The sequence below is a fragment of the Schistocerca nitens genome, chromosome 2 (assembly GCF_023898315.1).
Source record: "Schistocerca nitens isolate TAMUIC-IGC-003100 chromosome 2, iqSchNite1.1, whole genome shotgun sequence".
Lineage (NCBI taxonomy): Eukaryota > Metazoa > Arthropoda > Insecta > Orthoptera > Acrididae > Schistocerca > Schistocerca nitens.
In genome coordinates, this window is record NC_064615.1 from 1,193,967,099 (window position 1) to 1,194,039,187 (window position 72,089).

Below are 72,089 nucleotides of genomic sequence, written 5' to 3' on the forward strand. Positions count from 1 at the left end.
TTCCAACTGTCTATGTTTTGAGTGTTTCCCGTGTCACCAGTTTTACATTCCGATGCACCTCTGCAGGTTTACTGTATCCGTTGGACATTCACAGTGACGATGAATCACAGAAATTGCATCGGAATCAAATATAAGAGACACAGTGCCGACTTAGGTACAGGAAGACTGAGTCTTAGTACTGTCTATGTTTTGAGCGTTTCCTGTGTCACCAGTTTTACATTCCGATGCACCTCTGCAGGTTTATTGTATCCCTTGGACCTTCCCATTGAGGATGAATCACAGAAATTGCATTGGAATTAAATATAAGAGACACAATGCCGACTTAAGTACAGGAAAACTGAGTCTTCCTACTGTCAATGAATTGAGCGTTTGCTGTGTCATCAGTTTTACATTCCGATGCACCTCTGCACGTTTACTGTATCCCTTGGACCATCCCATTGTCGATGAAACACAGTAATCGCATCGGAATTAACTACAGGAGACACAATGCCGACTTAACTACAGGAAGACTGAGTCTTCCTACTGTCTATGTTTTGAGCGTTTCCTCTGTCATCAGTTTTACATTCCGATGCACCTCTGCAGGTTTACTGTATCCCTTGGACCTTCCTATTGACGATGAAAAACAGATATTGCATCGGAATTAAATATAAGAGACACAATGCCGACTTAAGTACTAGAAATCTGAGTCTTCCTACTGTCTATGATTTGAGCGTTTCCTGTGTCATCAGTTTTACATTCCGATGCACCTCTGCAGGTTTACTGTATACCTTGGACCTTCCCACTGACGATGAATCACAAAAATTGCATCGGAATTAAATGTAGGAGGCACAGTGCCGACATAAGTACAGGAAGACTGAGTCTTAGTACTGTCTATGTCTTGAGCGTTTCCTGTGTCACCAGTTTGACATTCCGATGCACCTTTGCAGGTTTATTGTATCCCTTAGACCTTCCCATTGACGATAAAACACAGAAATTGCATCGGAATTAAAAATAAGACACACAATGCTGACTTAAGTACAGGAAGACTAAGTCTACCTACTGTCTATGTTTTGAGCGTGTCCTGTGTCATCAGTTTTACATTCCGATGCACCTCTGCAGGTTTACTGTATCCCTTAGACCTTCCCATTGACGATGAAACACAGAAATTGCATCGGAATCAAATATAAGAGACACAATGCCGACTTAAGTACAGGAACACTGAGTCTTCCTACTGTCTATGTTTTGAGCGTTTCCTGTGTCACCAGTTTTACATTCTGATGCACCTCTGCAGGTTTACTGTATCCCTTGGACCTTCCCATTGACAATGAAACACAGAAATTGCATCGGAATTAAATATAAGAGACGCAATGCCGACTTAAGTACAGGAAGACTGAGTCTTCCTATTGTCTATGATTTGAGCGTTTAATGTGTCATCAGTTTTACATTCCGATGCACCTCTGCAGGTTTACTGTATCCCTTGGACCTTCCCATTGACGATGAAAATCAGAAATTGCATCGGAATTATATATAAGAGACACAATGCCGACTTAAGTACAGGAAGACTGAGTCTTCCTACTGTCTATAACTTGAGCGTTTCCTGTGTCACCAGTTTTACATTTCGATGCACCTCTACAGGTTTACTGTATCCCTTGGACCTTCACAGTGACGATGAAACACAGAAATTGCATCGGAATTAAATATAAGAGACACAATGCCGACTTAAGTACAGGAAGACTGAGTCTTCCTACTGTCTATGTTTTGAGCGTTTCCTGTGTCACCAGTTTTACATTCTGATGCACCTCTGCAGGTTTACTGTATCCCTTGGACCTTCCCATTGGCGATGAAACACACAAATTACATCGAAATTAAACATAAGAGACACAATGCCGACTTAAGTACAGGAAGACTAAGTCTTCCTACTGTCTATGTTTTGAGCGTTTCCTGTGTCATCAGTTTTACTTTCCGATGCACCTCTGCAGGTTTGCTATATCCCTTGGACCTTCCCATTCACGATGAAACACAGAAATTTCATCGGAAATAAATATGAGAGACACAATACCGACTAAAGTACACGAAGACTGAGTCTTCCTACTGTCTATGTTTTGAGCGTTTCCTGTGTCACCAGTTTTACATTCCGATGCACCTCTGCAGGTTTACTGTATCCCTTGGACCTTCCCATTGACGATGAAACACAGAATTTGCATCGGAAGTAAATATAAGAGACTCATTGCCGACATAAGTACAAGAAAACTGAGTCTTCTTACGGTCTATGTTTTGAGCGTTTCCTGTGTCATCAGTTTTACATTCCGATGCGTATCTGCGGGTTTACTGTATCCCTTGGACCTTCCCATTGACGATGAAACACAGAAATTGCATCGGAATTAAATATAAGAGACACAATGCCGACATAAGTACAGGAAGACTGAGTCTTCCTACTGTCAAGGTTTGGCCGTTTTCTGTGTCACCAGTTTTACATTCTGATGCACCTCTGCAGGTTTACTGTATCCCTTGGACCTTCCTATTGACGATGAAACACAGAAATTGCATCGGAATTAAATATAAGAGTCACAATGCCGACTTAAGTACAGGAAGACTGAGTCTTCCTGTTGTCTATGATTTGAGCGTTTCCTGTGTCACCAGTTTTACATTCCGATGCACCTCTGCAGGTTTACTGTATCCCTTGGACCTTCCCATTCACGATGAAAATCAGTAATTGCATCGAAATTATATATAAGAGACACAACGCCGGCTTAAGTACATGAAAACTGAGTCTTCTTACGGTCTACGTTTTGAGCGTTTCCTGTGTCACCAGGTTTAAATTCCGATGCACCTCTGTAGGTTTACTGTATCCCTTGGACCTTCCCATTGACGATGAAACACAGAAATTGCATAAGAATTAAATATTAGAGACACAGTGCCGTCTTAAGAACAGGATGACTGAGTCTTCCAACTGTCTATGTTTTGAGTGTTTCCCGTGTCACCAGTTTTACATTCCGATGCACCTCTGCAGGTTTACTGTATCCCTTGGACATTCACAGTGACGATGAATCACAGAAATTGCATCGGAATTAAATATAAGAGACACAATGCCGACTTAAGTACAGGAAAACTGAGTCTTCCTACTGTCTATGAATTGAGCGTTTGCTGTGTCATCAATTTTACATTCCGATGCACCTCTGCACGTTTACTGTATCCCTTCGACCTTCCCATTGACGATGAAACACAGAAATTCAATCGAAATTAAACATAAGAGACACAATGCCTACATAACTACAGGAAGACTGAGTCTTCCTACTGTCAATGTTATGAGCGTTTCATGTGTCATCAGTTTTACATTCCGATGCACCTCTGCAGGTTTACTGGGTCCCTTGGACCTTCCCATTGACGATGAAACACAGAAACAGCATCGGAATTAAATATTAGAGACACAATGCCAACTTAAGTACAGGAACACTGAGTCTTCCCACTGTCTATGTCTTGAGCGTTTCCTGTGTCACCAGTTTTACATTCTGATACACCTCTGCAGGTTTACTGTATCCCTTGGACCTTCCCATTGACGATGAAACCCAGAAATTGCTTCGGAATTAAATATAAGACACACAATGACGACTTAAGTACAGGAAGACTGGGTCTTCCTACTGGCTATGATTTGATAGTTTCCTGTGTCTTCAGTTTTACATTCCGATGCACATCTGCAGGTTTACTGTATCCCTTGGACCTTCCCATTGACGATGAAAATCAGAAATTGCATCGGAATTATATATAAGAGACACAACGCCGACTTAAGTAAATGAATTCTGAGTCTTCTTACGGTCTATGTTTTGAGCGTTTCCTGTGTCACCAGGTTTAAATTCCGATGCACCTCTGCAGGTTTACTGTATCCCTTGGAACTTCCTATTGACGATGAAACACAGAAATTGCATAGGAATTAAATATTAGAGACACAGTGCCGACTTAAGAACAGGATGACTGAGTCTTCCTACTGTCTATGTTTTGAGCGTTTCCCGTGTCACCAGTTTTACATTCCGATGCACCTCTGCAGGTTTACTGTATCCATTGGACCTTCACAGTGACGACGAAACATAGAAATTGCATCGGAATTAAATATAAGAGACACAATGCCAACTTAAGTACAGGAAGACTGTTTCTTCCCACTGTCTATGTTTTGAGCGATTCCTGTGTTACCAGTTTTACATTCCGATGCACCTCTGCAGGTTTACTGTATCCCTTGGACCTTCCTATTGACGATGAAACGCAGAAATTGCATCGGATTTAAATATAGGAGACACAATGCCGACTTAAGTACAGGAAGACTAAGTCTTCCTACTGTCTATGCTTTGAGCGTTTCCTGTGTCATCAGTTTTACATTCCGATGCACCTCTGCTGGTTTACTATATCCCTTGGACCTTTCAATTGACGATTAAAATCAGAAATTCCATCGGAATTATATATAAGAGACACATCGCCAACTTAAGTACAAGAAAACTGAGTCTTCTCACGGTCTATGTTTTGAACGTTTCCTGTGTCACCAGTTTTACATTCCGATGCACCTCTGCAGGTTTACTGTATCCCTTGGAACTTCCCATTTACGATGAAACAGAAATTGCATAGGAATTAAATATTAGAGACACAGTGCCGACTTAAGAGCAGGATGACTGAGTCTTCCTACTGTCTATGTTTTGAGCGCTTCCTGTGTCTTCAGTTTTATATTCCGATGCACCTCTGCAGGTTTACTGTATCCCTTGGACCTTCCCATTGACGATGAAACACAGAAATTGCATCGGAATTAAATATAAGAGACACAATGCCGACTTAAGTACAGGAAGACTGAGTCTTCCTACTGTCTATGATTTGAGCGTTTAATTTGTCATCAGTTTTACATTCCGATGCACCTCTGCAGGTTTACTGTATCCCTTGGACCTTCCCATTGATGATCAAATACAGAATTTGCATCGGAATTAAATATAAGAGACACAATGCCGACTAAAGTACAGGAAGACTGAGTCTGTACGTCCTCCAGCCGTCCTGTCTCCAAGGGTCTATTGTTGCTTCGGGCACCTTATGGTCGTTCTCCTGTGAGTCTAGTTTTCGGAATACGACGCAAAACTGACAGTTAATTGTAACGTTCAGAGCCTCTTAATGACGATGGAACACACAAATTGCGTCGCGATTCAATACATCGTCCTCAGCCGACTTGTCTCCAAGGGTCTATTGCTGCCTCGGGCACCTTATGGTCGTTCTCCTGTGTGTCTAGTTTTTCGAATCCGACGCAAAACTGACAATTAATGGTAACGTTCAGAGCCTCTTAATGACGATGGAACACATAAATTGCGTCGCGATTCAATACATCGTCCTCCAGCCGACTTGTCTCCAAGGGTCTATTGCTGCTTCGGGCACCTTATGGTCGTTCTCCTGAGAGTCTAGTTTTTCGAATCCGACGCAAAACTGACAGTTAATTGTAACGTTCAGAGTCTGTTAATGACGATCAAACACACAAATTGCGTCTCGATTCAATACATCGTCCTCCAGCCGACTTGTCTCCGAGGTACTATTGCTGCCCCGGGCACCTTTTGGTCGTAATCCTATGAGTCTAGGTTATCGAAATCGGCGCAAAACTGACAGTTAATTGTAACGTTCAGAGCCTCTTAATGACGATGGAACACACAAATTGCGTCGCGATTCAATACATCGTTCTCCAGCCGACTTGTCTCCAAGGGTCTTGTGCTGCTGTAATATCCCCACGGAAAATTACCCTCTACCACGCACTAATTAATAGTGATAAATCAAATCATCCACATTTATTTACGTTTGAAAAGTATCGGATTAGATTTTTCTAGTAAGAGATGCGCCGACAGCTCGTCGACGACAAGGTAATTTTCTAGTACGTTTATTCTTTGGAACAACAGAGGTACAGATATGTATGCTCCATGGTTAATATAGTAGAGAGAGAGAGAGAGAAGGGAACAGTTTCGGAAATATCGGTGGGAGGATTTTTGGATTCCTAAAGAAGTTTAGGTACTCTTCTTCGCACAAAAGCGAACAAGGGAAATTTGTGCCGATAGCGGGATAGATAAAGAAATGATAAACCTGTAAGAAAAGTAAATTTCCTGAGACTTAAAATACACGGAAACGGAACCTGTAATTAACATGGATTCAATATACATCTTTCAACAGAAATAAGGTTTGTGACCATTTTATTACAGAGTGAATGAAGAATGAGTTCTCTGTATGAATCATTGATGATTGTCTAGGCCTGTACTTAATTGGGAAGTTTCAGCTGTGACGAAGAGAACCTGCAATCTATGAGTTTTATAAATCGTCCAAAAAGGCTTCGTCCACATCTGAAATATTAGATCTGTCGTAAACTGAACGAATGGTTCAAACGATCGATTTTCCCAACGAATGCAGCGCTTAATAATAATAACAAATGTAAAGATTTTTTCTAGCAAGACCGCCGCTGAGTATTAAGACGAAGGGCTCTACCGGAGATTCGACCAGGCTGATCTCAAGTAATTTATATTGGCATTGCACACATATAAATTCGAGAGAGAGAGAGAGAGAGAATGTAATTCTAGAAATTACTTGGAATCCTCCAGTAGTATAATTGTTTGTCTGTCCTTTTACGGATCAGCCAATCATAATACACGAAGCCCTGACTTTACTGTACTGATTCAGGTGTGAGAGTGAAGGAACGATAAAGACGACAGATACACTTCTGTACAGACAAACATTACACCAAGTTAGCGGCAAGCTGCATTCACAACACACAAAGACTTTCATCAGAATCAAAACCACAAAACAAAGTAATAATCAGAGAATTCATTAGAATGGCCAATCCGTGACAGGACACGTTTTTGGACGTTGTTAAAATAATTTTGTTCTTTGTTTCATGTGAACGACGACGAGACAACCTAACTTGGAAAAAAGAGAAGAAATACTCGCAGTCGAATTACTTGGATCCACAGATAACTAGCACGCAGGGCGCAGACAAAAGGCGAGATCTATTATTTTTTAATTAAGGCTTGCTAGTATTCTGGAAGTAGACGTAGATTTGAACATTTACTAATTGTGTTCATACAAGACGTAGTTTGATTGAACTGCCCTAGTTGTATTTAGCCGTATAAGTACTATACGAAAGAATTCTTGTGTGAAGGGAGATATATATAAATCTTGACTGTAGAATGTTTATATGGTTTTAACTAGGGCAATGTTTAAGATGAGTCAAGCAGAGCAGAGCAACACGCAACAGCCTTCAGCTGTGAGCACCGATGATAATGAGGTAGTAAGAAGTGTTGTAGAACCGATAGCTACAGATAGCGCAATAGAACGCCCGGTAGACACGGCTGGAGATGTAACAGCAGCGATGCAACATGGATTAGATCCATTAGTAATTATAATGAGACAGATGCAAATGATAACCGAGAGTATGAATAATATGAAAAACGACATTAATGCGAAATTAGCCTCAGTTACTGAAGGGCAAAACCATTTGAATACAAAATTAGCTTCAGTTACTGAAGTGCAGGAAAATTTGAAAGCTGAGATTAAGCAGCAGTTACATGATAGTTTTTCCGAATTAGAGCAGCGGATAGAGGAAAAGACAAAGGAACTAAAAGATCAGGCCGAAGAGACGGAACGAAAATTAACTGCACAAATCGAATTGGTTAAAGCTCAATGTGAGGAATCTACTCAACGCGTTCGTGTAGAAATGAAGGAGTACGTGGCTATTAAGATAGATACCGTACGGGAACAGGTGGAAATGGTTCCGCAGTTAGTACAAAAGCAAGATGCCATGTCATGTGCAATTGCGCAACTCCCTGAATTGGCACGTACGCAGACGAACCTAAAGGAAAGTGTGGAACATCTGACAGAACGTCAAGACGTTATTGACCACCAGATTAATGTATTAACGGGTAAATTATCCGAAATCACATTAGAAAACAAAAGGCTAATGTGTGAAAACGTTGAGCAAAATGTTAAAGCAGCATTCCAGAGTCTATGCGGCAAACAGGAAGAGAATTTGTTTGCGAAAGGACTTGAGGAAGTGCGACAGCAGTTAGGTGCTGATATCGAGCATTGGAAACAAACGATCGAAGAGTCGATACGCGTTTCACAACAAGGCTCAGAACAAATGAATACAGGCCGACAGCAGAAGTTGTCAGCGACTATAGACCCCGTTACTGCACATTCGCACACAATACCGACATGTGTAAGTAACTCGAATATCAAATTGCCACGAGCTAGTTGTTCGCGTGACGTTTTAGCGGATGGAGATTATGAAAGCCTTTGTCATGCCGAAGAAAAAATGATAAAGCATCGGCAATTTCAGATTTTTAACACTGACAAAAGGGGGGTCCATCCGATTGTTTTTATTCGAAGTTTTAGAGGAGTGCTACCCAGAAATTGGTCGGAGTGGCAGAAGATCAGTTTCGTTACTGGGTATATACAAGGTTCGGGGGCGATCTGGGCCTCGGACATGACTTCTGTTTGCTCGACCTATGAAGATTTTGAAAAAGCGTTTTTAGCAAAATTCTGGTCAGAAGGGGTACAGGAACGCCTAAGGCAGGAGGTGCTCTACCCAGAGCCTTTCTCTTTTTCGAAAGGAAGCCTTAGGAAGTATTTTGAAAAATATATAAATAAAACAAGATATTGGGACAGACCTATGCCTTTGCCAGACATAATAAACATACTTAAGGCAAGACTACCAACTACCATCCGGAATCAATTAATTTACGGCAACGATAAAGACCTGGAGTCGTTCCTCACGACGTTAGATCATATAGACATTATAGAAGAGAACAGCCAGAAAGCACGTAATAACAGATTCCAGTATAGAGAGATAGAACTTCCGGCAAATGGTAGGCAAGGGAACGCACAGAGATCGATAAATAGTGGAGAAACCCCTCAAAATCTTAACAATAATACTGGCAATAGTCTTGCGAGGGGCTATCCAAGGAATAACAGGAATGGGAAGAGATACAATCCAGTATGGGGAAACGAAAGGAATTTCAGACCGCAAGCTTGGAATAATAACGGTAATAGAAAGTGGAATCAACCGGGGGGGAATAAACTCCAACAACCAACATCAGTGGGGACGGACATCTACGAATCAACCGGTAATTACCGAAGTAACGGACGATGTCAACCACCAGGCGAATCAAAATCCAACAAACTTGTAAGGACCCACTCGTGCCCCGGAGGAGCGGTCAACAATAGGTTGAGGGGCAACAGGATATGTGTACCAATGCTAACGTATAATGATGGACGATTACTGGCAGATGAATTGACCGAAGACTTAGAACCCCAAGATGAGGATAAGGAACAGGTGGCAGTAGCCGAAGTGCAAGTAATTTTGGAGACTGTACCTATAGTGGCGGTTTTAGACACAGCTGCAACCACAAATGTTATTTCGGAGGCTCTATTCAACAAGATCAGAAATATAAGACGAGTACCAATTTTTCCAGTTCAAAATTGTAGAATAATAGGCGCCGTTGGGGCTCGATCGGCGAATGTAAAAGTGCAGTCACTACTTAGTGTAGAAGTAGGAAATGTAGCAATATTAAGCACGTTCCTTGTTGTGAAAAATTTGGTGGTAGACTGCATTATCGGAGTCGACAGCCTACGTCAATACGGATGCAGAATAGATTTTAAAACAGGAAAAATTTGGTTAAATATAAATAAACAAGAAATTGAGTTGGACTTGTTGAAAAAAGAAAGCCTCACCAGAAAATATAATAGTGGGATCAGTGTGCAAGTAATCAGGACTGCACAGAATTCTAAACAGCACGCAAATAATGAGTTCCAAGTCAAAGGAGATTTCGGTCAATTAGTGTATGAGAAGTTAAATGAATCCGACTGCATCACTGAAGATCAGAAGAAGCAGCTCAAAGAATTATTATTAGTGTATGAAAACGTGTTTGATGAAAGGCCAGGAGTGATTAAAGGATACATATGCCATCTCTACGTTAAGCCGCACGAAACATATTGTCGAACTTTCTATCCTGTTCCCTGGAGGTTAAAGGCTCAAGTTCAAAAAGAAATAGATCGCATGTTGAAATGGGGTTTGATCGAACCCTCTACAAGTCCATACTGCTCCCCATTGTTGGTAGTGCCAAAAGCATACCCGGGATCGAACAAAATAAAAGGGTTATTTCCTCATAATGACTTAAAAAGATATAATGAAGAATAGGAGATAGGGAGGAATGGTGTTCCGAGTGACAGAGATGAACGCTCGTAAAAAAATATAACAATGAACTGTGTGTGTGTAGTGTTAAAAACCTTTAAAGTGAAATAGTTAATCAATGACATAGAATATAGAAATAGTGACTAATTATTACTATTGAGTGTTGTAAAAAGGATAGTGGAGATAGGCTTCACCTGTGGTTTGAGTGAACATAGAACTTTAGCTTTGCTAATGTGATCAAGATGTATAAAGTATCTGACTGACCTGCGAGAAGAATGAAATGTTTCCCGCAAATGACGCTGAATAATCAAAATAAGGTTTAAAGTGAATATTCATATATAATCTCATGTGAACGCTTAGATGGGTAAACGTGTGAAGGGATGTGTTGTGGTAGTGAATCGTGAGTGACGGTTAACGCCGCAAAAACAATTTCCCGCGCAAAACAGTTGACGTCGGCGCGAGAATTAAAATCGATAGAGACGACACAGATATGCTTTATAAGAGACTCGCACCAAACGCGAGGATAAACTGATTCATGTTGAACTTTAAAAGGAATAGGTGTTATAATTAGAAGTTAAGAGTTTTTAATTTATTAATGAATAATTAAAAAAAAAAGTAATATTCATAGAATTAATAGTTGTTTAATGGTTTGTGTTCGTTTGGGAATTCTGTTTGAAAAATCCATTTCCATAGATGAGCATGGATGAACGCAGTATGAATCAGAGAGTAAATGAAAGAAGCGAATCCGCATTCCTCAATGCTAATAATTTTTACATTTCAGCACTAAAGCGAAGAAATATATGTGTTTAGAATAAAAAGTTTTGAGGATAGCTAAATTATATGACTTATTAAGGGAATATGGATGATGTCTTGGGATAAAATGAACTACACTTTCCATTATTCGATGATTTGAATCCAAAATCTATAGTAAGTTACATGAATCCTTTAAATTACGAAGAACAAATCAGTCATAGAAAATTTGTTAAAGCGTTTGGACTTATAAGTACCAGTGGGGAGGCAAAGTAAAAAGGAGTATTCAAACGAGAGTAAATCGGATGATGCTTTTGGCAACATCATTAATTAAGAGTTGAATTCATTGAAATACGTCGTAACAAAAAGGATCCATGAAGCCATAAGGATTTTGCTTTCAAAAAGGAGAATCTTGGACGGTGAAACCTAATCAGTTCTCTTACAGGAAGAGTCTTCCTTTTGGTCACTGCTAATTCTTTTGGAATGAATGTTGCATGTGAATTCGAGTATCCCTGTTCCTTCTACTCTTCCCATTGTGGGCCGCGTAGAAGATCAACTACAAAGGGGGCCGCGTAGAAGACCGACTACAAATGTGGACGTCGGGGACATGCAAGACCTGGGGGAGTTTAGCACCGCAAGACATTGTACTAGGAGCAAGATTGTAAAACGCAAATTCACGTTATTTATTGTAAAAAGTTTTTTTTTGCTAGAGGCACAAACTACCCTTTTCCAAATCGTGATACAAATTGATCCCTATCTTTTCTTTAGAGATAAATTTCAAAATTATTTTTGTTCTTCTATAGGCTTTCCTATCTTCTATGTACCGTAGGCTGGGGGTCTAAGCTTAAGAGGTTTTCCAAGGTTTCCCTGCTTAAGAAAGTTCCCGAATGGGTAGACCCTGACAACAGTTCATGAAAGATCATCTTCCTTGGTTGTGCACAGCAAACATAACACCGAGATGCACGTAAAAGCAATACAGTCGCGGTACCTGTCTCTTCATTTCTTCTGTTTTCCACATTTCTTTTCTTCGTCTGTCTAAAACAGAATATCCTTTTTCAGTCGGAGGACTGACAATCATCACTTCCGGGTTATCCACGCTAATAGATAGCTCGCGAAGTGTGTTCGGTGAATCAAAATTGAGCTCACAAACTTCGCCGCTGCGAGGGGCATTGTAATATCCCCACGGAAAATTACCCTCTACCACGCACTAATTAATAGTGATAAATCAAATCATCCACATTTATTTACGTTTGAAAAGTATCGGATTAGATTTTTCTAGTAAGAGATGCGCCGACAGCTCGTCGACGACAAGGTAATTTTCTAGTACGTTTATTCTTTGGAACAACAGAGGTACAGATAAGTATGCTCCATGGTTAATATAGTAGAGAGAGAGAGAGAGAAGGGAACAGTTTCGGAAATATCGGTGGGAGGATTTTTGGATTCCTAAAGAAGTTTAGGTACTCTTCTTCGCACAAAAGCGAACAAGGGAAATTTGTGCCGATAGCGGGATAGATAAAGAAATGATAAACCTGTAAGAAAAGTAAATTTCCTGAGACTTAAAATACACGGAAACGGAACCTGTAATTAACATGGATTCAATATACATCTTTCAACAGAAATAAGGTTTGTGACCATTTTATTACAGAGTGAATGAAGAATGAGTTCTCTGTATGAATCATTGATGATTGTCTAGGCCTGTACTTAATTGGGAAGTTTCAGCTGTGACGAAGAGAACCTGCAATCTATGAGTTTTATAAATCGTCCAAAAAGGCTTCGTCCACATCTGAAATATTAGATCTGTCGTAAACTGAACGAATGGTTCAAACGATCGATTTTCCCAACGAATGCAGCGCTTAATAATAATAACAAATGTAAAGATTTTTTCTAGCAAGACCGCCGCTGAGTATTAAGACGAAGGGCTCTACCGGAGATTCGACCAGGCTGATCTCAAGTAATTTATATTGGCATTGCACACATATAAATTCGAGAGAGAGAGAGAGAGAGAGAATGTAATTCTAGAAATTACTTGGAATCCTCCAGTAGTATAATTGTTTGTCTGTCCTTTTACGGATCAGCCAATCATAATACACGAAGCCCTGACTTTACTGTACTGATTCAGGTGTGAGAGTGAAGGAACGATAAAGACGACAGATACACTTCTGTACAGACAAACATTACACCAAGTTAGCGGCAAGCTGCATTCACAACACACAAAGACTTTCATCAGAATCAAAACCACAAAACAAAGTAATAATCAGAGAATTCATTAGACTGCCTCGGGCACCTTATGGTCGTTCTTCTGTGAGTCTAGATTTTTGAATCCGACGCAAAACTGACAGTTAATTGTAACGTTCAGAGCCTCTTTATGACGATGGAACACACAAATTGCGTCGCGATTCAATACATCGTCATCCAGCCGACCTGTCTCCATGGGTCTATTGCTGCCTCGGGCACCTTATGGTCGTTCCCCTGTGAGTCTAGTTTTTCGAATCCGACGCAAAACTGACAGTTAATTGTAACGTTCAGAGCCTCTTAATGACTATGGAACACACAAATTGCGTCGAGATTCAATACATCGTCCTACAGCCGACCTGTCTCCAAGGGTCTAGTGCTGCCTCGGGCACCTTATGGTCGTTCTCCTGTGAGTCTAGTTTTCCGAATACGACGCAAAACTGACAGGTAATTGTAACGTCAGAGCCTATTAATGACGATGGAACACACAAATTGCGTCGCGATTCAATACATCGTCCTCCAGCCGACTTTTCTCTGGGATACTATTGCTGCCCCGGGCACCTTTTGGTGGTTCTCCTATGAGTCTAGTTTTTCGAATCCGGCGCAAAACTGACAGTTTATCATAACATTCAGAGCCTCTTAATGACTATGGAACACACAAATTGCGTCGAGATTCAATACATCGTCCTCCAGCCGACTTGTCTCTAAGGGTCTATTGGTACCTCGGTCACCCTATCGTCTTTCTCCTATGAGTCTAGTTTTTCGAATGCCACAAAAAACTGACAGTTAATTGTAACGTTCAGAGCCTGTTAATGACGATGGAACACACAAATTGCGTCGAGATTCAATACATCGTCCTCCAGCCACTTGTCTCCAAGGGCCTCTTGCGGCCTCGGGCACCTTATGGTCGTTCTCGTGTGAGTCTAGTATTTCGTATCCGACGCAAAACTGACAATTAATTGTAACGTTCAGAGCCTCTTAATGACGATGGAACACACAAATTGCGTCGAGACTCAATACATCGTCCTACAGCCGTCCTGTCTAAAGGGTCTATTGCTGCCTCGAGCACCTTATGGTCGTTCTCCTGTGAGTCTAGTTTCCGAATACGACGCAAAACTGACAGATAATTGTAACGTTCAGAGCCCCATAATGACGATGGAACACACAATTTGCGTCGCGATTCAATACATCGTAATCCAGCCGACTTTGTCTCCGAGGTACTATTGCTGCCCCTGGCACCTTTTGGTCGTTCTCCTATGAGTCTAGTTTTTCAAATCCGGAGCAAAACTGACAGTTAATTGTAACGTTCAGAGCCTCTTAATGACGATGGAACACACAAATTGCGTCGCGATTCAATACATCGTCCTCCAGCCGACTTGTCTCCAAGAGTCTATTGCTGCCTCGGGCACCTTATGGTCGTTCTCCTGTGAGTCTAGATTTTCGAATCCGATGCAAAACTGACAGTTAATTGTAACGTTCAGAGCCTCTTAATGACGATGGAACACACAAATTGCGTCGCGATTCAATACATCGTCCTCCAGCCGACTTGTCTCCAACGGTCTATTGCTGCTTCGGGTATCTTATGGTTATTCTCCTGCGAGACTAGTTTTTCGAATCCGACGCAAAACTGACAGTTAATTTTAACGTTCAGAGCCTCTTAATGACGATGGAACACACAAATTGCTTCACGATTCAATACATCGTCCTGTAGCCAACCTGTCTCCATGGGTCTATTGCTGCCTCGGGCACCTTATCTTCGTTCTCCTGTGAGTCTAAGTTTCGGAATCCGACGCCAAACTGACAGTTAATTGTAACGTTCAGAGCCTCTTAATGACGATGGAACACACAAATTGCGTCGCGATTCAATACATCGTCCTCCAGCCGACTTGTCTCCAAGGGTCTATTGCTGCTTCGGGTATCTTATGGTTATTCTCCTGCGAGACTAGTTTTTCGAATCCGACGCAAAACTGACAGTTAATTTTAACGTTCAGAGCCTCTTAATGACGATGGAACACACAAATTGCTTCACGATTCAATACATCGTCCTGTAGCCAACCTGTCTCCATGGGTCTATTGCTGCCTCGGGCACCTTATCTTCGTTCTCCTGTGAGTCTAGGTTTCGGAATCCGACGCCAAACTGACAGTTAATTGTAACGTTCAGAGCCTCTTAATGACGATGGAACACACAAATTGCGTCGCGATTCAATACATCGTGCTCCAGCCGACTTGTCTACGAGGTACTATTGCTGCCCCGGGCACCTTTTGGTCGTTCTCCTATGAGTCTAGTTTTTCAAATCCGGAGCAAAACTGACAGCTAATTGTAACGTTCAGAGCCTCTTAATGACGATGGAACACACAAATTGCGTCGCGATTCAATACATCGTCCTCCAGCCGACTTTTCTCTGGGATACTATTGCTGCCCCGGGCACCTTTTGGTGGTTCTCCTATGAGTCTAGTTTTTCGAATCCGGCGCAAAACTGACAGTTTATCGTAACATTCAGAGCCTCTTAATGACTATGGAACACACAAATTGCGTCGAGATTCAATACATCGTCCTCCAGCCGACTTGTCTCTAAGTGTCTATTGCTACCTCGGTCACCCTATCGTCTTTCTCCTATTAGTCTAGTTTTTCGAATGCCACAAAAAACTGACAGTTAATTGTAACGTTCAGAGCCTGTTAATGACGATGGAACACACAAATTGCGTCGCGATTCAATACATCGTCCTCCAGCCACTTGTCTCCAAGGGCCTCTTGCGGCCTCGGTCACCTTATGGTCGTTCTCGTGTGAGTCTAGTATTTCGTATCCGACGCAAAACTCACAATTAATTGTAACGTTCAGAGCCTCTTAATGACGATGGAACACACAAATTGCGTCTAGATTCAATACATCGTCCTACAGCCGTCCTGTCTAAAGGGTCTATTGCTGCCTCGAGCACCTTATGGTCGTTCTCCTGTGAGTCTAGTTTTCCGAATACGACGCAAAACTGACAGATAATTGTTACGTTCAGAGCCTCTTAATGACGATGGAACACACAATTTGCGTCGCGATTCAATACATCGTAATCCAGCCGACTTTGTCTCCGAGGTACTATTGCTGCCCCGGGCACCTTTTGGTCGTTCTCCTATGAGTCTCGTTTTTCAAATCCGGAGCAAAACTGACAGTTAATTGTAACGTTCAGAGCCTCTTAATGACGATGGAACACACAAATTGCGTCGGGATTCAATACTTCGTCCTCTAGCCAACCTGTCACCAAGGGTCTATTGCTGCCTCGGGCACCTTATGGTCGTTCTCCTGTGTGTCTAGTTTTTCGAATCCGACCCAAAACTGACAATTAATTGTAACGTTCAGAGCCTCTTAATGACGATGGAACACACAAATTGCGTCGCGATTCAATACATCGTCCTCCAGCCGACTTGTCTCCAAGGGTCTATTGCTGCTTCGGGTACCTTATGGTTATTCTCCTGTGAGACTAGTTTTTCGAATCCGACGCCAAACTGACAGTTAATTGTAACGTTCAGAGCCTCTTAATGACGATGGAACACACAAATTGCGTCGCGATTCAATACATCGTGCTCCAGCCGACTTGTCTACGAGGTACTATTGCTGCCCCGGGCACATATTGGTCGTTCTCCTGTGAGTCTAGTTTATCGAATCCGGCTCAAAACTGACAGTTAATTGTAACGTTCAGAGATTCTTAATGACGATGGAACACACAAATTGCGTCGAGATTCAATACATCGTCATCCAGCCTACATGTCTCCCAGGGTCTCTTGCGGCCTCGGGCACCTTATGGTCGTTCTCGTGTAAGTCTAGTATTTCGTATCCGACGCAAAACTGACAGTTAATTGTAACGTTCAGAGCCTCTTAATGACGATGGAACACACAAATTGCGTAGAGATTCAATACATTGTCCTACAGCCGTCCTGTCTCCAAGGGTCTATTGCTGCCTCGAGCACCTTATGGTCGTTTTCCTGTGAGTCTAGTTTTCCGGATACGACGCAAAACTGACAGTTAATTCAAACTTTCAGAGCCTCTTAATGACGATGGTACACACAAATTGCGTCGCGATTAAATACATCGTCCTCCAGCCGACTTGTCTCCGAGGTACTATTGCTGCCCCGGGCACCTTTTGGTCGTTCTCCTAAGAGTCTAGTTTTTCTGATCCGGAGCAAAACTGACAGTTAATTGTAACGTTCAGAGCCTCTTAATGACGATGGAACACACAAATTGCGTCGCGATTAAATACATCGTCCTCCAGCAGACTTGTCTCCGAGGTACTATTGCTGCCTCGGGCACCTTATGGTCGTTCTCCTGTGAGTCTAGATTTTCGAATCCGATGCAAAACAGACAGTGAATTGTAACGTTCAGAGCCTCTTAATGACGATGGAAAACACAAATTGCGTCAAGATTCAATACATCGTCCTCCATCCGACTTCTCTTGTGGGTCTATTGCCACCTCAGGCACCCTATGCTTGTTCTCCTGTGAGTCTACTTTTTCGTATCGGACGCAAAACTGAAGTTAATTGTAACGTTCGGAGCCTCTTAATGGCGATGGAACACACAAATTGCGTCGGGATTCAATACTTCGTCCTCTAGCCAACCTGTCTCCAAGGGTCTATTGCGGCCTCGGGCACCTTATGGTCGTTCTCGTGTGAGTCTAGTAGTTCGTATCCGACGCAAAACTGACAGTTAATTGTAACGTTCAGAGCCACTTAATGACGATAGAACACACAAATTTCGTCGCGATTCAATACATCATCCTCCAGCCTACCTGTCTCCAAGGGCCTATTGCTGCCTCGGGCACCTTATGGTCGTTCTCCTGTGAGTCTAGTTTTTCGAATCCGACGCAAAACTGACAGTTAATTGTATCGTTCAGAGCCTATTAATGACTATGGAACACCCAAATTGCGTAGAGATTCAATACATCGTCCTACAGCCGACCTGTCTCCAAGGGTCTATTGCTGCCTCGGGCACCTTATGGTCGTTCTCCTGTGAGTCAAGTTTTCCGAATACGACGCAAAACTGACAGTTAATTGTAACGGTCAGAGCCTGTTAATGACGATGAAACACACAAATTGCGTCGAGATTCAATACATCGTCCTCCAGCCACTTGTCTCGAAGGGCCTCTTGCGGCCTCGGGCACCTTATGGTCGTTCTCGTGTGAGTCTAGTATTTCGTATCCGACGCAAAACTGACAATTATTTGTAACGTTCAGAGCCTCTTAATGACGATGGAACACACAAATTGCGTCGAGTTTCAATACATCGTCCTACAGCCGTCCTGTCTAAAGGGTCTATTGCTGCCTCGAGCACCTTATGGTCGTTCTCCTGTGAGTCTAGTTTTCCGAATACGACGCAAAACTGACAGTTAATTGTAACGTTCAGAGCCTCTTAATGACGATGGAACACACAATTTGCGTCGCGATTCAATACATCGTCCTCCAGCCGACTTGTCTCCGAGGTACTATTGCTGCCCCGGGCACCTTTTAGTCGTTCTCCTATGAGTCTAGTTTTTCAAATCCGGAGCAAAACTGACAGTTAATTGTAACGTTCAGAGCCTCTTAATGACGATGGAACACACAAATTGCGTCGCGATTCAATACATCGTCCTCCAGCCGACTTGTCTCCAAGAGTCTATTGCTGCCTCGGGCACCTTATGGTCGTTCTCCTGTGAGTCTAGATTTTCGAATCCGATGCAAAACTGACAGTTAATTGTAACGTTCAGAGCCTCTTAATGACGATGGAAAACACAAATTGCGTCAAGATACAATACATCGTCCTCCAACCGACTTCTCTTGTGGGTCTATTGCCACCTCAGGCACCCTATGCTGGTTCTCCTGTGAGTCTACTTTTGCGTATCCGACGCAAAACTGATAGTTAATTGTAACGTTCAGAGCCTCTTAATGGCGATGGAACACACAAATTGCGTCGGGATTCAATACTTCGTCCTCTAGCCAACCTGTCTCCAAGAGTCTATTGCTGCCTCGGGCACCATATGGTCGTTCTCCTGTGAGTCTAGATTTTCGAATCCGATGCAAAACAGACAGTGAATTGTAACGTTCAGAGCCTCATAATGACGATGGAACATACAAATTGCGTCGCGATTCAATACATCGTTCTCCAGCCGACTTGTCTCCATGGGTCTATTGCTGCCTCGGGCACCTTATGGTCGTTCTCCTGTGAGTCTAGTTTTTCGAATCCGACGCAAAACTGACAGTTAATTGTAACGTTCAGAGCCTCTTAATGACTATGGAACACACAAATTGCGTCGAGATTCAATACATCGTCCTACGGCCGACCTGTCTCCAAGGGTCTATTGCTGCCTCGGGCACCTTATGGTCGTTCTCCTGCGAGTCTAGTTTTCCGATTACGACGCAAAACTGACAGTTAATTGTAACGTTCAGAGCCTCTTAATGACGATGGAACACACTAATTGCGTCGCGATTCAATACATCGTCCTCCGGCCGACTTTTCTCTGAGATACTATTGCTGCCCCGGGCACCTTTTGGTGGTTCTCCTATGAGTTTAGTTTTTCGAATCCGGCGCGAAACTGACAGTTAATTGTAACGTTCAGAGCCTCTTAATGACGATGGAACACACAAATTGCGTCGAGATTCAATACATCGTCCTCCAGCCGTCCTGTCTCCAAGGGTCCATTGCTGCCTCGGGCACCTTACGGCCGTTCTCCTGTGAGTCTAGTTTTCGGAATACGACGCAAAACTGACAGTTAATTGTAACGTTCAGAGCCTCTTAATGACGATGGAACACACAAATTGCGTCGCGATTCAATACATCGTCCTCCGGCCGACTTGTCTCAGAGGTACTATTGCTGCCCCGGGCACCTTTTGTTCCTTCTCCTATGAGTCTAGTTTATCGAATCCGGCGCAAAACTGTCAGTTATTTGTAACGTTCAGAGCCTCTTAATGACGATGACACACACAAATTGTGTCGCGATTCAATACATCGTCCTCCAGCCGACCTGTCTCCAAGGGTCTATTGCTGCCTCGGGCACCTTATGGTCGTTCACCTGTGAGTCTAGTTTTTCGAATCCAACGCAAAACTGACAGTTAATTGTAACGTTCAGAGCCTATTAATGACGATGGAACACACAAATTGCGTCGAGATTCAATACATCGTCCTCCAGCCGACTTGTCTCTAAGGGTCTATTGCTACCTCGGTCACCCTATCGTCTTTCTCCTGTGAGTCTAGTTTTTCGAATGCCACAAAAAACTGACAGTTAATTGTAACGTTCAGAGCCTCTTAATGACGATGGAACACACAAATTGCGTCGAGATTCAATACATCGTCCTACAGCCGTCCTGTCTCTAAGGGTCTATTGCTGCCTCGGGCACCTTATGGTCGTTCTCCTGTGAGTCTACTTTTTCGTATCCGACACAAAACTCATAGTTAATTGTAACGTTCAGAGCCTCTTAATGGCGATGGAACACAAAATTTGCGTCGCGATTCAATACATCGTCCTCCAGCCGACTTGTCTCCAAGGGTCTATTGCTGCCTCGGGTACCTTATAGTCATTCTCCTGTGAGTCTAGTTTTTCGAATCCGACGCAAAACTGACAGTTAATTGTAACGTTCAGAGCCTCTTAATGACGATGGAACACACATATTGCGTCGGGATCCAATACATCATCCTCTAGCCGACCTGTCTCCAAGGGTCTATTGCTGCCTCGGGCACCTTATCGTCGTACTCCTGTGAGTCTAGTTTTCCGAATCCGACGCCAAACTGACAGTTAATTGTAACGTTCAGTGCCTCTTAATGACGATGGATCACACAAATTGCGTCGCGATTCAATACATCGTCCTACAGCCGACTTGTCTCCAAGAGTCTATTGCTGCCTCGGGCACCTTATGGTCGTTCTCCTGTGAGTCTAGATTTTCGAATCCGACTCAAAACTGACAGTTAATTGTATCGTTCTGTGCCTCTTAATGACGATGGAACACACAAATTGCGTCGCGATTCAATACATCGTCCTCCAGCCGACTTGTCTCCAAGGGTCTATTGAGGCCTCGGGCACCTTATGGTCGTTCTCCTGTGAGTCTAGTTTTTCGAATCCGGCGCAAAACTGAAAGGTAATTGTAACGTTCAGAGCCTCTTAATGACGATGGAACACACAAATTGCGTCGCGATTCAATACATCGTCCTCCGGCCGACTTGTCTCCAAGAGTCTATTGCTGCTTCGGGCACCTTATGGTCGTTCTCCTGTGAGTCTAGATTTTCGAATCCGGCGCAAAACTGAAAGGTAATTGTAACGTTCAGAGCCTCTTAATGACGATGGAACACACAAATTGCGTCGCGATTTAATACATCGTCCTCCAGCCGAATTGTCTGCAGGGTCTAGTGCTGCCTCGGGCACCTTATGGTCGTTCTCCTGTGAGTCTAGTTTCTCGAATCCGACGCAAAACTGACAGTTAATTGTAACGTTCAGAGCCTTTTAATGACGATGGAACACACAAATTGCGTCGCGATTCAATACATCGTCCTCCAGCCGACTTGTCTCCAAGGGTCTATTGCTGCCTCGGGCACCTTATGGTCGTTCTCCTGCGAGTCTAGTTTTCCGATTACGACGCAAAACTGACAGTTAATTGTAACGTTCAGAGCCTCTTAATGACGATGGAACACACTAATTGCGTCGCGATTCAATACATCGTCCTCCGGCCGACTTTTCTCTGAGATACTATTGCTGCCCCGGGCACCTTTTGGTGGTTCTCCTATGAGTTTAGTTTTTCGAATCCGGCGCAAAACTGACAGTTAATTGTAACGTTCAGAGCCTCTTAATGACGATGGAACACACAAATTGCGTCGAGATTCAATACATCGTCCTCCAGCCGTCCTGTCTCCAAGGGTCCATTGCTGCCTCGGGCACCTTACGGCCGTTCTCCTTTGAGTCTAGTTTTCGGAATACGACGCAAAACTGACAGCTAATTGTAACGTTCAGAGCCTCTTAATGACGATGGAACACACAAATTGCGTCGCGATTCAATACATCGTCCTCCAGCCGACTTGTCTCAGAGGTACTATTGCTGCCCCGGGCACCTTTTGTTCCTTCTCCTATGAGTCTAGTTTATCGAATCCGGCGCAAAACTGTCAGTTATTTGTAACGTTCAGAGCCTCTTAATGACGATGACACACACAAATTGCGTCGCGATTCAATACATCGTCCTCCAGCCGACTTGTCCTTAAGGGTCTATTGCTACCTCGGTCACCCTATCGTCTTTCTCCTATGAGTCTAGTTTTTCGAATGCGACAAGAACTGACAGTTAATTGTAACGTTCAGAGCCTCCTAATGACGATGGAACACACAAATTGCGTCGCGATTCAATACATCGTCCTCCAGTGAACTTGTCTCCAAGGGTCTAATGCTGCCTCTTGCACCTTATGGTCGTTCTCCTGTGAGTCTAGGTTTTCGAATCCGACACAAAACTGATAGTTAATTGTAACGTTCAGAGCCTTTTAATGACGATGGAACACACTAATTGTGTCGCGATTCAATACATCGTCCTCCAGCTGACTTGTCTCCGAGGTACTATTGCTGCCCCGGGCACCTCTTGGTCGTTCTCCTATGAGTCTAGTTTATCGAATCCGGCGCAAAACTGACAGTTAATTGTAACGTCGAGAGCCTGTTAATGACGATGGAACACACAAATTGCGTCGCGATTCAATACATCGTCCTCTAGCCGACTTGTCTCCAAGTGTCTAGTGCTGCCTCGGGCACCTTATGGTCGTTCTTCTGTGAGTCTAGATTTTCGAATCCGACGCAAAACTGACAGTTAATTGTAACGTTCAGAGCCTCTTAATGACGATGGAACACACAAATTGCGTCGCCATTCAATACATCGTCCTCCAGCCGACCTGTCTCCAAGGGTTTCTTGCTGCCTCGGGCACATTATGGTCGCTCTCCTGTGAGTCTAGTTTTTCGAATCCGACGCAAAACTGACAATTGTAACGTTCAGAGCCTTTTAATGACGATGGAACACACAAATTGCGTCGAGATTCAATACATCGTCCTACAGCCGTCCTGTCTCCAAGGGTCTTTTGCTGTCTCGGGCACCTTATGGTCGTTCTCCTGTGAGTCTAGTTTTCCGATTACGACGCAAAACTGACGGTTAATTGTAACGTTCAGAGCCTCTTAATGACGATGGAACACACAAATTGCGTCGCGATTCAGTACATCGTCCTCCAGCCGACTTTTCACCGAGGTACTATTGCTGCCCCGGGCACCTTTTGGTGGTTCTCCTATGAGTCTAGTTTTTCGAATCCGGCGCAAAACTGACAGTTTATTGTAACGTTCAGAGCCTCTTAATGACGATGGAACACACAAATTGCGTCGCGATTCAGTACATCGTCCTCCAGCCGACTTGTCTCTAAGGGTCTATTGCTACCTCGGTCACCCTACCGTCTTTCTCCTATGAGTCTAGTTTTTCGAATGCGACAAAAAACTGACAGTTAATTGTTTCGTTCAGAGCCTGTTAATGACGATGGAACACACAAATTGCGTCGAGATTCAAAACATCGTCCTCCAGCCTACTTGTCTCCAAGGGTCTCTTGCGGCCTCGGGCACCTTATGGTCGTTCTCGTGTGAGTCTAGTATTTCGTATCCGACGCAAAACTGACAGTTAATTGTAACGTTCAGAGCCTCTTAATGACGAGGAACACACAAATTGCGTCGCGATTCAAAACATAGTCGTCCAGCCGACTTGTCTCCAAGGGTCTCTTGCTACCTCGGTCACCGTATTGTCGTTCTCCTATGAGTCTAGTTTTTCGAAAGCGAAGCAAAACTGACAGTTTATTGTAACATTCAGAGCCTCTTAATGACGATGGAACACACAAAATACTTCGCGATTCAATACATCGTCCTCGAGCCGACCTGTCTCGAAGGGTCTATTGCTGCCTCGGGCACCTTATGGTCGTTCTCGTGTGAGTCTAGTTTTTCGAATGCGACGCAAAACTGGCAGTTAATTGTAACGTTCAGAGCCTCTTAATGACGATGGAAAACACAAATTGCGTCGAGATTCAATTCATCGTCCTCCAGCCGACTTCTCTTGTGGGTCTATTGTCACCTGCCCGCATCTCGTGGTCGTGAGGTAGCGTTCTCGCTTCCCACGCTCGGGTTCCCGGGTTCGATTCCCGGCGGGGTCAGGGATTTTCTCTGCCTCGTGATGGCTGGGTGTTGTGTGCTGTCCTTAGGTTAGTTAGGTTTAAGTAGTTCTAAGTTCTAGGGGACTTATGACCACAGCAGTTGAGTCCCATAGTGCTCAGAGCCATTTGAACCATTCTATTGTCACCTCAGGCACCCTATGCTGGTTCTCCTGTGAGTCTACTTTTTCGTATCCGACGCAAAACTGATATTTAATTGTAACGTTCAGAGCCTCTTAATGGCGATGGAACACACAAATTGCGTCGGGATTCAATACATCGTCCTCCAGCCGACTTGTCTCCAAGGGTCTATTTCTGCCTCGGGTACCTTATGGTCATTCTCCTGTGAGTCTAGTTTTTCGAATCCGACGCAAAACTGACGGCTAATTGTAACGTTCAGCGCCTCTTAATGACGATGGAACACACAAATTGCGTCGGGATTCAATACATCGTCCTCCAGCCGACCTGCTCCAAGGGTCTATTGCTGCCTCGGGCACCTTAACGTCGTTCTCCTGTGATTCTAGTTTTCTGAATCCGACGCCAAACTGACAGTTAATTATAACGTTCAGAGCCTCTTAATGACGATGGAACACACAAATTGCGTCGCGATTCAATGCATCGTCCTCCAGCCCACTTGTCTCCGAGGTACTATTGCTGCCCCGGGCACCTTTTTGTCGTTCTCCTATGAGTCTAGTTTTTCGAATCCGGCGCAAAACTGACAGTTAATTGTAACGTTCAGAGCCTCTTAATGACGATGGAACACACAAATTGCGTCGCGATTCAATACATCGTCCTCCAGCCGACCTGTCTCCAAGGGTCTATTCTTGCCTCGGGCACCTTATGGTCGTTCTCCTGTCAGTCTAGTTTTTCGAATCCGACGCAAAACTGACAGTTAATTGTAACGTTCAGAGCCTCTTAATGACGATGGAACACACAAATTGCGTCGCGGTTCAATACATCGTCCTCCAGCCGACCTGTCTCCAAGGGTCTATTGCTGCCTCGGGCACCTTATGGTCGTTCTCCTGTGAGTCTAGTTTTCCGAATACGACGCAAAACTGACAGTTAATTGTAACGTTAAGAGTCTCTTAATGACGATGGAACACACAAATTGCGTCGCGATTCAATACATCATCCTCCAGCCGACTTTTCTCCGAGGTACTACTGCTACCTCGCACACCGTTTGGTGGTTCTCCTATGAGTCTAATTTTTTGAATCCGGCGCAAAACTGACAGTTAATTGTAACGTTCAGAGCCTCTTAATGTCGATGGAACACACAAATTGCGTCCCGATTCAATACATCGTCCTCCAGCCGACTTGTCTCCGGGGTACTATTGCCGCCCCGGGCACCTTTTGGTCGTTCTCCTATGAGTCTAGTTTTTCGAATCCGGCGCAAAACTGACAGTTAATTGTAACGTTCAGAGCCTCTTTATGACGATGGAACACACAAATTGCGTCGCGATTCAATACATCGTCCTCCAGCCGACTTGTCTGCAAGAGTCTATTGCTGCCTCGGGCACCTTATGGTCGTTCTGCTGTGAGTCTAGATTTTCGAATCCGACGGAAAACTGACAGTTAATTGTAACGTTCAGTGCCTCTTAATGACGATGGAACACACAAATTGCGTCGCGATTCAATACATCGTCCTCCAGCCGACTTGTCTCCAAGGGTCTATTGCTGCCTCGGGCACCTTATGGTCGTTCTCCTGTGAGTCTAGTTTTTCGAATCCGACGCAAAACTGAAAGGTAATTGTAACGTTCAGAGCGTCTTAATGACGATGGAACACACAAATTGCGTCGCGATTCAATACATCGTCCTCCGGCCGACTTGTCTCCAAGAGTCTATTGCTGCTCGGGCACCTTATGGTCGTTCTGCTGTGAGTCTAGTTTTCCGAATCCGACGCAAAACTGACAGTTAATTGTAACGTTGAGAGCCTCCTAATGACGATGGAACACACAAATTTCGTCGCGATTCAATACATCGTCCTCCAGCCGACTTGTCTCCAAGGGTCTAGTGCTGCCTCGGGCACCTTATGGTCGTTCTCCTGGGAGTCTAGTTTTTCGAATCCGAACCAAAACTCAAAGGTAATTGTAACGTTCAGAGCCTCTTAATGACGATGGAACACACAAATTGCGTCGCGATTCAATACATCGTCCTCCAGCCGAATTGTCTGCAAGGGTCTAGTGCTGCCTCGGGCACCTTATGGTCGTTCTCCTGTGAGTCTAGTTTCTCGAATCCGACGCAAAACTGACAGTTAATTGTAACGTTCAGAGCCTATTAATGACGATGGAACACACAAATTGCGTCGAGGTTCAATACATCGTCCTACAGCCGTCCTGTCTCCAAGGGTCTATTGCTGCCTCGGGCACCTTATGGTCGTTCTCCTGTGAGTCTAGTTTTCCGAATACGACGCAAAACTGACAGATAATTGTAACGTTCAGAGCCTCGTAATGACGATGGAACACACAAATTGCGTCGCGATTCAATACATCGTCCTGAAGCCGACATTTCTCCGAGGTACTATTGCTGCCCCGGGCACCTTTTGGTGGTTCTCCTATGAGTCTAGTTTTTCGAATCCGGCGCAAAACTGACAGTTTATTGTAACGTTCAGAGCCTCTTAATGACGATTGAACACACAAATTGCGTCGCGATTCAATACATCGTCCTCCAGCCGACTTGTCTCTAAAGGTCTATTGCAAACTCGGTCACCCTATCGTCTTTCTCCTATGAGTCTAGTTTTTCGAATGCGACAAAGAACTGACAGTTAATTGTAACGTTCAGAGGCTCTTAAAGACGATGGAACACACAAATTGCGTCGCGATTCAATACATCGTCCTCCAGCCGACTTGTCACCAAGGGTCTAGTGCTGCCCCGGGCACCTTTTTGTCGTTCTCCTATGAGTCTAGTTTTTCGAATCCGGCGCAAAACTGACAGTTAATTGTAACGTTCAGAGCCTCTTAATGACGATGGAACACACAAATTGCGTCGCGATTCAATACATCGTCCTCCAGCCGACCTGTCTCCAAGGGTCTATTGCTGCCTCGGGCACCTTATGGTCGTTCTCCTGTCAGTCTAGTTTTTCGAATGCGACGCAAAACTGACAGTTAATTGTAACGTTCAGAGCCTCTTAATGACGATGGAACAAACAAATTGCGTCGCGGTTCAATACATCGTCCTCCAGCCGACCTGTCTCCAAGGGTCTATTGCTGCCTCGGGCACCTTATGGTCGTTCTCCTCTGAGTCTAGTTTTTCGAATCCGACGCAAAACTGACAGTTAATTGTAACGTTCAGAGCCTCTTAATGACGATGGAACACACAAATTGCGTCGAGATTCAATACGTCGTCCTACAGCCGTCCTGTCTCCAAGGGTCTATTGCTGCCTCGGGCACCTTATGGTCGTTCTCATGTGAGTCTAGTTTTCCGAATACGACGCAAAACTGACAGTTAATTGTAACGTTCAGAGCCTCTTAATGACGATGGAACACACAAATTGCGTCGCGATTCAATACATCATCCTCCAGCCGACTTTTCTCCGAGGTACTACTGCTGCCTCGCACACCGTTTGGTGGTTCTCCTATGAGTCTAATTTTTTGAATCCGGCGCAAAACTGACAGTTATTTGTAACGTTCAGAGCCTCTTAATGACGATGGAACACACAAATTGCGTCCCGATTCAATACATCGTCCTCCAGCCGACTTGTCTCCGGGGTACTATTGCCGCCCCGGGCACCTTTTGGTCGTTCTCCTATGAGTCTAGTTTTTCGAATCCGGCGCAAAACTGACAGTTAATTGTAACGTTCAGAGCCTCTTAATGACGATGGAACACACAAATTGCGTCGCGATTCAATACATCGTCCTCCAGCCGACTTGTCTTCAAGAGTCTATTGCTGCCTCGGGCACCTTATGGTCGTTCTGCTGTGAGTCTAGATTTTCGAATCCGACGGAAAACTGACAGTTAATTGTAACGTTCAGTGCCTCTTAATGACGATGGAACACACAAATTGCGTCGCGATTCAATACATCGTCCTCCAGCCGACTTGTCTCCAAGGGTCTATTGCTGCCTCGGGCACCTTATGGTCGTTCTCCTGTGAGTCTAGTTTTTCGAATCCGACGCAAAACTGAAAGGTAATTGTAACGTTCAGAGCGTCTTAATGACGATGGAACACTCAAATTGCGTCGCGATTCAATACATCGTCCTCCGGCCGACTTGTCTCCAAGAGTCTATTGCTGCTCGGGCGCCTTATGGTCGTTCTGCTGTGAGTCTAGTTTTCCGAATCCGACGCAAAACTGACAGTTAATTGTAACGTTCAGAGCCTCTTAATGACGATGGAACACACAAATTGCGTCGCGATTTAATACATCGTCCTCCAGCCGAATTGTCTGCAGGGTCTAGTGCTGCCTCGGGCACCTTATGGTCGTTCTCCTGTGAGTCTAGTTTCTCGAATCCGACGCAAAACTGACAGTTAATTGTAACGTTCAGAGCCTATTAATGACGATGGAACACACAAATTGCGTCGAGGTTCAATACATCGTACTACAGCCATCCTGTCTCCAAGGGTCTATTGCTGCCTCGGGCACCTTATGGTCGTTCTCCTGTGAGTCTAGTTTTCCGAATACGACGCAAAACTGACAGATAATTGTAACGTTCAGAGCCTCGTAATGACGATGGAACACACAAATTGCGTCGCGATTCAATACATCGTCCTCAAGCCGACATTTCTCCGAGGTACTATTGCTGCCCCGGGCACCTTTTGGTGGTTCTCCTATTAGTCTAGTTTTTCGAATCCGGCGCAAAACTGACAGTTTATTGTAACGTTCAGAGCCTCTTAATAACGATGGAACACACAAATTGCGTCGCGATTCAATACATCTTCCTCCAGCCGACTTGTCTCTAAGGGTCTAATGCTACCTCGGTCACCCTATCGTCTTTCTCCTATGAGTGTAGTTTTTCGAATGCGACAAAGAACTGACAGTTAATTGTAACGTTCAGAGCCTCTTAAAGACGATGGAACACACAAATTGCGTCGCGATTCAATACATCGTCCTCCAGCCGACTTGTCTCCAAGGGTCTAGTGCTGCCTCGGGCACCTTATGGTCGTTCTCCTGTGAGTCTAGTTTTTCGAATCCGACGCAAAACTGACAGTTAATTGTAACGTTCAGAGCCTTTTAATGACGATGGAAAACACACATTGCGTCGCGATTCAATACATCGTCTTCCAGCCGACTTGTCTCCGAGGTACTATTGCTGCATCGGGCACCTTATGCTCGTTCTTCTGTGAGTCTAGATTTTCGAATACGACGCAAAACTAACAGTTAATTGTAACGTTCAGAGCCTCTTAATGACGATGGAACACACCAATTGCGTCGCGATTCAATACATCGTCCTCCAGCCGACCTGTCCCCAAAGGTCCATTGCTGTCTCGGGCTCCTTATGGTCGTTCTCCTGTGAGTCTAGTTTTTCGAATCCGACGCAAAACTGACAGTTAATTGTAACGTTCAGAGCCTTTTAATGACGATGGAACACACAAATTGCGTCGAGATTCAATACGTCGTCCTACAGCCGTTCTGTCTCCAAGGGTCTATTGCTGCCTCGGGCACCTTATGGTCGTTCTCCTGTGAGTCTAGTTTTCCGAATACGACGCAAAACTGACGGTTATTTGTAATGTTCAGAGCCTCTTAATGACGATGGAACACACAAATTGCGTCGCGATTCAATACATCGTCCTCCAGCCGACTTGTCTCTAAGGGTCTATTGCTACCTCGGTCACCCTATCGTCTTTCTCCTATGAGTCTAGTTTCTCGAATGCGACAAAGAACTGACAGTTAATTGTAACGTTCAGAGCCTCTTAAAGACGATGGAACACACAAATTGCGTCGCGATTCAATACATCGTCCTCCAGCCGACTTGTCTCCAAGGGTCTAGTGCTGCCTCGGGCACCTTATGGTCGTTCTGCTGTGAGTCTAGATTTTCGAATCCGACGGAAAACTGACAGTTAATTGTAACGTTCAGTGCCTCTTAATGACGATGGAACACACAAATTGCGTCGCGATTCAATACATCGTCCTCCAGCCGACTTGTCTCCAAGGGTCTATTGCTGCCTCGGGCACCTTATGGTCGTTCTCCTGTGAGTCTAGTTTTTCGAATCCGACGCAAAACTGAAAGGTAATTGTAACGTTCAGAGAGTCTTAATGACGATGGAACACACAAATTGCGTCGCGATTCAATACATCGTCCTCCGGCCGACTTGTCTCCAAGAGTCTATTGCTGCTCGGGCACCTTATGGTCGTTCTGCTGTGAGTCTAGTTTTCCGAATCCGACGCAAAACTGACAGTTAATTGTAACGTTGAGAGCCTCTTAATGACGATGGAACACACAAATTTCGTCGCGATTCAATACATCGTCCTCCAGCCGACTTGTCTCCAAGGGTCTAGTGCTGCCTCGGGCACCTTATGGACGTTCTCCTGGGAGTCTAGTTTTTCGAATCCGAACCAAAACTCAAAGGTAATTGTAACGTTCAGAGCCTCTTAATGACGATGGAACACACAAATTGCGTCGCGATTCAATACATCGTCCTCCAGCCGAATTGTCTGCAAGGGTCTAGTGCTGCCTCGGGCACCTTATGGTCGTTCTCCTGTGAGTCTAGTTTCTCGAATCCGACGCAAAACTGACAGTTAATTGTAACGTTCAGAGCCTATTAATGACGATGGAACACACAAATTGCGTCGAGGTTCAATACATCGTCCTACAGCCGTCCTGTCTCCAAGGGTCTATTGCTGCCTCGGGCACCTTATGGTCGTTCTCCTGTGAGTCTAGTTTTCCGAATACGACGCAAAACTGACAGATAATTGTAACGTTCAGAGCCTCGTAATGACGATGGAACACACAAATTGCGTCGCGATTCAATACATCGTCCTGAAGCCGACATTTCTCCGAGGTACTATTGCTGCCCCGGGCACCTTTTGGTGGTTCTCCTATGAGTCTAGTTTTTCGAATCCGGCGCAAAACTGACAGTTTATTGTAACGTTCAGAGCCTCTTAATGACGATGGAACACACAAATTGCGTCGCGATTCAATACATCGTCCTCCAGCCGACTTGTCTCTAAAGGTCTATTGCAAACTCGGTCACCCTATCGTCTTTCTCCTATGAGTCTAGTTTTTCGAATGCGACAAAGAACTGACAGTTAATTGTAACGTTCAGAGCCTCTTAAAGACGATGGAACACACAAATTGCGTCGCGATTCAATACATCGTCCTCCAGCCGACTTGTCACCAAGGGTCTAGTGCTGCCCCGGGCACCTTTTTGTCGTTCTCCTATGAGTCTAGTTTTTCGAATCCGGCGCAAAACTGACAGTTAATTGTAACGTTCAGAGCCTCTTAATGACGATGGAACACACAAATTGCGTCGCGATTCAATACATCGTCCTCCAGCCGACCTGTCTCCAAGGGTCTATTGCTGCCTCGGGCACCTTATGGTCGTTCTCCTGTCAGTCTAGTTTTTCGAATGCGACGCAAAACTGACAGTTAATTGTAACGTTCAGAGCCTCTTAATGACGATGGAACACACAAATTGCGTCGAGATTCAATACATCGTCCTACAGCCGTCCTGTCTCCAAGGGTCTATTGCTGCCTCGGGCACCTTATGGTCGTTCTCCTCTGAGTCTAGTTTTCCGAATACGACGCAAAACTGACAGTTAATTGTAACGTTCAGAGCCTCTTAATGACGATGGAACACACAAATTGCGTCGCGATTCAATACATCATCCTCCAGCCGACTTTTCTCCGAGGTACTACTGCTGCCTCGCACACCGTTTGGTGGTTCTCCTATGAGTCTAATTTTTTGAATCCGGCGCAAAACTGACAGTTAATTGTAACGTTCAGAGCCTCTTAATGACGATGGAACACACAAATTGCGTCCCGATTCAATACATCGTCCTCCAGCCGACTTGTCTCCGGGGTACTATTGCCGCCCCGGGCACCTTTTGGTCGTTCTCCTATGAGTCTAGTTTTTCGAATCCGGCGCAAAACTGACAGTTAATTGTAACGTTCAGAGCCTCTTAATGACGATGGAACACACAAATTGCGTCGCGATTCAATACATCGTCCTCCAGCCGACTTGTCTTCAAGAGTCTATTGCTGCCTCGGGCACCTTATGGTCGTTCTGCTGTGAGTCTAGATTTTCGAATCCGACGGAAAACTGACAGTTAATTGTAACGTTCAGTGCCTCTTAATGACGATGGAACACACAAATTGCGTCGCGATTCAATACATCGTCCTCCAGCCGACTTGTCTCCAAGGGTCTATTGCTGCCTCGGGCACCTTATGGTCGTTCTCCTGTGAGTCTAGTTTTTCGAATCCGACGCAAAACTGAAAGGTAATTGTAACGTTCAGAGCGTCTTAATGACGATGGAACACTCAAATTGCGTCGCGATTCAATACATCGTCCTCCGGCCGACTTGTCTCCAAGAGTCTATTGCTGCTCGGGCGCCTTATGGTCGTTCTGCTGTGAGTCTAGTTTTCCGAATCCGACGCAAAACTGACAGTTAATTGTAACGTTGAGAGCCTCTTAATGACGATGGAACACACAAATTGCGTCGCGATTTAATACATCGTCCTCCAGCCGAATTGTCTGCAGGGTCTAGTGCTGCCTCGGGCACCTTATGGTCGTTCTCCTGTGAGTCTAGTTTCTCGAATCCGACGCAAAACTGACAGTTAATTGTAACGTTCAGAGCCTATTAATGACGATGGAACACACAAATTGCGTCGAGGTTCAATACATCGTACTACAGCCATCCTGTCTCCAAGGGTCTATTGCTGCCTCGGGCACCTTATGGTCGTTCTCCTGTGAGTCTAGTTTTCCGAATACGACGCAAAACTGACAGATAATTGTAACGTTCAGAGCCTCGTAATGACGATGGAACACACAAATTGCGTCGCGATTCAATACATCGTCCTCAAGCCGACATTTCTCCGAGGTACTATTGCTGCCCCGGGCACCTTTTGGTGGTTCTCCTATTAGTCTAGTTTTTCGAATCCGGCGCAAAACTGACAGTTTATTGTAACGTTCAGAGCCTCTTAATAACGATGGAACACACAAATTGCGTCGCGATTCAATACATCGTCCTCCAGCCGACTTGTCTCTAAGGGTCTAATGCTACCTCGGTCACCCTATCGTCTTTCTCCTATGAGTGTAGTTTTTCGAATGCGACAAAGAACTGACAGTTAATTGTAACGTTCAGAGCCTCTTAAAGACGATGGAACACACAAATTGCGTCGCGATTCAATACATCGTCCTCCAGCCGACTTGTCTCCAAGGGTCTAGTGCTGCCTCGGGCACCTTATGGTCGTTCTCCTGTGAGTCTAGTTTTTCGAATCCGACGCAAAACTGACAGTTAATTGTAACGTTCAGAGCCTTTTAATGACGATGGAACACACACATTGCGTCGCGATTCAATACATCGTCTTCCAGCCGACTTGTCTCCGAGGTACTATTGCTGCATCGGGCACCTTATGCTCGTTCTTCTGTGAGTCTAGATTTTCGAATACGACGCAAAACTAACAGTTAATTGTAACGTTCAGAGCCTCTTAATGACGATGGAACACACAAATTGCGTCGCGATTCAATACATCGTCCTCCAGCCGACCTGTCCCCAAAGGTCCATTGCTGTCTCGGGCTCCTTATGGTCGTTCTCCTGTGAGTCTAGTTTTTCGAATCCGACGCAAAACTGACAGTTAATTGTAACGTTCAGAGCCTTTTAATGACGATGGAACACACAAATTGCGTCGAGATTCAATACGTCGTCCTACAGCCGTTCTGTCTCCAAGGGTCTATTGCTGCCTCGGGCACCTTATGGTCGTTATCCTGTGAGTCTAGTTTTCCGAATACGACGCAAAACTGACGGTTATTTGTAATGTTCAGAGCCTCTTAATGACGATGGAACACACAAATTGCGTCGCGATTCAATACATCGTCCTCCAGCCGACTTGTCTCTAAGGGTCTATTGCTACCTCGGTCACCCTATCGTCTTTCTCCTATGAGTCTAGTTTCTCGAATGCGACATAAAACTGACAGTTAATTGTAACGTTCAGAGCCTCTTAATGACGATGGAACACACAAATTGCGTCGAGATTCAATACATCGTCCTCCAGCCTACTTGTCTCCAAGGGTCTCTTGCGGCCTCGGGCACCTTATGGTCGTTCTCGTGTGAGTCTAGTATTTCGTATCCGACGCAAATCTGACAGTTAATTGTAACGTTCAGAGCCTCTTAATGACGAGGGACACACAAATTGCGTCGCGATTCAAAACATAGTCGTCCAGCCGACTTGTCTCCAAGGGTCTCTTGCTACCTCGGTCACCGTATTGTCGTTCTCCTATGAGTCTAGTTTTTCGAATGCGACGCAAAACTGACATTTTATTGTAACGTTCAGAGCCACTTAATGACGATGGGACACACAAAATACTTCGCGATTCAATACATCGTCCTCGAGCCGACCTGTCTCGAAGGGTCTATTGCTGCCTCGGGCACATTACGGTCGTTCTCCTGTGAGTCTAGTTTTTCGAATCCGACGCAAAACTGGCAGTTTATTGTAACGTTCAGAGCCTCTTAATGACGACGGAAAACACAAATTGCGTCGAGATTCAATACATCGTCCTTCAGCCGACTTCTCTTGTGGGTCTATTGTCACCTCAGGCACCCTATGCTGGTTCTCCTGTGAGTCTACTTTTTCGTATCCGACGCAAAACTGATAGTTAATTGTAACGTTCAGAGCCTCTTAATGGCGATGGAACACACAAATTGCGTCGCGATTCAATACATCGTCCTCTAGCCGATTTGTCTAAAAGGGTCTATTGCTGCCTCGGGCACCTTATGGTCGTTCTCCTGTGAGTCTAGTTTTTCGAATCCGACGCAAAACTGACAGTTAATTGTAACGTTCAGAGCCTCTTAATGACAATGGAACACACAAATTGCGTCGCGATTCAATACATCGTCCTCCAGCCGCCCTGTCTCAAAGGGTCTATTGCTGCCTCGGGCACCTTATGGTCGTTCTCCTGTGAGTCTAGATTTTCGAATCCGCCGCAAAACTGAAAGGTAATTGTAACGTTCAGAGCCTCTTAATGACGATGTAACACACAAATTGCGTCGCGATGCAATACATCGTCCTCCAGCCGAATTGTCTCCAAGGGTCTATTGCTGCCTCGGGCGCCTTATGGTCGTTCTCCTGTGAGTCTAGATTTTCGAATCCGACGCAAAACTGACAGTTAATTGTAACGTTCAGAGCCTCTTAATGACGATGGAACACACAAATTGCGTCGCGATTCAATACATCGTCCTCCAGCCGACTTGTCTCCAAGGGTCTATTGCTGCCTCGGGCACCTTATGGTCGTTCTGCTGTGAGTCTAGTTTTCCGAATACGACGCATAACTGACAGTTAATTGTAACGTTCAGAGCCTCTTAATGACGATGGAACACACAAATTGCGTCGCGATTCAATACATCGTCCTCCAGCCGACTTGTCTCCGAGGTACTATTGATGCCCCGGGCACCTTTTGGTCGTTCTCCTAGGAGTGTAGTTTTTCGAATCCGGCGCAAAACTGAAAGTTAATTGTAACGTTCAGAGCCTCTTAATGACGATGGAACACACAAATTGCGTCGCGATTCAATACATCGTCCTCCAGCCGACCTGTCTCCAAGGGTCTATTGCTGCCTCGGGCACTTTATGGTCGTTCTCCTGTGAGTCTAGATTTTCGAATCCGACGCAAAACTGACAGTTAATTGTAACGTTCAGAGCCTCTTAATGACGATGGAACACACAAATTGCGTCGCGATTCAATACATCGTCCACCAGCCGACTTGTCTCTAAGGGGCTATTGCTACCTCGGTCACTCTATCATCTTTCTCCTATGAGTCTAGTTTTTCGAATGCGACAAAAAACTGACAGTTAATTGTAGCGTTCAGCGCCTCTTAATGACGATGGAACACACAATATTGCGTCGCGATGCAATACATCGTCCTCCGGCCGACTTGTGTGCTGCCACGAGCACCTTATGGTCGTTCTCCTGTGAGTCTAGATTTTCGAATCCGACGCAAAACTGGCAGTTAATTGCAACGTTCAGAGCCTCTTAATGACGATGGAACACACAAACTGCGTCGCCATTCAATACATCGTCCTCCAGCCGACTTGTCTCCAAGGGTCTATTGCTGCCTCGGGCACCTTATGGTCGTTCTCCTGTGAGTCTAGTTTTTCGAATCCGACGCAAAACTGAAAGGTAATTCTAACGCTCAGAGCCTCTTAATGACGATGGAACACACAAATTGCGTCGCGATTCAATACATCGTCCTCCGGCCGACTTGTCTCCAAGAGTCAATTGCTGCCTCGGGCACCTTATGGTCGTTCTGCTGTGAGTCTAGTTTTCCGAATCCGACGCAAAACTGACAGTTAATTGTAACGTTCAGAGCCTCTTAATGACGATGTAACACACAAATTTCGTCGCGATTCAATACATCTTCCTCCAGCCGTCTTGTCTCCAAGGGTCTATTGCTGCCTCGGGCACCTTATGGTCGTTCTCCTGGGAGTCTAGTTTTTCGAATCCGACGCAAAACTGAAAGGTAGTTGTAACGTTCAGAGCCTCTTAATGACGATGAAACACACAAATATCGTCGCGATTCAAAACATCGTCCTCCAGCCGAATTGTCTGCAAGGGTCTAGTGCTGCCTCGGGCACCTTATGGTCGTTCTCCTGTGAGTCTAGTTTTTGAATCCGACGCAAAACTGACAGTTAATTGTAACGTTCAGAGCCTATTAATGACGATGGAACACACAAATTGCGTCGAGATTCAATACATCGTCCTACAGCCGTCCTGTCTCCAAGGGTCTATTACTGCCTCGGGCACCTTATGGTCGTTCTCCTATGAGTCTACTTTTTCGAATGAGACAAAGAACTGACAGTTAATTGCAACGTTCAGAGCCTCTTCAAGACGATGGAACACACAAATTGCGTCGCGATTCAATACATCGTCCTCCAGCCGACTTGTCTCCGAAGTACTATTGCTGCCACGGGCACATTTTTGTCGTTCTCCTATGAGTCTAGTTTTTCGAATCCGGCGCAAGACTGACAGTTAATTGTAACGTTCAGAGCCTCTTAATGACGATGGAACACACAAATTGCGTCGCGATTCAATACATCGTCCTCCAGCCGACTTGTCTCAAAGGGTCTATTGCTGCCTCACGCACCTTATGGTCGTTCTTCTGTGAGTCTAGATTTTCGAATCCGCCGCAAAACTGAAAGGTAATTGTAACGTTCAGAGCCTCTTAATGACGATGGAACACACAAATTGCGTCGTGATGCAATACATCGTCCTCCAGCCGAATTGTCTCCAAGGGTCTATTGCTGCCTCGGGCGCCTTATGGTCGTTCTCCTGTGAGTCTAGATTTTCGAATCCGACGCAAAACTGACAGTTAATTGAAACGTTCAGAGCCTCTTAATGACGATGGAACACACAAATTGCGTCGCGATTCAATACATCGTCCTCCAGCCGACTTGTCTCCAAGGGTCTATTGCTGCCTCGGGCACCTTATGGTCGTTCTGCTGTGAGTCTAGTTTTCCGAATACGACGCATAACTGACAGTTAATTGTAACGTTCAGAGCCTCTTAATGACGATGGAACACACAAATTGCGTCGCGATTCAATACATCGTCCACCAGCCGACTTGTCTCTAAGGGGCTATTGCTACCTCGGTCACTCTATCGTCTTTCTCCTGTGAGTCTAGTTTTTCGAATGCGACAAAAAACTGACAGTTAATTGTAGCGTTCAGAGCCTCTTAATGACGATGGAACACACAATATTGCGTCGCGATGCAATACGTCGTCCTCCAGGCGACTTGTCTCGAAGGGTCTAGTGTTGCCTCGAGCACCTTATGGTCGTTCTCCTGTGAGTCTAGACTTTCGAATCCGACGCAAAACTGGCAGTTAATTGCAACGTTCAGAGCCTCTTAATGACGATGGAACACACAAACTGCGTCGCCATTCAATTCATCGTCCTCCAGCCGACTTGTCTCCAAGGGTCTATTGCTGCCTCGGGCACCTTATGGTCATTCTCCTGTGAGTCTAGTTTTTCGAATCCGACGCAAAACTGAAAGGTAATTCTAACGCTCAGAGCCTCTTAATGACGATGGAACACACAAATTGCGTCGCGATTCAATACATCGTCCTCCGGCCGACTTGTCTCCAAGAGTCTATTGCTGCCTCGGGCACCTTATGGTCGTTCTCCTGTGAGTCTAGTTTTTCGAATCCGACGCAAAACTGACAGTTAATTGTAACGTTCAGAGCCTTTTAATGACGATGGAACACACACATTGCGTCGCGATTCAATACATCGTCTTCCAGCCGACTTGTCTCCGAGGTACTGTTGCTGCATCGGGCACCTTATGCTCGTTCTTCTGTGAGTCTAGATTTTCGAATACGACGCAAAACTAACAGTTAATTGTAACGTTCAGAGCCTCTTAATGACGATGGAACACACAAATTGCGTCGCGATTCAATACATCGTCCTCCAGCCGACCTGTCCCCAAAGGTCCATTGCTGCCTCGGGCACCTTATGGTCGTTCTCCTGTGAGTCTAGTTTTTCGAATCCGACGCAAAACTGACAGTTAATTGTAACGTTCAGAGCCTTTTAATGACGATGGAACACACAAATTGCGTCGAGATTCAATACGTCGTCCTACAGCCGTTCTGTCTCCAAGGGTCTATTGCTGCCTCGGGCACCTTATGGTCGTTCTCCTGTGAGTCTAGTTTTCCGAATACGACGCAAAACTGACGGTTAATTGTAATGTTCAGAGCCTCTTAATGACGATGGAACACACAAATTGCGTCGCGATTCAATACATCGTCCTCCAGTCGACTTGTCTCTAAGGGTCTATTGCTACCTCGGTCACCCTATCGTCTTTCTCCTATGAGTCTAGTTTTTCGAATGCGACATAAAACTGACAGTTAATTGTAACGTTCAGAGCCTCTTAATGACGATGGAACACACAAATTGCGTCGAGATTCAATACATCGTCCTCCAGCCTACTTGTCTCCAAGGGTCTCTTGCGGCCTCGGGCACCTTATGGTCGTTCTCGTGTGAGTCTAGTATTTCGTATCCGACGCAAATCTAATTGTAACGTTCAGAGCCTCTTAATGACGAGGGACACACAAATTGCGTCGCGATTCAAAACATAGTCGTCCAGCCGACTTGTCTCCAAGAGTCTCTTGCTACCTCGGTCACCGTATTGTCGTTCTCCTATGAGTCTAGTTTTTCGAATGCGACGCAAAACTGACAGTTTATTGTAACGTTCAGAGCCACTTAATGACGATGGGACACACAAAATACTTCGCGATTCAATACATCGTCCTCGAGCCGACCTGTCTCGAAGGGTCTATTGCTGCCTCGGGCACATTATGGTCGTTCTCCTGTGAGTCTAGTTTTTCGAATCCGACGCAAAACTGGCAGTTTATTGTAACGTTCAGAGCCTCTTAATGACGACGGAAAACACAAATTGCGTCGAGATTCAATACATCGTCCTCCAGCCGACTTCTCTTGTGGGTCTATTGTCACCTCAGGCACCCTATGCTGGTTCTCCTGTGAGTCTACTTTTTCGTATCCGACGCAAAACTGATAGTTAATTGTAACGTTCAGAGCCTCTTAATGGCGATGGAACACACAAATTGCGTCGCGATTCAATACATCGTCCTCTAGCCGATTTGTCTAAAAGGGTCTATTGCTGCCTCGGGCACCTTATGGTCGTTCTCCTGTGAGTCTAGTTTTTCGAATCCGACGCAAAACTGACAGTTAATTGTAACGTTCAGAGCCTCTTAATGACAATGGAACACACAAATTGCGTCGCGATTCAATACATCGTCCTCCAGCCGCCCTGTCTCAAAGGGTCTATTGCTGCCTCGGGCACCTTATGGTCGTTCTCCTGTGAGTCTAGATTTTCGAATCCGCCGCAAAACTGAAAGGTAATTGTAACGTTCAGAGCCTCTTAATGACGATGTAACACACAAATTGCGTCGCGATGCAATACATCGTCCTCCAGCCGAATTGTCTCCAAGGGTCTATTGCTGCCTCGGGCGCCTTATGGTCGTTCTCCTGTGAGTCTAGATTTTCGAATCCGACGCAAAACTGACAGTTAATTGTAACGTTCAGAGCCTTTAATGACGATGGAACACACAAATTGCGTCGCGATTCAATACATCGTCCTCCAGCCGACTTGTCTCCAAGGGTCTATTGCTGCCTCGGGCACCTTATGGTCGTTCTGCTGTGAGTCTAGTTTTCCGAATACGACGCATAACTGACAGTTAATTGTAACGTTCAGAGCCTCTTAATGACGATGGAACACACAAATTGCGTCGCGATTCAATACATCGTCCTCCAGCCGACTTGTCTCCGAGGTACTATTGCTGCCCCGGACACCTTTTGGTCGTTCTCCTAGGAGTGTAGTTTTTCGAATCCGGCGCAAAACTGAAAGTTGATTGTAACGTTCAGAGCCTCTTAATGACGATGGAACTCACAAATTGCGTCGCGATTCAATACATCGTCCTCCAGCCGACCTGTCTCCAAGGGTCTATTGCTGCCTCGGGCACTTTATGGTCGTTCTCCTGTGAGTCTAGATTTTCGAATCAGACGCAAAACTGACAGTTAATTGTAACGTTCAGAGCCTCTTAATGACGATGGAACACACAAATTGCGTCGCGATTCAATACATCGTCCACCAGCCGACTTGTCTCTAAGGGGCTATTGCTACCTCGGTCACTCTATCATCTTTCTCCTATGAGTCTAGTTTTTCGAATGCGACAAAAAACTGACAGTTAATTGTAGCGTTCAGCGCCTCTTAATGACGATGGAACACACAATATTGCGTCGCGATGCAATACATCGTCCTCCGGCCGACTTGTGTGCTGCCACGAGCACCTTATGGTCGTTCTCCTGTGAGTCTAGATTTTCGAATCCGACGCAAAACTGAAAGGTAATTCTAACGCTCAGAGCCTCTTAATGACGATGGAACACACAAATTGCGTCGCGATTCAATACATCGTCCTCCGGCCGACTTGTCTCCAAGAGTCAATTGCTGCCTCGGGCACCTTATGGTCGTTCTGCTGTGAGTCTAGTTTTCCGAATCCGACGCAAAACTGACAGTTAATTGTAACGTTCAGAGCCTCTTAATGACGATGTAACACACAAATTTCGTCGCGATTCAATACATCGTCCTCCAGCCGTCTTGTCTCCAAGGGTCTATTGCTGCCTCGGACACCTTATGGTCGTTCTCCTGGGAGTCTAGTTTTTCGAATCCGACGCAAAACTGAAAGGTAGTTGTAACGTTCAGAGCCTCTTAATGACGATGAAACACACAAATATCGTCGCGATTCAAAACATCGTCCTCCAGCCGAATTGTCTGCAAGGGTCTAGTGCTGCCTCGGGCACCTTATGGTCGTTCTCCTGTGAGTCTAGTTTTTCGAATCCGACGCATAACTGACAGTTAATTGTAACGTTCAGAGCCTATTAATGACGATGGAACACACAAATAGCGTCGAGATTCAATACATCGTCCTACAGCCGTCCTGTCTCCAAGGGTCTATTGCTGCCTCGGGCACCTTATTGTCGTTCTCCTATGAGTCTACTTTTTCGAATGAGACAAAGAACTGACAGTTAATTGCAACGTTCAGAGCCTCTTCAAGACGATGGAACACACAAATTGCGTCGCGATTCAATACATCGTCCTCCAGCCGACTTGCCTCCGAGGTACTATTGCTGCCACGGGCACCTTTTTGTCGTTCTCCTATCAGTCTAGTTTTTCGAATCCGGCGCAAAACTGACAGTTAATTGTAACGTTCAGAGCCTCTTAATGACGATGGAACACACAAATGCGTCGCGATTCAATACATCGTCCTCCAGCCGACTTGTCTCAAAGGGTCTATTGCTGCCTCGGGCACCTTATGGTCGTTCTTCTGTGAGTCTAGATTTTCGAATCCGCCGCAAAACTGAAAGGTAATTGTAACGTTCATAGCCTCTTAATGACGATGGAACACACAAATTGCGTCGCGATGCAATACATCGTCCTCCAGCCGAATTGTCTCCAAGGGTCTATTGCTTCCTCGGGCGCCTTATGGTCGTTCTCCTGTGAGTCTAGATTTTCGTATCCGACGCAAAACTGACAGTTAATTGAAACGTTCAGAGCCTCTTAATGACGATGGAACACACAAATTGCGTCGCGATTCAATACATCGTCCTCCAGCCGACTTGTCTCCAAGGGTCTATTGCTGCCTCGGTCACCTTATGGTCGTTCTGCTGTGAGTCTAGTTTTCCGAATACGACGCATAACTGACAGTTAATTGTAACGTTCAGAGCCTCTTAATGACGATGGAACACACAAATTGCGTCGCGATTCAATACATCGTCCACCAGCCGACTTGTCTCTAAGGGGCTATTGCTACCTCGGTCACTCTATCGTCTTTCTCCTGTGAGTCTAGTTTTTCGAATGCGACAAAAAACTGACAGTTAATTGTAGCGTTCAGAGCCTCTTAATGACGATGGAACACACAATATTGCGTCGCGATGCAATACATCGTCCTCCAGGCGACTTGTCTCGAAGGGTCTAGTGCTGCCACGAGCACCTTATGGTCGTTCTCCTGTGGGTCTAGATTTTCGAATCCGACGCAAAACTGGCAGTTAATTGCAACGTTCAGAGCCTCTTAATGACGATGGGACACACAAACTGCGTCGCCATTCAATTCATCGTCCTCCAGCCGACTTGTCTCCAAGTGTCTATTGCTGCCTCGGGCACCTTATGGTCGTTCTCCTGTGAGTCTAGTTTTTCGAATCCGACGCAAAACTGAAAGGTAATTCTAACGCTCAGAGCCTCTTAATGACGATGGAACACACAAATTGCGTCGCGATTCAATACATCGTCCTCCGGCCGACTTGTCTCCAAGAGTCTATTGCTGCCTCGGGCACCTTATGGTCGTTCTGCTGTGAGTCTAGTTTTCCGAATCCGACGCAAAACTGACTGCTAATTGTAACGTTCAGAGCCTCTTAATGACGATGGAACACACAAATTTCGTCGCGATTCAATACATCGTCCTCCAGCCGACTTGTCTCCAAGGGTCTATTGCTGCCTCGGGTACCTTATGGTCGTTCTCCTGGGAGTCTAGTTTTTCGAATCCGACGCAAAACTGAAAGGTAATTGTAACGTTCAGAGCCTCTTAATGACGATGGAACACACAAATTGCGTCGCGATTCAAAACATCGTCCTACAGCCGAATTGTCAGCAAGGGTCTAGTGCTGCCTCGGGCACCTTATGGTCGTTCTCCTGTGAGTCTAGTTTTTCGAATCCGACGCAAAACTGACAGTTAATTGTAACGTTCAGAGCCTATTAATGACGATGGAACACAAAAATTGCATCGAGATTCAATACATCGACCTACAGCCGTCCTGTCTCCAAGGGTCTATTGCTGCCTCGGGCACCTTATGGTCGTTCTCCTGGGAGTCTAGTTTTTCGAATCCGACGCAAAACTGAAAGGTAATTGTAACGTTCAGAGCCTCTTAATGACGATGGAACACACAAATTGCGTCGCGATTCAATACATCGTCCTCCAGCCGACTTGTCTCTAAGGGTCTATTGCTACCTCGGTCACCCTATCGTCTTTCTCCTATGAGTCTAGTTTTTCGAATGCGACAAAGAACTGACAGTTAATTGTAACGTTCAGAGCCTCTTAAAGACGATGGAACACACAAATTGCGTCGCGATTCAATACATCGTCCTCCAGCCGACTTGTCTCTAAGGGTCTATTGCTACCTCGGTCACCCTATCGTCTTTCTCCTATGAGTCTAGTTTTTCGAATGCGACAAAAAACTGACAGTTAATTGTATCGTTCAGAGCCTGTTAATGACGATGGAACACACAAATTGCGTCGAGATTCAATACATCGTCCTCCAGCCTACTTGTCTCCAAGGGTCTCTTGCGGCCTCGGGCACCTTATGGTCGTTCTCGTGTGAGTCTAGTATTTCGTATCCGACGCAAAAGTGACAGTTAATTGTAACGTTCAGAGCCTCTTAATGACGAGGAACACACAAATTGCGTCGCGATTCAAAACATAGTCGTCCAGCCGACTTTTCTCCAAGGGTCTCTTGCTACCTTGGTCACCGTATTGTCGTTCTCCTATGAGTCTAGTTTTTCGAATGCGACGCAAAACTGACAGTTTATTGTAACGTTCAGAGCCTCTTAATGACGATGGAACACACAAAATACTTCGCGATTCAATACATCGTCTACGAGCCGACCGGTCTCGAAGGGTATATTGCTGCCTCGGGCACCTTATGGTCGTTCTCCTGTGAGTCTAGTTTTTCGAATCCGACGCAAAACTGGCAGTTAATTGTAACGTTCAGAGCCTCTTAATGACGATGGAAAACACAAATTGCGTCGAGATTCAATACATCGTCCTCTACCCGACTTCTCGTGTGGGTCTATTGTCACCTCAGGCACCCTATGCTGGTTCTCCTGTGAGTCTACTTTTTCGTATCCGACGCAAAACTGATAGTTAATTGTAACGTTCAGAGCCTCTTAATAGCGATGGAACACACAAATTGCGTCGCGATTCAATACATCGTCCTCCAGCCCACTTGTCTCCGAGGTACTATTGCTGCCCCGGGCACCTTTTTGTCGTTCTCCTATGAGTCTAGTTTTTCGAATCCGGCGCAAAACTGACAGTTAGTTGTAACGTTCAGAGCCTCTTAATGACGATGGAACACACAAATTGCGCCGGGATTCAATACATCGTCCTCTAGCCGACCTGTCTCCAAGGGTCTATTGCTGCCTCGGGCACCTTAACGTCGTTCTCCTGTGAGTCTAGTTTTCCGAATCCGACGCATAACAGTCAGTTAGTTGTAACGTTCAGAGCCTCTTAATGGCGATGGAACACACAAATTGCGTCGCGATTCAATACATCGTCCTCTAGCCGACTTGTCTCCAAGGGTCTATTTCTGCCTCGGGTACCTTATGGTCACTCTCCTGTGAGTCTAGTTTTTCGTATCCGACGCAAAACTGACGGCTAATTGTAACGTTCAGAGCCTCTTAATGACGATGGAACACACAAATTGCGTCGGGATTCAATACATCGTCCTCTAGCCGACCTGTCTCCAAGGGCCTATTGCTGCCTCGGGCACCTTAACGTCGTTCTCCTGTGAGTATAGTTTTTCGAATCCGACGCCAAACTGACAGTTAATTGTAACCTTCAGAGCCTCTTAATGGCGATGGAAAACACAAATTGCGTCGCGACTCAATACATCGTCCTCTAGCCGACTTGTCTCCAAGGGTCTATTTCTGCCTCGGGTACCTTATGGTCACTCTCCTGTGAGTCTAGTTTTTCGAATCCGACGCAAAACTGACAGTTAATTGTAACGTTCAGAGCCTCTTAATGACGATGGAACACACAAATTGCGTCGGGATTCATTACATCGTCCTCTAGCCGACCTGTCTCCAAGGGCCTATTGCTGCCTCGGGCACCTTAACGTCGTTCTCCTGTGAGTATAGTTTTTCGAATCCGACGCCAAACTGACAGTTAATTGTAACCTTCAGAGCCTCTTAATGACGATGGAACACACAAATTGCGTCGCGATACAATACATCGTCCTCCAGCCGACTTGTCTCCAAGGGTCTATTGCTGCCTCGGGCACCTTATGGTCGTTCTCCTGTGAGTCTAGTTTTCCGAATCCGCCGCAAAACTGACAGTTAATTGTATCGTTCAGAGCCTCTTAATGACGATGGAACACACAAATTGCGTCGAGATACAATACATCGTCCTACAGCCGTCCTGTCTCGAAGAGTCTATTGCTGCCTCGGGCACCTTATGGTCGTTCTCCTGTGAGTCTAGTTTTCCGAATACGACGCAAAACTGACGGCTAATTGTAACGTTCAGAGCCTATTAATGACGATGGAACACACAAATTACGTCGCGATTCAATACATCGTCCTCCAGCCGACTTGTCTCCGAGGTACTATTGCTGCCACGGGCATCTTTTTGTCGTTCTCCTGTGAGTCTAGTTTTCCGAATACGACGCAAAACTGACGGCTAATTGTAACGTTCAGAGCCTATTAATGACGATGGAACACACAAATTACGTCGCGATTCAATACATCGTCCTCCAGCCGACTTGTCTCCAAGGGTCACTTGCTACCTCGGTCACCGTATTGTCGTTCTCCTATGAGTCTAGTTTTTCGAATCCGACGCAAAACTGACAGTTTATAGTAACGTTCAGAGCCACTTAATGACGATGGGACACACAAAATACTTTGCGATTCAATACATCGTCCTCGAGCCGACCTGTCTCGAAGGGTCTATTGCTGCCTCGGGCACATTATGGTCGTTCTCCTGTGAGTCTAGTTTTTCGAATCCGACGCAAAACTGGCAGTTTATTGTAACGTTCAGAGCCTCTTAATGACGATGGAAAACACAAATTGCGTCGAGATTCAATACATCGTCCTCCACCCGACTTCTCTTGTGGGTCTATTGTCACCTCAGGCACCCTATGCTGGTTCTCCTGTGAGTCTACTTTTTCGTATCCGACGCAAAACTGATAGTTAATTGTAACGTTCAGAGCCTCTTAATGGCGATGGAACACACAAATTGCGTCGCGATTCAATACATCGTCCTCTAGCCGATTTGTCTCCAAGGGTCTATTGCTGCGTCGGGCACCTTATGGTCGTTCTCCTGTGAGTCTAGTTTTTCGAATCCGACGCAAAACTGACAGTTAATTGTAACGTTCAGAGCCTCTTAATGACGATGGAACACACAAATTGCGTCGAGATACAATACATCGTCCTACAGCCGTCCTGTCTCCAAGGGTCTATTGCTGCCTTGGGCACCTTATGGTCGTTCTCCTGTGAGTCTAGTTTTCCGAATACGACGCAAAACTGACAGTTAATTGTAACATTCAGAGCCTATTAATGACGATGGAACACACAAATTGCGTCGAGATTCAATACATCGTCCTACAGCCGTCCTGTCTCCAAGGGTCTATTGCTGCCTCGGGCACCTTATGGTCGTTCTCCTGTGAGTCTAGTTTTCCGAATACGACGCAAAACTGACAGTTTATTGTAACGTTCAGAGCCTCTTAATGACGATGGAACACACAAATTACGTCGCGATTCAATACATCGTCTTCCAGCCGACTTGTCTCCGAGGTACTAATGCTGCCACGGGCACCTTTTTGTCGTTCTCCTATGAGTCTAGTTTTTCGAATCCGGCGCAAAACTGACAGTTAATTGTAACGTTCAGAGCCTCTTAATGACGATGGAACACACAAATTGCGTCGCGATTCAATACATCGTCCTCCAGCCGCCCTGTCTCCAAGGGTCTATTGCTGCCTCGGGCACCTTATGGTCGTTCTCCTGTGAGTCTAGATTTTCGAATCCGCCGCAAAACTGAAGGGTAATTGTAACGTTCAGAGCCTCTTAATGACGTTGGAACACACAAATTGCGTCGCGATGCAATACATCGTCCTCCAGCCGAATTGTCTCCAAGGGTCTATTGCTGCCTCGGGCGCCTTATGGTCGTTCTCCTGTGAGTCTAGATTTTCGAATCCGACGCAAAACTGACAGTTAATTGTAACGTTCAGAGCCTCTTAATGACGATGGAACACACAAATTGCGTCGCGATTCAGTACATCGTCCTCCAGCCGACTTGTCTCCAAGGGTCTATTGCTGCCTCGGGCACCTTATGGTCGTTCTGCTGTGAGTCTAGTTTTCCGAATACGACGCATAACTGACAGTTAATTGTAACGTTCAAAGCCTGTTAATAACGATGGAACACACAAATTGCGTCGCGATTCAATACATCGTCCTCCAGCCGACTTGTCTCCGAGGTACTATTGCTGCCCCGGGCACCTTTTGGTCGTTCTCCTAGGAGTGTAGTTTTTCGAATCCGGCGCAAAACTGAAAGTTAATTGTAACGTTCAGAGCCTCTTAATGACGATGGAACACACAAATTGCGTCGCGATTCAATACATCGTCCTCCAGCCGACCTGTCTCCAAGGGTCTATTGCTGCCTCGGGCACTTTATGGTCGTTCTCCTGTGAGTCTAGATTTTCGAATCCGACGCAAAACTGACAGTTAATTGTAACGTTCAGAGCCTCTTAATGACGATGGAACACACAAATTGCGTCGCGATTCAATACATCGTCCACAAGCCGACTTGTCTCTAAGGGGCTATTGCTACCTCGGTTACTCTATCGTCATTCTCCTACGAGTCTAGTTTTTCGAATGCGACAAAAAACTGACAGTTAATTGTAGCGTTCAGCGCCTCTTAATGACGATGGAACACACAATATTGCGTCGCGATGCAATACATCGTCCTCCAGGCGACTTGTCTCGAAGGGTCTAGTGCTGCCACGAGCACCTTATGGTCGTTCTCCTGTGAGTCTAGTTTTTCGAATCCGACGCAAAACTGGCAGTTAATTGCAACGTTCAGAGCCTCTTAATGACGATGGAACACACAAACTGCCTCGCCATTCAATACATCGTCCTCCAGCCGACTTGTCTCCAAGGGTCTATTGCTGCCTCGGGCACCTTATGGTCGTTCTCCTGTGAGTCTAGTTTTTCGAATCCGACGCAAAACTGAAAGGTAATTCTAACGCTCAGAGCCTCTTAATGACGATGGAACACACAAATTTCGTCGCGATTCAATACATCGTCCTCCAGCTGTCTTGTCTCCAAGGGTCTATTGCTGCCTCGGGCACCTTATGGTCGTTCTCCTGGGAGTCTAGTTTTTCGAATCCGACGCAAAACTGAATGGTAATTGTAACGTTCAGAGCCTCTTAATGACGATGGAACACACAAATTGCGTCGCGATTCAAAACATCGTCCTCCAGCCGAATTGTCTGCAAGGGTCTAGTGCTGCCTCGGGCACCTTATGGTCGTTCTCCTGTGAGTCTAGTTTTTCGAATCCGACGCAAAACTGACAGTTAATTGTAACGTTCAGAGCCTATTAATGACGATGGAACACACAAATTGCGTCGAGATTCAATACATCGTCCTACAGCCGTCCTGTCTCCAAGGGTCTATTGCTGCCTCGGGCACCTTATGGTCGTTCTCCTATGAGTCTACTTTTTCAAATGCGACAAAGAACTGACAGTTAATTGTAACGTTCAGAGCCTCTTCAAGACGATGGAACACACAAATTGCGTCGCGATTCAATACATTGTCCTCCAGCCGACTTGTCTCCAAGGGTCTAGTGCTGCCTCGGGCACCTTATGGTCGTTCTCCTGTGAGTCTAGTTTTTCGAATCCGACGCAAAACTGACAGTTAATTGTAACGTTCAGAGCCTTTTAATGACGATGGAACACACAAATTGCGTCGGGATTCAATACATCGTCCTCCAGCCGACTTGTCTCCGAGGTACTATTGCTGCCACGGGCACCTTTTTGTCGTTCTCCTATGAGCCTAGTTTTTCGAATCCGGCGCAAAACTGACAGTTAATTGTAACGTTCAGAGCCTCTTAATGACGATGGAACACACAAATTGCGTCGCGATTCAATACATCGTCCTCCAGCCGACTTGTCTCAAAGGGTCTATTGCTGCCTCGGGCACCTGACGGTCGTTCTTCTGTGAGTCTAGATTTTCGAATCCGCCGCAAAACTGAAAGGTAATTGTAACGTTCAGAGCCTCTTAATGACGATGGAACACACAAATTGCGTCGCGATGCAATACATCGTCCTCCAGCCGAATTGTCTCCAAGGGTCTATTGCTGCCTCGGGCGCCTTATGGTCGTCCTCCTGTGAGTCTAGATTTTCGAATCCGACGCAAAACTGACAGTTAATTGTAACGTTCAGAGCCTCTTAATGACGATGGAACACACAAATTGCGTCGCGATTCAATACATCGTCCTCCAGCCGACTTGTCTCCAAGGGTCTATTGCTGCCTCGGGCACCTTATGGTCGTTCTGCTGTGAGTCTAGTTTTCCGAATACGCCGCAAAACTGACAGTTAATTGTAACGTTCAGAGCCTCTTAATGACGATGGAATACACAAATTGCGTCGCGATTCAATACATCGTCCACCAGCCGACTTGTCTCTAAGGGGCTATTGCTACCTCGGTCACTCTATCGTCTTTCTCCTGTGAGTCTAGTTTTTCGAATGCGACAAAAAACTGACAGTTAATTGTAGCGTTGAGAGCCTCTTAATGACGATGGAACACACAATATTGCGTCGCGATGCAATACATCGTCCTCCAGGCGACTTGTCTCGAAGGGTCTAGTGCTGCCACGAGCACCTTATGGTCGTTCTCCTGTGAGTCTAGATTTTCGAATCCGACGCAAAACTGGCAGTTAATTGCAACGTTCAGAGCCTCTTAATGACGATGGAACACACAAACTGCGTCGCCATTCAATTCATCGTCCTCCAGCCGACTTGTCTCCAAGGGTCTATTGCTGCCTCGGGCACCTTATGGTCGTTCTCCTGTGAGTCTAGTTTTTCGAATCCGACGCAAAACTGAAAGGTAATTCTAACGCTCAGAGCCTCTTAATGACGATGGAACACACAAATTGCGTCGCGATTCAATACATCGTCCTCCGGCCGACTTGTCTCCAAGAGTCTATTGCTGCCTCGGGCACCTTATGGTCGTTCTGCTGTGAGTCTAGTTTTCCGAATCCGACGCAAAACTGACAGTTAATTGTAACGTTCAGAGCCTCTTAATGACGATGGAACACACAAATTTCGTCGCGATTCAATACATCGTCCTCCAGCCGACATGTCTCCAAGGGTCTATTGCTGCCTCGGGTACCTTATGGTCGTTCTCCTGGGAGTCTAGTTTTTCGAATCCGACGCAAAACTGAAAGGTAATTGTAACGTTCAGAGCCTTTTAATGACGATGGAACACACAAATTGCGTCGCGATTCAAAACATCGTCCTACAGCCGAATTGTCAGCAAGGGTCTAGTGCTGCCTCGGGCACCTTATGGTCGTTCTCCTGTGAGTCTAGTTTTTCGAATCCGACGCAAAACTGACAGTTAATTGTAACGTTCAGAGCCTATTAATGACGATGGAACACAAAAATTCCGTCGGGATTCAATACATCGTCCTACAGCCGTCCTGTCTCCAAGGGTCTATTGCTGCCTCGGGCACCTTATGGTCGTTCTCCTGTGAGTTATAACGATATGTTTACGTAAAGTGTATACATAAACATACAGTTATAAATGTCCCCGTTCGTAGTCTCTAATTATAACAATATGCCACTTTTGTGCTGCAACATATAGCTATAATCAGCGGTGGAAACATATTTGCGAACGCCGACCGTGTGCGGCTGTTTGTTGTTGGATCGTCCGATCAGTCGGAAGTTGCATTGCAGAGGAGAGCAAATGCCTATTCAAAATATAATTATTTTGGATAGCTCAACATGAATTTCCTAAGGGACCGTAGTTTATCATGCATTTACCAATAGAACATGGCGCGGAGAAAATATTTCACCGCATGCAACCTCCGTCCGAACTCGACGAAAGAATTCGTGACTGTGAACTCTCTATTTGGCAGAAACATATAGAAAATTAAATAATTTCATGAAGAAGTGAGACATAGATTCTATAGTAAATGAATAGTCCACACACCAGTTCCATTTAACTCCGAATTTATGGCAATTAATAGACGAACTTACACTGCAATGAAGAAACTAACATGGATGCCGTTTTGACTGGCACTTCTCTTAATGAAAACAACTCCTTTGACGTTTTCACATACACGTCGCACAATAAATTTACTGCTAGGCACTTTTAGTATTACACATTTACTTTACACTAGAACAATATTAATTTTGACAATAATAATACGGCGGCAAGACATGCGCGTCCGACACAAATTACAGGAGACAACAGAAGAATGAGTAACTGTTCATCGAGAATATCTCGTACCTCAAAAAAAAAAATGTGTAAAAAATTGTTCTTCTTCTGTCCGTTTTTCGCGCCGCGGTTTTCAAAGTCAATAACTCACAGTATCTCTGACGGCGCTTCGACAATAAACAAGTTACATCACAGGTCGTTCACCTTTTACATTTTCGCAACATTATTTGCTAACTGTAGCTGTTGCCGAGCGACTGCTCGATTAATGAATGATTTAAAATGATAAGGCAATCACATAATGTTACATTGCCTTCCATGGGGATCTTGGAAATCAAGGAGATTACCACGATTCACATGTCGCCGTTAACATTATGGGATTGAGTACTTTACAGATTTACATTGATCAAACACAGTATTCCTGTCATTTGATTATTAGGATTACACAAATATGGTGATCTCTCATTCATAGACAAAGTCAGTTCTTAAGGTAAAGATACACAAAAAAAATTTAAAGACTAAGACAGTAAATCTACGAAGTTTACAATTATACTCATTACAGTCTTTTTTTTTTTTTACAGAGTTCATACCGACCATCTTTGTGGCCTCAAGTTATTGTCCAGAGCTCATAGGCTCTTTGCTCCTGAAAGAAAACACATAGGATTCATCTTTTTACACACACATAATTCTCACACATGGAATTTCTCACACGTGTCCATTTTTATACACATATACTTCTCACACATGGAATTTCTCACACGTGTCCATTTTCCATTGCTCACTAGTTGTTATAATTTTTTACACTGTCATTGTTTGTGTATTTGACAGGTAAGTTAAAATTTGATTCTTCTCCAGGTGAAGCTTATGCCTTGAGAAGTTGGATCGCTACTTTGCGGTCTCCGAGTAGAAAACTTTTCATCAGCTCTGGCGGGCGAGTCTCACTCGCACGTTACGTACACACGTTACATGTAACAAAAAATATAAATACCCATTAGTCTAAGAACTAAGCTTAAATCTAATTTTAGGACTTGGGATTCATAGGAATTTGACTTTGTCACTATTCGCGTGTGGTTTGGCTGTTCGCATTTCATCCACGGGATATAACATTAGCATAGTATGTGATATGTTGTGAACTCATATAAGAGTCTTTTATTTTGGGAGCGGCTTTCACGGAAAGTCCGTTTCGTCGAACTGCAGCGGGAGTGCTGTGCTAGTACATCACTTTAAATTTAACGCGTTTGTTGCGTCGATGGACGTTGACACAGGCTGATTGTTAAGAGCTGAATCGCAACTCGAGGCGCTCACCAGCCTCCACGCGGTATTTCAGCTTTTCCGCGCACGGTTCAGCGAACACGTTGCGTCGATGGTGTTGTGGTATTTTGTGGTTTGCTGAGCTGGTGCGGAGGGACGAGGATTACCAGGGACAGAGACTCCATTGAAACCATCCCTGTCTCCACATTTTCCAGCCGATTTTGAAGATTTTAAGGTAGGCTAGCGCTCGCACTTTGCAAAGCAGCTAACACACTTGGTTTCCGATGCACTGCACGTAATCACATCACCGCCTTCGGTTACACAACCGGACTATCATTGTCCGTCGGCCTATCTGCACGTTTAACACTTTTTATCTTCATCGTGTCTGTGGCAGACTTCCACACCATTTTAAGCCTTCACTTATACACTACTATGTACACAATTTTTTTTTATTTTTACAGTTTATAATCAAATAGTTTGTCTCACTTTGAAGCTTGCTAATTGAGAGCTTCGATTATCATGTCCATTTCAATTTCTGTTACTTTGTTGGTAACTATCTTTAACATTTCGCTTTACATTGTTCATCATCTTTCTCTAATACTAATTATGCTTTTAGTTCACAGTCACAATACATTAGTTTCTCCGATCTGTTAGCAATTATTATTATTTTAATTCATTTCAACCGTTCTTTCTATTTATTAGATTCATTAAAGTTATCACTGTCATTTCAACAAAAATTCTCTTTTTACTAGATGTGAGGATCAATCAGTCACATTTGATCGCCCTCTCACATGAGAACAGAACACCATTCAAGAAAATATTCAAATTCCTTATCGCGATCTCGGTTTGCGTCTCGGATTGACTTTAAAAGGAAAAGTAAAGACATTTCAAAACTAGCTTTACCGATTTCGTTCACGCGTTTCCTTTTGAAAATCGTATGCCAAACCAGCCTTCCACGTCAACCGCATTTCTCAATCTGTGACGTCAAGTCTACGGGACGGGTTTAGGCGGGTTAGGATATTTACACAAATTCAGAAGAAAGACATAGATATAATAGTACATAGAAGAAGAAATCTAGCAAACAACTCCTTGTTCCTTATGACTTAGAAATTAATTTTCCTTTGCGCCGTACGTCTGCGTACGCGCTCCAATTACAAACTAACTACTTTGTTTTGCCGGCGGTTTCATCGTCATTTTATTCTCGCCTTGACGCCTGCTTGCGCTACACTGCATTGGCCTCTATATATGACCTTAAGTCATAATTGCTTTGTCCTTGCCACTTACGCTCTTATACTTGGTATTTATTTTACTTATGGCTTTGAATGTATCTGTCCTGCGTATTGCAATTACAATTAATGCTACTTTGTTTATCTACCTGAAGGATAGCGCTTTCGTGGTCATGTTGGTACTTACAAGTAACTCACATGCTTCGTGAACATTACGTTATTTTATTGCAGAGATGAACCTGTTCCAGATTTCTATGTACATTGGAACTTAATCTAGACATAGCTGACTTAGAAACTAGTTACTTGTTTTCCATTTTAGTGGGATCAGGAACCAATAATTGTCAAGCGACCCTTGTCCTTGACGGAAATAAATTTCGTTTCTGGATCATTGCTCCTTGAACTTAAAAAAAATTCTTACATACTATGTTTTATTTTCACTTCTTTAGCATTTCATATCGCAGAAGCCGGCTTGTTAGGCACATCCTTCGCTCTATATTTCATTTTTCTCTCTTAAATATTATCTCCTTAAAACTAAATCTTAAAACTAGAGTTCTTGGAGTTGATCACTTTCTTTGTTAAACAAGAATTTGTTTTTTTTATTATTTATCAGCTTGTCTGTACTTAAATTATGCTCAAGATAACATATTTTAAATTCTCTGCTGTATAGCAAGATAGACTCACTGTCGTGTAATTTATTCTAAGCATTTTTTTAACGAAGTCAGATCAGTTGTCACTTAGTCACTAGCGGCTAACCTTCTCTTGCCATTATAAAGCTTTCCTTTTGACTTATTCTGTAGCATGATACTTTTTAAGATCAGAGTGATGGTATAACCCTTTTATTTTTCCATTTGCGGGATCAGAAATCAGATAACAACCTGTGTGCGGTATACGAAGGATCTCGTAAGGTCCCTCAAAAAGACTTTGCCATTTTCGATTTTTGTGTAAGAGCAACGATGGTTTAAAGTGTGTTTTTAGCAAGACTTTTTCGCCTACTTTATAAGTTAACACCTTATTAATATGTTTGTCATACGCCTTCTTGCGTAAATTGGCTTGGGTGGTCAACGTTGTGAGAGCTTGTCTTATTCTGGCGTCTAAACTAGCACTTGTGTTGTTACACTTAGGAATTGAATTGACCTTGAACATCCTTGGACGGGTAATGTTGGAATTTTAATTAATGTACTAATTTTCTTATAGAAACATAAGGACATAGCATTAATATTTGCACCTGTATCTAGGATTACAGTCGTCAAAATTCCGGCTATAGGAAGTTTTGTCATAGCTTGCACTTGGTCATCTATCGGTTCATCACCGTCAGTCGTCTCTTTCTCTTGTAATAATTCTTGTCTCATGTCAATCCCGTCATTGTATCTCAGTACAAGTACGTCATGGTTTGTCTCTCCGTCGAAGTGGTAGCCCCCATTCTGTCTCACAGCATCACTTAGGGAGCTTTCAGATGCTGAACTTAGTTTTCCTGTTTGTGTGGTTTTGATTGGCCTTCATCATTAGAAAGTTCGACCAATCTGACATTATGAGAACACTGAGGAACAAAATTACTGTTATGCACAAACCTCGTGTCAAAATGTTGCTGCGTTTGTTCTGGTGTCCAATACGTGTTACTGTCTTCCGCGTTTGCGAAAAATACAGGGGGATTGTAATGCCTTCGCGGGGTCTGATGATCTTTATTACTATTATGATTTCCGGAATTGTTACTGTGAAATCCACCTTCACACTGTGGTTTTCCGTTAAACTGTGTGTTTCTGTACCTTCCCTGCGCTTGATTTTTACTAGGCGCGGAGTTGTATTGGTATGAGTGGGCGTTATCAGCTGTTTGTTGCTGCCCGTAATCTGAGTGTTGGCTGCGCGAGTACGGTGCATTCCATTGCGATCCGCTCTGCTGTTGCCAACCTTTTTGACTGAAACCGTTTCCAAACTTCTGCTTGTACGATTGATTGCCGTACTGGTTACCAGTCGTGTTATACACGGGATTGAATCGGTTGTGTTGATTATGTCTATTCCTTTTGTGCGGATACCCATTGCCTTTATTTCCGTTTTGCCAATCGTTACTATTTTTTGAACCGTTCTCTGGCTTTTCATAGCCGTTACTGTCGTAATGTTGTGGCCAAGAATTGTGCGGAGTATTCCGCGGTTTGTTAGCTCTCATGTCCTCATAGATCAGGTCTAGGGAATCTAATATCGACAGAAAGGTATCTGGATCATCATCTGGTATGGCTATCAGCTTTTCACGAATCGAAATGGGTAATTTAGACTTGAGAATCATAATTACATCTTTACTATTGATAGGGTTATCCCAATACCTAATTTTGCCAAGATATTTTTCGAAGTACTTTCTCAGGCTGCTATTCCTGGGGTCAAATTGTTCTGCATTATAGACTTCTTTACGAAGGCGCTTCTGAACACCTTCGCTCCAAAATTTGCTGAGGAAACAGTGCTCAAACTCCTCATATGTTCGACACTTATCAACCATTTCTGTTCCCCATATTGCCGATTCGCCACCTATATATCCGGTAACAAATTGGATACGCTGTCTATCAGTCCACGAATTTGGAAAAATGCCGGAGAATCCACGAAGAAAGACAATTGGGTGGACATTTCGTTTTTCTGGGTTAAAGGTTTGAAGAACTCGATGCTTTATCATGCTTTCTTCCTTCATCATTTTTACTAATGAGTCAGATTCTTGGTTTCGTTGACTAACTGGAATATGTGGTGGTGAAGTGTGTTCATTAGATACAACAGGTATTCGGAATTGCCGAAATAATTCATCTTCTTCCTCTGAGGCTAAAGAGTTAGGATAATTCGGTCTCTGTATTCGGGAACTACTACTCACTTGTGCCTTCAGGATATTTAGCTGTTCCGTTACCTCTTGCTTCCAATTTGGTAATTCTTGCTGAAGGGTACGCCTAATGCTACCGAGTTCAGACATTACGGTATCTCCGGAGCTTCCAGGAGCTGACAAGATACCAAGAGTGGTTGCTTTCACAGTCTCTACTAGGTCTTTGTTAATTTTATCTTCGACAAATTTGTCCTTTCCAGCAATCCAGTTCTCATACTTTTCTCTAAATTCTCTCTCATAACTATCTAGCCTCTCCTTTACTTTCGTTTCCGTTTCCAGAGTCAAATTTGACATTCCCTCAGTTAGTTTTTCTACCTGCGTAGTTACTCTGTCTAATCTGTGATTAACCGTGGTTACGGTGGAGTCAAGATTCTTGGTTGCGTTTCGGATGTCAGCTGTCTCGCTTTGCATGGTAGCTAAAGTGTCATTCAGTTCGATAATTATTCCACTTCGCATTTGAGAAACAGCATCCTTAACTTGCTTTGCTACTTCTTTGGCTACGTTTTCTCTAACAGTTTTTATTTCTTCGCTTACTGTAGAAAGTTTATCTTCAAGTGAGGCTAACATTTGTCTATTTTCGTATTTCAAATCATCTTCAAGTGAGGCTAACATTTGTCTATTTTCGTCTTTCAAATCATTTTTAATGGAATTCACCATTTGGCGATTTTCCTCTTTCAAATCATTTTTAATGGAATTCACCATTTGGCGAATTTCCTCTTTCAATTGGCTATTTCCGTCCTGCATCATTTGACTTATTTGACTCAGTAGCTGTTTGAATACATCGTCTGTCACTACCCCTGAATTGCTTTCACCTGCCTCCCTTGTAACCGGTATATGGCTACGACTACTAGTGGCAGAAACTGTGTTGGCATTGTCTAGTTCAGTACCGGTAACATTATGGTGTGAGGCACCAAAGTCCGTAAGATTTCCCACTTCACTTTCTACAATTGTTTCGATTGGTGTCTCAGCCCTACTAATTACCGTGCGGGACCGTAAGGGACGCGACACTTCACTCGTTTCATTCCGTTCATTTGAATCTAGTGATGACATTTTATCGTCTGCCATAGCTCACTTATTGGCCGTCAGCTGTCGACAGAGATGTAATTTATCGGTTGCGAGTCGGTTGTCACTGCTACGTCCAAGTTCGGAATGTCGGGAGTTGCACGTCACGAGAACAAGAGACTATTCTGGACCGTAAAGAAAGTATGGCTGCACACTGTTCAAAATAAATGAAAACTAAGGCTGGTCAGCTCCGTGAACAGGCAGCGGACATTTAAAAACAAATGATATGCAATACACAACATTGGAATTTAAACAATACTTGAAGAAATTACTAATCTACTAAATGCAATCTACTGAATTCAAAGCAAATTTTACTGCAACTAATAAAGATCGTCACAAATTGATTAATGTCGGCTGAAATCAAGGAAGCTTGGCTACGGCTAACAAAATTTTAACTTACGTTGTTGATGACTGCCTTGGGCGTTGCAACTAGATTTTCGCACAAATTCTGTTCCAAAAAAAAAAATCTCTCTTCCGTAATTTATTCTGAATATCTCGTTTCTTTCGCTCAATGGAAATTTTATTGGATGGCGTTTGATGTCATGTAACAAATAAAAAGCACAAGATTAGCTACAATTATTTATGAATATTCCATAATGACTATCTTACATAAATTTTTATTCCTTTAAGTTTTTTTTTTAATTCGGGTCCCTGTTCGGGCGCCAATTATAACGATATGTTTAAGTAAAGTGTATACATAAACATACAGTTATAAATGTCCCCGTTCGTAGTCTCTAATTATAACAATATGCCACTTTTGTGCTGCAACATATAGCTATAATCAGCGGTGGAAACATATTTGCGAACGCCGACCGTGTGCGGCTGTTTGTTGTTGGATCGTCCGATCAGTCGGAAGTTGCATTGCAGAGGAGAGCAAATGCCTATTCAAAATATAATTATTTTGGATAGCTCAACATGAATTTCCTAAGGGACCGTAGTTTATCATGCATTTACCAATAGAACATGGCGCGGAGAAAATATTTCACCGCATGCAACCTCCGTCCGAACTCGACGAAAGAATTCGTGACTGTGAACTCTCTATTTGGCAGAAACAATATAGAAAATTAAATAATTTCATGAAGAAGTGAGACATAGATTCTATAGTAAATGAATAGTCCACACACCAGTTCCATTTAACTCCGAATTTATGGCAATTAATAGACGAACTTACACTGCAATGAAGAAACTAACATGGATGCCGTTTTGACTGGCACTTCTCTTAATGAAAACAACTCCTTTGACGTTTTCACATACACGTCGCACAATAAATTTACTGCTAGGCACTTTTAGTATTACACATTTACTTTACACTAGAACAATATTAATTTTGACAATAATAATACGGCGGCAAGACATGCGCGTCCGACACAAATTACAGGAGACAACAGAAGAATGAGTAACTGTTCATCGAGAATATCTCGTACCTAAAAAAAAAATGTGTAAAAAATTGTTCTTCTTCTGTCCGTTTTTCGCGCCGCGGTTTTCAAAGTCAATAACTCACAGTATCTCTGACGGCGCTTCGACAATAAACAAGTTACATCACAGGTCGTTCACCTTTTACATTTTCGCAACATTATTTGCTAACTGTAGCTGTTGCCGAGCGACTGCTCGATTAATGAATGATTTAAAATGATAAGGCAATCACATAATGTTACAGAGTCTAGTTTTTCGAATCCGACGCAAAACTGAAAGGTAATTGTAACGTTCAGAGCCTCTTAATGACGATGGAACACACAAATTGCGTCGCGATTCAATACATCGTCCTCCAGCCGACTTGTCTCTAAGAGTCTATTGCTACCTCGGTCACCCTATCGTCTTTCTCCTATGAGTCTAGTTTTTCGAATGCGACAAAGAACTGACAGTTAATTGTAACGTTCAGAGCCTCTAAAAGACGATGGAACACACAAATTGCGTCGCGATTCAATACATCGTCCTCCAGCCGACTTGTCTCTAAGGGTCTATTGCTACCTCGGTCACCCTATCGTCTTTCTCCTATGAGTCTAGTTTTTCGAATGCGACAAAAAACTGACAGTTAATTGTATCGTTCAGAGCCTGTTAATGACGATGGAACACACAAATTGCGTCGAGATTCAATACATCGTCCTCCAGCCTACTTGTCTCCAAGGGTCTCTTGCGGCCTCGGGCACCTTATGGTCGTTCTGGTGTGAGTCTAGTATTTCGTATCCGACGCAAAACTGACAGTTAATTGTAACGTTCAGAGCCTCTTAATGACGAGGAACACACAAATTGCGTCGCGATTCAAAACATAGTCGTCCAGCCGACTTGTCTCCAAGGGTCTCTTGCTACCTTGGTCACCGTATTGTCGTTCTCCTATGAGTCTAGTTTTTCGAATGCGACGCAAAACTGACAGTTTATTGTAACGTTCAGAGCCTCTTAATGACGATGGAACACACAAAATACTTCGCGATTCAATACATCGTCCTCGAGCCGACCTGTCTCGAAGGGTATATTGCTGCCTCGGGCACCTTATGGTCGTTCTCCTGTGAGTCTAGTTTTTCGAATCCGACGCAAAACTGGCAGTTAATTGTAACGTTCAGAGCCTCTTAATGACGATGGAAAACACAAATTGCGTCGCGATTCAATACATCGTCCTCCAGCCCACTTGTCTCCGAGGTACTATTGCTGCCCCGGGCACCTTTTTGTCGTTCTCCTATGAGTCTAGTTTTTCGAATCCGGCGCAAAACTGACAGTTAGTTGTAACGTTCAGAGCCTCTTAATGACGATGGAACACAAAAATTGCGCCGGGATTCAATACATCGTCCTCTAGCCGACCTGTCTCCAAGGGTCTATTGCTGCCTCGGGCACCTTAACGTCGTTCTCCTGTGAGTCTAGTTTTCCGAATCCGACGCATAACTGACAGTTAATTGTAACGTTCAGAGCCTCTTAATGGCGATGGAACACACAAATTGCGTCGCGATTCAATACATCGTCCTCTAGCCGACTTGTCTCCAAGGGTCTATTTCTGCCTCGGGTACCTTATGGTCACTCTCCTGTGAGTCTAGTTTTTCGAATCCGACGCAAAACTTACGGCTAATTGTAACGTTCAGAGCCTCTTAATGACGATGGAACACACAAATTGCGTCGGGATTCAATACATCGTCCTCTAGCCGACCTGTCTCCAAGGGCCTATTGCTGCCTCGGGCACCTTAACGTCGTTCTCCTGTGAGTATAGTTTTTCGAATCCGACGCCAAACTGACAGTTAATTGTAACCTTCAGAGCCTCTTAATGGCGATGGAACACACAAATTGTGTCGCGATTCAATACATCGTCCTCTAGCCGACTTGTCTCCAAGGGTCTATTTCTGCCTCGGGTACCTTATGGTCACTCTCCTGTGAGTCTAGTTTTTCGAATCCGACGCAAAACTGACGGCTAATTGTAACGTTCAGAGCATCGTAATGACGATGGAACACACAAATTGCGTCGGGATTCAATACATCGTCCTCTAGCCGACCTGTCTCCAAGGGCCTATTGCTGCCTCGGGCACCTTAACGTCGTTCTCCTGTGAGTATAGTTTTTCGAATCCGACGCCAAACTGACAGTTAACTGTAACCTTCAGAGCCTCTTAATGACGATGGAACACACAAATTGCGTCGCGATTCAATACATCGTCCTCCAGCCGACTTGTCTCCAAGGGTCTATTGCTGCCTCGGGCACCTTATGGTCGTTCTCCTGTGAGTCTAGTTTTCCGAATACGACGCAAAACTGACAGTTAATTGTAACGTTCAGAGCCTCTTAATGACGATGGAACACACAAATTGCGTCGAGATACAATACATCGTCCTACAGCCGTCCTGTCTCCAAGAGTCTATTGCTGCCTCGGGCACCTTATGGTCGTTCTCCTGTGAGTCTAGTTTTCCGAATACGACGCAAAACTGACAGTTAATTGTAACGTTCAGAGCCTATTAATGACGATGGATCACACAAATTACGTCGCGATTCAATACATCGTCCTCCAGCCGACTTGTCTCCGAGGTACTATTGCTGCCACGGGCATCTTTTTGTCGTTCTCCTATGAGTCTAGATTTTCGAATCCGACGCAAAACTGACAGTTAATTGTAACGTTCAGTGCCTCTTAATGACGATGGAACACACAAATTGCGTCGCGATTCAATACATCGTCCTCCAGCCGACTTGTCTCAAAGGGTCTATTGCTGCCTCGGGCACCTTTTGGTCGTTCTCCTGTGAGTCTAGATTTTCGAATCCGACGGAAAACTGAAAGGTAATTGCAACGTTCAGAGCCTCTTAATGACGATGGAACACACAAATTGCGTCGCGATGCAATACATCGTCCTTCAGCCGAATTGTCTCCAAGGGTCTATTGCTGCCTCGGGCGCCTTATGGTCGTTCTCCTGTGAGTCTAGATTTTCGAATCCGACGCAAAACTGACAGTTAATTGTAACGTTAAGAGCCTCTTAATGACGATGGAACACACAAATTGCGTCGCGATTCAATACATCGTCCTCCAGCCGACTTGTCTCCAAGGGTCTATTGCTGCCTCGGGGACCTTATGGGCGTTCTCCTGTGAGTCTAGATTTTCGAATCCGACGCAAAACTGGCAGTTAATTGCAACGTTCAGAGCCTCTTAATGACGATGGAACACACAAATTGCGTCGCGGTTCAATACATCGTCCTCCAGCCGACTTGTCTCCAAGGGTCTATTGCTGCCTCGGGCACCTTATGGTCGTTCTCCTGTGAGTCTAGTTTTTCGAATCCGACGCAAAACTGAAAGGTAATTCTAACGCTCAGAGCCTCTTAATGACGATGGAACACACAAATTGCGTCGCGATTCAATACATCGTCCTCCGGCCGACTTGTCTCCAAGAGTCTATTGCTGCCTCGGGCACCTTATGGTCGTTCTGCTGTGAGTCTAGTTTTCCGAATCCGACGCAAAACTGACAGTTAATTGTAACGTTCAGAGCCTTTTAATGACGATGGAACACACAAATTGCGTCGCGATTCAATACATCGTCCTCCAGCCGACTTGTCTCCGAGGTACTATTGCTGCCCCGGGCACCTTTTGGTCGTTATCCTGGGAGTCTAGTTTTTCGAATCTGACGCAAAACTGAAAGGTAATTGTAACGTTCAGAGCCTCTTAATGACGATGGAACACACAAATTGCGTCGAGATTCAATACATCGTCCTACAGCCTTCCTGTCTCCAAGGGTCTATTGCTGCCTCGGGCACCTTATGGTCGTTCTCCTGGGAGTCTAGTTTTTCGAATCCGACGCAAAACTGAAAGGTAATTGTAACGTTCAGAGCCTCTTAATGACGATGGAACACACAAATTGCGTCGCGATTCAATACATCGTCCTCCAGCCGACTTGTTTCTAAGGGTCTATTGCTACCTCGGTCACCCTATCGTCTTTCTCGTATGAGTCTAGTTTTTCGAATGCGACAAAGAACTGACAGTTAATTGTAACGTTCAGAGCCTCTTAAAGACGATGGAACACACAAATTGCGTCGCGATTCAATACATCGTCCTCCAGCCGACTTGTCTCCAAGGGTCTAGTGCTGCCTCGGGCACCTTATGGTCGTTCTCCTGTGAGTCTAGTTTTTCGAATCCGACGCAAAACTGACAGTTAATTGTAACGTTCAGAGCCTTTTAATAACGATGGAACACACAAATTGCGTCGCGATTCAATACATCGTCCTCCAGCCGACTTGTCTCCGAGGTACTATTGCTGCCCCGGGCACCTTTTGGTCGTTCTCCTATGAGTCTAGTTTATCGAATCCGGCGCAAAACGGACAGTTAATTGTAACGTGGAGAGCCTGTTAATGACGATGGAACACACAAATTGCGTCGCGATTCAATACATCGTCCTCCAGCCGACTTGTCTCCAAGGGTCTAGTGCTGCCTCGGGCACCTTATGGTCGTTCTTCTGTGAGTCTAGATTTTCGAATCCGTCACAAAACTGACAGTTAATTGTAACGTTCAGAGCCTGTTAACGACGATGGAACACACAAATTCCGTCGAGATGCAATACATCGTCCTCCAGCCTACTTGTCTCCAAGGGTCTCTTGCGGCCTCGGGCACCTTATGGTCGTTCTCGTGTGAGTCTAGTATTTCGTATCCGACGCAAAACTGACAGTTAATTGTAACGTTCAGAGCCTCTTAATGACGAGGAACACACAAATTGCGTCGCGATTCAAAACATAGTCGTCCAGCCGACTTGTCTCCAAGGGTCTCTTGCTACCTTGGTCACCGTATTGTCGTTCTCCTATGAGTCTAGTTTTTCGAATGCGACGCAAAACTGACAGTTTATTGTAACGTTCAGAGCCTCTTAATGACGATGGAACACACAAAATACTTCGCGATTCAATACATCGTCCTCGAGCCGACCTGTCTCGAAGGGTCTATTGCTGCCTCGGGCACCTTATGGTCGTTCTCCTGTGAGTCCAGTTTTACGAATCCGACGCAAAACTGGCAGTTAATTGTAACGTTCAGAGCCTCTTAATGACGATGGAAAACACAAATTGCGTCGAGATTCAATACATCGTCCTCTAGCCGACTTCTCGTGTGGGTCTATTGTCACCTCAGGCACCCTATGCTGGTTCTCCTGTGAGTCTACTTTTTCGTATCCGACGCAAAACTGATAGTTAATTGTAACGTTCAGAGCCTCTTAATGGCGATGGAACACACAAATTGCGTCGCGATTCAATACATCGTCCTCTAGCCGACTTGTCTCCAAGGGTCTATTTCTGCCTCGGGTACCTTATGGTCACTCTCCTGTGAGTCTAGTTTTTCGAATCCGACGCAAAACTGACGGCTAATTGTAACGTTCAGAGCCTCTTAATGACGATGGAACACACAAATTGCGTCGGGATTCAATACATCGTCCTCTAGCCGACCTGTCTCCAAGGGTCTATTGCTGCCTCGGGCACATTAACGTCGTTCTCCTGTGAGTATAGTTTTTCGAATCCGACGCCAAACTGACAGTTAATTGTAACGTTCAGAGCCTCTTAATGGCGATGGAACACACAAATTGCGTCGCGATTCAATACATCGTCCTCTAGCCGACTTGTCTCCAAGGGTCTATTTCTGCCTCGGGTACCTTATGGTCACTCTCCTGTGAGTCTAGTTTTTCGAATCCGACGCAAAACTGACGGCTAATTGTAACGTTCAGAGCCTCTTAATGACGATGGAACACACAAATTGCGTCGGGATTCAATACATCGTCCTCTAGCTGACGTGTCTCCAAGGGCCTATTGCTGCCTCGGGCACCTTAACGTCGTTCTCCTGTGAGTATAGTTTTTCGAATCCGACGCCAAACTGACAGTTAATTGTAACGTTCAGAGCCTCTTAATGACGATGGAACACACAAATTGCGTCGCGATTCAGTACATCGTCCTCCAGCCGACTTGTCTCCAAGGGTCTATTGCTGCCTCGGGCACCTTATGGCCGTTCTCCTGTGAGTCTAGTTTTCCGAATACGACGCAAAACTGACAGTTAAATGTAACGTTCAGAGCCTCTTAATGACGATGGAACACACAAATTGCGTCGAGATACAATACATCGTCCTACAGCCGTCCTGTCTCCAAGGGTCTATTGCTGCCTCGGGCACCTTATGGTCGTTCTCCTGTGAGTCTAGTTTTCCGAATACGACGCAAAACTGACAGTTAATTGTAACGTTCAGAGCATATTAATGACGATGGAACACACAAATTGCGTCGAGATTCAATACATCGTCCTACAGCCGTCCTGTCTCCAAGTGTCTATTGCTGCCTCGGGCACCTTATGGTCGTTCTCCTGTGAGTCTAGTTTTCCGAATACGTCGCAAAACTGACAGTTTATTGTAACGTTCAGAGCCTCTTAATGACGATGGAGCACACAAATTACGTCGCGATTCAATACATCGTCCTCCAGCCGACTTGTCTCCGAGGTACTATTGCTGCCACGGGCATCTATTTGTCGTTCTCCTATGAGTCTAGTTTTTCTAATCCGGCGCAAAACTGACAGTTAATTGTAACGTTCAGAGCCTCTTAATGACGATGGAACACACAAATTGCGTCGCGTTTCAATACATCGTCCTCCAGCCCACTTGTCTCAAAGGGTCTATTGCTGCCTCGGGCACCTTTTGGTCGTTCTCCTGTGAGTCTAGATTTTCGAATCCGACGCAAAACTGAAAGGTAATTGTAACGTTCAGAGCCTCTTAATGACGATGGAACACACAAATTGCGTCGCGATGCAATACATCGTCCTTCAGCCGAATTGTCTCCAAGGGTCTATTGCTGCCTCGGGCGCCTAATGGTCGTTCTCCTGTGAGTCCAGATTTTCGAATCCGACGCAAAACTGACAGTTAATTGTAACGTTCAGAGCCTCTTAATGACGATGGCACACACAAATTGCGTCGCGATTCAATACATCGTCCTCCAGCCGACTTGTCTCCAAGGGTCTATTGCTGCCTCGGGCACCTTGTGGGCGTTCTCCTGTGAGTCTAGTTTTCCGAATACGACGCAAAACTGACAGTTTATTGTAACGTTCAGAGCCTCTTAATGACGATGGAACACACAAATTACGTCGCGATTCAATACATCGTCCTCTAGCCGACTTGTCTCCGAGGTACTATTGCTGCCACGGGCACCTTTTTGTCGTTCTCCTATGAGTCTAGTTTTTCGAATCCGGCGCAAAACTGACAGTTAATTGTAACGTTCAGAGCCTCTTAATGACGATGGAACACACAAATTGCGTCGGGATTCAATACATCATCCTCCAGCCGACTTGTCTCCAAGAGTCTATTGCTGCCTCGGGCACCTATTTGTCGTTCTCCTATGAGTCTAGTTTTTCGAATCCGACGCAAAACTGACAGTTAATTGTAACGTTCAGTGCCTCTTAATGACGATGGAACACACAAATTGCGTCGCGATTCAATACATCGTCCTCCAGCCGACTTGTCTCAAAGGGTCTATTGCTGCCTCGGGCACCTTATGGTCGTTCTTGTGTGAGTCTAGATTTTCGAATCCGACGCAAAACTGACAGTTAATTGTAACGTTCAGAGCCTCTTAATGACGATGGAACACACAAATTGCGTCGCGATTCAATACATCGTCCTCCAGCCGACTTGTCTCCGAGGGGCTATTGCTGCCCCGGGCACCTTATGATCGTTCTCCTGTGTCTAGTTTTTCGAATACGACGAAAAACTGAAGTTAATTGAAGCGTTCAGAGCCTCTTAATGACGATGGAACACACAAATTGCGTCAAGATTCAATACATCGTCCTCCAGCCGACTTGTCTCCAAGGGGACTATTGCTGCCTCGGGCAACTTATGGTCGTTCTCCTGTGAGTATAATTTTTCGAATCCGGCGCAAAACTGGCAGTTAATTGTAACGTTCAGAGACTCTTAATGACGATGGGTAACACAAATTGCCTCGAGATTCAATACCTCGTCCTCCAGCCGACTTGTCTCCGAGGTACTATTGCTGCCCCGGGCACCTTTTGGTCGTTCTCCTATGAGTCTAGTTTATCGAATCCGGCCCAAAACTGAGAGTTAATTGTAACGTTCAGAGCCTCTTAATGACGATGGAACACACAAATTGCGTCGCGATTCAATACATCGTCCTCCAGCCGACTTGTCTCCGAGGTACTATTGCTTCCCCGGGCACCTTTTGGTCGTTCTCCTAGGAGTGTAGTTTTTCGAATCCGGCGCAAAACTGACAGTTAATTGTAACGTTCAGAGCCTCTTAATGACGATGGAACACACAAATTGCGTCGCGATTCAATACATCGTCCTCCACCCGACCTGTCTCCAAGGGTCTATTGCTGCCTCGGGCACTTTATGGTCGTTCTCCTGTGAGTCTAGATTTTCGAAACCGACGCAAAACTGACAGTTAATTGTAACGTTCAGAGCCTCTTAATGACGATGGAACACACAAATTGCGTCGCGATTCAATACATCGTCCACCACCCGACTTGTCTCTAAGGGGCTATTGCTACCTCGGTCACTCTATCGTCTTTCTCCTATGAGTCTAGTTTTTCGAATGCGACAAAAAACTGACAGTTAATTGTAACGTTCAGAGCCTCTTAATGACGATGGAACACACAATATTGCGTCGCGATTCAATACATCGTCCTCCAGGCGACTTGTCTCGAAGGGTCTAGTGCTGCCACGAGCACCTTATGGTTGTTCTCCTGTGAGTCTAGATTTTCGAATCCGACGCAAAACTGACAGTTAATTGTAACGTTCAGAGCCTCTTAATGACGATGGAACACACAAACTGCGTCGCCATTCAATACATCGTCCTCCAGCCGACTTGTCTCCAAGGGTCTATTGCTGCCTCGGGCATCATATGGTCGTTCTCCCGTGAGTCTAGTTTTCCGAGTACGACGCATAACTGACAGTTAATTGTAACGTTCAGTGCCTCTTAATGACGATGGAACACACAAATTGCGTCGAGATACAATACATCGTCCTACAGCCGACCTGTCTCCAAGGGTTTCTTGCTGCCTCGGGCACCTTATGGTCGTTTTCCTGTGAGTCTAGTTTTCCGAATACGACGCAAAACTGACAGTTAATTGTAACGTTCAGAGCCTGATAATGACGATGGAACACACAATTTGCGTCGCGATTCAATACATCGTCCCCCAGCCGACTTCTCTTGTGGGTCTATTGTCACCTCAGGCACCCTATGCTGGTTCTCCTGTGAGTCTACTTTTTCGTATCCGACGCAAAACTGATAGTTAATTCTAACGTTCAGAGCCTCTTAATGACGATGGAACACACAAATTGCGTCGCGATTCAATACATCGTCCTCCAGCCGACTTGTCTCCGAGGGGCTATTGCTGCCCCGGTCACCTTATGATCGTTCTCCTGTGTCTAGTTTTTCGAATACGACGAAAAACTGAAGTTAATTGCAACGTTCAGAGCCTCTTAATGACGATGGAACACACAAATTGCTTCAAGATTCAATACATCGTCCTCCAGCCGACTTGTCTCCAAGGGGTCTATTGCTGCCTCGGGCAACTTATGGTCGTTCTCCTGTGAGTCTAGTTTTTCGAATCCGGCGCAAAACTGGCAGTTAATTGTAACGTTCAGAGACTCTTAATGACGATGGGTAACACAAATTGCCTCGAGATTCATTACCTCGTCCTCCAGCCGACTTGTCTCCGACGTACTATTGCTGCCCCTGGCACCTTTTGGTCGTTCTCCTATGAGTCTAGTTTATCGAATCCGGCGCAAAACTGAGAGTTAATTTTAACGTTCAGAGCCTCTTAATGACGATGGAACACACAAATTGCGTCGCGATTCAATATATCGTTCTCCAGCAGACTTGTCTCCAAGGGTCTTGTGCTGCCTCGGGAACCTTATGTTCGTTCTTCTGTGAGTCTAGATTTTCGAATCCGACGCAAAACTGACAGTTAATTGTAACGTTCAGAGCCTGATAATGACGATGGAACACACAATTTGCGTCGCGATTCAATACATCGTCCCCCAGCCGACTTCTCTTGTGGGTCTATTGTCACCTCAGGCACCCTATGCTGGTTCTCCTGTGAGTCTACTTTTTCGTATCCGACGCAAAACTGATAGTTAATTCTAACGTTCAGAGCCTCTTAATGACGATGGAACACACAAATTGCGTCGCGATTCAATATATCGTTCTCCAGCCGACTTGTCTCCAAGGGTCTAGTGCTGCCTCGGGCACCTTATGGTCGTTCTTCTGTGAGTCTAGATTTTCGAATCCGACGCAAAACTGACAGTTAATTGTAACCTTTAGAGCCTCTTAATGACGATGGAAACAAATTGCGTCGCGATTTAATACATCGTCCTCCAGCCGACCTGTCTCCAAGGGTCTATTGCTGCCTCGGGCACCTTATGGTCGTTCTCCTGTGAGTCTAGTTTTTCGAATCCGACACAAAACTGACAGTTAATTGTAACGTTCAGAGCCTCTTAATGACGATGGAACAAACAAATTGCGTCGAGATTCAATACATCGTCCTACAGCCATCCTGTCTCCAAGGGTCTATTGCTGCCTCGGGCACCTTATGGTCGTTCTCCTGTGAGTCTAGTTTTCCGAATACGACGCAAAACTGACAGTTAATTGTAACGTTCAGAGCCTCTTAATGACGATGGAACACACAAATTGCGTCGCGATTCAATACATCATCCTCCAGCCGACTTTTCTCCGTGGTACTATTGCTGCCCCGGGCACCTTTTGGTGTTTCTCCTATGAGTCTAGTTTTTCGAATCCGGCGAAAAACTGACAGTTTATTGTAACGTTCAGAGCCTCTTAATGGCGATGGAAAACACAAATTGCGTCGTGATTCAATACATCGTCCACCACCCGACTTCTCTCTAAGGGGCTATTGCTACCTCGGTCACTCTATCGTCTTTCTCCTATGAGTCTAGTTTTTCGAATGCGACAAAAAACTGACAGTTAATTGTAACGTTCAGAGCCTCTTAATGACGATGGAACACACAATATTGCGTCGCGATTCAATACATCGTCCTCCAGGCGACTTGTCTCTAAGGTTCTAGTGCTGCCACGAGCACCTTATGGTCGTTCTCCTGTGAGTCTAGATTTTCGAATCCGACGCAAAACTGACAGTTAATTGCAACGTTCAGAGCCTCTTAATGGCGATGGAACACACAAACTGCGTCGCCTTTCCATACATCGTCCTGCAGCCGACTTGCCTCCAAGGGTCCATTGCTGCCTCGGGCACCATATGGTCGTTCTCCTGTGAGTCTAGTTTTCCTAATACGACGCATAACTGACAGTTAATTGTTACGTTCAGTGCCTCTTAATGACGATAGAACACACAAATTGCGTCGAGATCCAATACATCCTCCTACAGCCGACCTGTCTCCAAGGGTTTCTTGCTGCCTCGGGCACCTTATGGTCGTTTTCCTGTGAGTCTAGTTTTCCGAATACGACGCAAAACTGATAGTTAATATTAACGTTCAGAGCCTCTTAATGGCGATGGAACACACAAATTCCGTCGCGATTCAATACATCGTCCTGCAGCCGACTTGTCTCCGAGGGGCTATTGCTGCCCCGGGCACCTTATGATCGTTCTCCTGTGTCTAGTTTTTCGAATCCGTCGAAAAACTGAAGTTAATTGCAACGTTCAGAGCCTCTTAATGACGATGGAACACACAAATTGCGTCGAGATTCAATACATCGTCCTCCAGCCGACTTGTCTCCGAGGTACAATTGCTGCCCCGGGCACCTTTTGGTCGTTCTCCTATGAGTCTAGTTTATCGAATCCGGTGCAAAACTGAGAGTTAATTGTAACGTTCAGAGCCTCTTAATGACGATGGAACACACAAATTGCGTCGCGATTCAATATATCGTTCTCCAGCCGACTTGTCTCCAAGGGTCTAGTGCTGCCTCGGGCACCTTATGGTCGTTCTTCTGTGAGTCTAGATTTTCGAATCCGACACAAAACTGATAGTTAATTGTAACGTTCACAGCCTCTTAATGACGATGGAACACACAAATTGCGTCGCGATTCAATACATCGTCCTCCAGCCGACCTGTCTCCAAGGGTCTATTGCTGCCTCGGGCACCTTATGGTCGTTCTCCTGTGAGTCTAGTTTT